The 71,171-nt window shown below is 51.4% G+C and overlaps 1 protein-coding gene across 1 annotated transcript; it reads left to right on the forward strand.

The window, feature by feature from the left end:
- The first annotated feature begins 13,348 nt into the window (after nucleotides 1–13,348).
- On the forward strand, nucleotides 13,349–27,264 carry LOC142435747 (cytosolic phospholipase A2 beta-like). The gene is made up of 21 exons (XM_075539907.1): nucleotides 13,349–13,440; nucleotides 13,525–13,632; nucleotides 13,663–13,778; nucleotides 14,149–14,205; nucleotides 15,045–15,140; nucleotides 15,306–15,382; nucleotides 15,592–15,751; nucleotides 18,170–18,208; nucleotides 18,611–18,747; nucleotides 18,840–18,971; nucleotides 20,460–20,514; nucleotides 20,799–20,929; nucleotides 22,921–23,057; nucleotides 23,343–23,565; nucleotides 23,689–23,806; nucleotides 24,101–24,193; nucleotides 24,329–24,433; nucleotides 24,593–24,772; nucleotides 25,096–25,262; nucleotides 26,743–26,947; nucleotides 27,062–27,264. The coding sequence occupies exons 1-21, from the start codon at nucleotides 13,349–13,351 to the stop codon at nucleotides 27,262–27,264; spliced, it is 2,631 nt and encodes an 876-aa protein (XP_075396022.1).
- Nucleotides 27,265–71,171: the final 43,907 nt, after the last annotated feature.

Here is a 71,171-nt window from a genome sequence, read left to right on the forward strand (position 1 = left end):
GTCAGAAACCCACACAGGAAGTTCTACTATTTCCTCTGGGATTGCTATGCATCTGAATTGGCTGGATTCACCAGAAGTAGGTTTTGCTTCTTCGGAGTGTATTTGTACATGTGTGTGTACATGTGTGTGTGCGTGCCTGTGAGTGCGTGTGTCTGCATTGTCGCTTGTGTGGTTTGGAAGCCCAGAGCAGGCAGATCGAGGCTGCATTGGAAGCAGTTGAGAAGAGAGAAGGGTGAGATCCTTCAAGAGGTAGATAGATCCAAACTCATTTCCCAGATCCCTTCTATATTCATTCTGCCTCCCATTCATAACTCTTTCTGGCTCAAATTACTCCGTATTCTCTCCCTGGCTAGCGCCCCACAGCTTTCTACCCCATTTCACCACTAGATCTCTGGACACTACTCTAAATCAGCTTGAGATACTCAATGATTGATGAGCTGCTGAAGGGTTGGATCAGCCACCCTTCTTTGTGCCCATGAAAGAACATTCCAAAACCTCATGTCACAAGCAGGTACCCTTGCTTTTAGAGAAGAGGCATAAGCTAATTTGTATGTTTCCACCTTGAGAGGGCCAAGCACCACCATGTACAATTATTAGATAACCATAAGTGTGTCACTTTTGTGGTCACTACACATCTCCTTTGGAGGACCCATTTGCCCCTCTCCTAGCACCGTGATCCCTGGTGCCATAGCTAGACTGGGATGGGACATCCATGTGCTCAACCAGGAACTGCCAGGTGGAATCAGAGCCACTGCCCCCTCTGCAGAGCCTCTGTGAGGACCGGGAGTTTGGAAACACAGCCTAAAGCTGCGGGAGGAGAAATTTAGGAAATTATCACGCATTTATGCTAATGACAACTGTACAAAGCCCACAACCACCCTTCAAATGCCCTGCTACTGAGCAGAGCCAAAAGAAGGAAAAGCCAAAATCCACATATGGGTACAGGAAGACCTCTGGAAGGTGTCCCTGTGGGGGGCCCGGGAAGCGGGAGCGTGGCCTTGAGGAGCCTCAAGGGCTCAGGCTGGGAAAGAGCCAGGATGCCTGTCGACAAAACCCTTCAGACCAGACACAACCTGAGGAAGTTCAACTCTCTCTCTTTGTCTCTCTGCCTAACCACCAACCTCTTACCCAGTGCAGGAGATTCTTTGAACAGGGTCCACAGGGCCAGATGTGAGAGCTAGCAGCTCCTGTTACTACCCTGGCTTGGGAAACCTCCCACTTTCTGGAAATGCAAATATTTTCTTGGACTTTGATCAAGACCAAGATCAACCCTACCCTCCCCCTTTTCTCACAGAGGCACTTGGTCAGAATGGCAAATAGCGCTCAACTGCCATGCACTCCGCCTCTTTATTCCTTGTTCCATTCGAACCAACTGCTTCAAAAAATCACAAAACTGCCAGATGGAGGGCAGGGCAGTGCTTTCTGTTCAGGCTTCCCTCTCATTCTTTCTCTGGTCGCATCATCATTCCAGGTACAGCAAACTCATTGCAGTCCAGTCAATTCCTTATATAAGTTTTCCAAGGTTGTACAACATTACTGGAACAGACAGCCCCATCATTTTACCTTGAAGCAGCTGGTGGGTTTCAACTGTCAACCTTTCAGCTAGCCATTCAACATTTACATGAAAGTGCCTTCAGAGTGGTGAGTCATAGTCTGCAGACACCGTGGGAAAGAATCATTCTTGTGCCTTATTTTCATAAGGTGGGTTACTAGGTAGGCAGGTGTGAGTCAGGTGTAAGTAGAAATCAACTTGTTGGCAACAAACAACAACACCGATGTTATTGATTTGGGGCTGGGGAACTGAGACCTATGAGGCATGGAGCTAAGTAACAGCTACTTCAGGTTTGTTAGGCACTTCGTCGTTGAGCTCTGTTCTAGATACTGGTTATACAGGTAGAAGGAAGGTGGCATCTCTGTTCCTAGGGTTGAGAGATGTGAGGGGTTGGAAAACTTCCTGTCCTGTTAGTAGTAGGTGTAGATTTTGTTTCTGTTGTTAGATGCCATTGAGTCAATTCCAACTCCTAGCCACCCTATGGACATTAGAACGAAACACCACCCAGTCCTGCACCATCCTCTCAATAGTTGTTATGGTTCAGCCCCTTGTTGCAGCCACTGTGTCAATCCATTTACTGAAGGTCTTCCTCATTTTCGCTTATCTCTCTTCACCTAGCAGGATGTCCTTACTCCTCCAGGGACTGATCTCTCACTAACAGTATGTCTAAGGTACGTGAGGGGAAGTCTCACCATTCTTGCTTCTAAGGAGTATTCTGGCTGTACTTCTAACCCACATTTGTTTGTTCTTTTGGCAGTTCATAGTACTTCCAATATTATTCACCAGCATCCCAATATAAATGCATTGATTCTTCTTTGATCTTCCTTTTCAATGTCCAACTTTCACGTGCATACAAGGCCATTGAATATATGACTCAGATGGCTTTATTCAGCTACACCTTAAGCTTCAAGGTAACATCCTTGCTCTTAAACACTTTGGAGAACACTTTTGAAAGAGGTCTCTGGCTGCAACGCGTGGCCCCTTTAAGGATGAAGAGGCGGGGCGCACAGGTGGAAGCCCATGGCCCCTTTAAGCCTTGGCCTATTTGGCAGCAGCTGGAGCCACTATTGAGGACAAGGCAAGAGGCCAGCCAGCACTTCCTGTGGAGGCCAAGGACTCAGGACCTGAGCAGGCCAAGCTCTGAGTGCTGAGTGAGCCAGCCTCAGAGCCGCACCACCTCCATGGGCCAAAATGACCTGATGGGCAAGGCCTAGGGCTTCACAGACCAGGTGTGGTTCCTGCGGCCTCCCCGCCCTCTCCCAGACTCCTGCCCACCCGGGCCTTGCCACCATGACCCCTGATGTGGGTCTGCAGCCCACCTGGTGCCTGCCCAGGCCCCAGAACTCCTACCCTGCCTGGCCCACCCACCTGAGACCTCACTCCAGGACCCCTGTCCCAACCCTGGTCCTGCTCCAGGCCCCCTCCCTGCCCAAGACTTTGTTAGTCTGGTTGGTCATGAGGGATGGAAAGGAGGAGGGATCCTGCCCAGGCCCCTGCACCCTATCCAACTTGGGATGCTATGGGTTGGTCCAGCCCTCAAGGTGGCTTCCTTCCCACAGGCCCATATACCCAGAACTCCATTGGACCCACTGGGTACGTGAGGCCTCCCCATCAAGGGCTCGGGATATGTGCCCACAGCCTGGAATGGGATCCTAGCTTGCTAGAGCCTCACTCCCCTCCCCTTAAGCCCCAACAACTTAAGATCCCTAGAAAGTGTCTGTTTGTGGGGGCCCTTGTGGGGTCACACTCTGGCTGTGAAGGGCTAGGCTATGGCTTTTGGTACTTGTCTTCTCCATTCTGAATCTTTAGACCACTGGTCCTTCCACGGGGCAGTTCTACAGGAGTAGCAGGGAACTCTATTCGGGAGTGAAGTTGGCCAGATTTGAGTAGGGGTGCCCTGGCAGGGATGCCAACTTGGGAGAAGAGCCCATCTCCCCTTTCTCTTTCCCAGCTGCAAAAAAATTTTAAAAAGGAAGAGGTCTCATAGAGCAGATTTACCCAATGCAATACGTCCTTTGGGTTCTTGACTGGGGCTCGCGTGATCATTTATTGTGGATCGCAGCAAGAAGATAGCACTGATCACTTCAGTATTTTCTCCATTTATCATGATCATGTTTAGATGACAGGGACATAATTACATATAAATATGTCCCTGGGACCCAACTCCTGGGGAGTCCCAAACAACTTGATGAAAAGGAAAACGAGAGAGAGAAGACAAGCACTCTGAGCCTAGGTTGGAAGGACAGTCCTTTGTGAATAGAGAGCTTCAAGGGTATTGGAGTTCCTGGAGGAGGGCAAAGAGTTCCACACTCAACTATTCAACAAATCATCGGCAGTTGGAACCCACACAGGGGCACCATGGAGGAAAGGCCTGGAAACCTGCTTAAAGCCTATAGTCTTGAAAGTCCTATGGAATCCACACATAAGGCACCATGAGTCAGAATCAACTCTCTCATGCCTGTTTTGGTTTGGGTAGAGGAGCTATTAGAAGCAGTGGGGTATAATGTTGAATCCAAGAAGAGGAAGGATTTGGTCACCATTAAAGTAACTTCTGACCCAATTAATAACAATCATACGGACTTTTGTGGGAGAAAGATGAGGATTTCTATGGCTGTAAATATTTAGTGTCAGAAACCCACATAGACAGTTCTACCCTGCCCTATACAGTCGCTGATTTGGTGTCAACTGGATGGCACTAAGATAGCAACTATCTGCTGAAAGGTTGCCATGTGGAAGAGCTTGTGCCAAGTCCGTTATGGATATGCCTATGATCTTTGTGGGAGACAAAGGTCCTGCTTAAGATTAATGTCTCTGGTGTCAAATCGCTCCATTGTCCAGTCTTGGCTCTATGTCCTTCTAGCTCTATAACCTCGGAAAAATCATTGAACCCCCTTTGTTCTGCTGTGTGTACAAGGGAAGTGAAAAATAGTTCTTAGGTTGTGTGTTCGAGGTTGAGATTGAATGATAGAAAGACCTTGTTGTTGTTAGTCGCCAGCAAAGCAAATTTGATTCCTTGTGACCTTATGCCGGATAGGACAAATTACTGCTAGATCCTATGCAATCTTCCCGCCCATTGGCAGGTGTGAGGTCATTGTTGCGGTTATTGTGCCAGTCCGTGTCATGAAGAGTTTCCCCAGATCCACTATTTTACCAAACATGATGTTTTCGTCTCGCAATTGGTCTTTCCTAACGACATGTCCAAAATCAGCATGACAAAATTTTGCCATTCTATCTTCTAGGAACATTCTTCGAAGAATGTCCTGGTTCGATTTCCTCCAGGACTGATTTGCTCATTCTTTTGGCCACCCACAGTATACTCAATACATGGTCTTTGCCATCACGGTCATTTGAATGCCTCAATCCTTCTTAGAATCCTGGTCCTCACTGTTGTAGAAACTCCATTTCTCACAGCTTGCTTCAGATCTGCTGAAGTGGAATCTGAGTTCTTGTAGGCCCCAAGGACATGGCATTTGTGTGCCTGCTAGAAGCACTGAGGAACAACGTCTGGCCCATTGTAAGTGCTTATAATTGTCCATTGCGATCCGTGTTATTATTTATCATCCCATGTAAACTTTCCAGCACACGCACAGGTCAGGAAACCAAGATTCTGAGCCTGTCAGTGCCTTCACTGAGGCTACCCCTCAGGAGAGGGGAGGGGCTGCATGCAAATCGAACACATGATCAAACCAGTTGGCCTGGGTGGAGGGACTTTCAATGCTAAAATAGGGGAACGGGTTGTTGGGTATGTGGGAGGAAAGGCATCTAAAGAAAATCAGCAGAGTGCTCCGAGGCTCTGGAGTTCTGACTACAAAGACACATAACCCAGGCGTATATATCTTTGGGGGATGTGCAAGACCAGTAATTACAGGTAAAGACATACATCACAGGAAGGGGTTGCACTATAGGGTATACAGCAATGAGAGGGGGACAATATAGGGATATACACAATAGGAAGAGGAGGGATTGGGGGCACACATATGACAAGGGCAGATCCTAGATTCAGGATGGCAGCCTAACTTTGAATGTCACTGAGCTGGTTTGACCTGTTTTCTGGGTCTCCATAGAAACCATTATCAGTAGGGTGTAAACTCTTCCTATGGGAACCAAGCTAATGGTCACAAGCATTTAGGGAGAACTAGCCCATTGTCCTTAACAGCAGGGAAGGGGGGACCTCTACCTGCCCTGGGAGCAGACAGTTGTCTGGCCAATGACTGCCTTCAGGGAGGATGTCTCCAAGCATCTGGCTTCCCAAGATATGCCGGCAAATAGGCTCTAGTGTTTGACATGTCTTTGGGGAGACAAATCTGGGGAGAAGTCTCTTTATAATTCCACATACATGATGTAAGGTATCGGTCCATTTGCCTTCATTCCTTTGCATGTGGCGACTCAGTGGTCATAGCACTGTGTATTGAATAGGTGGGTCTTCCCCCATTCACATAATTGTCAAATCACAAGTTACCATAGGTGTACGGGTGTATTTCTTGATTCTCATTTCTACTCCTTGGACTGCCCTCTTAGGAATACCACACTCTTTTGATGATTGTGGCTTTGTTAGATCTCTCGGGAGATCGAGTTGTACCTCGTTAGAAAGAATTCACGCCGGAGCCTGGTTCGTGAACCAAGTGAGTTTGATGAGAGGTAGAAGAAGTTTCAGGTTTTACACAGCACCCATAGGACTCCGCCGACCATGCAGCCTGGCTGAAGCTGCTCAGCGTCACGCAAAGATCTCTCCTTCCCTGCGACTCTCTGCTCTCTGTTAGATCTCGATCTCTCTCTCTCTCTCTCTCTCTCTCTCTCTCTCTCTCTCTCTCTCTGACTCACTTTCTCTCTCCCTTCTCCCCCTCCCCCTCCCCCACCCCTCCCTTTTCATGGATTCCAGGGGGAGGCGTGGTGGACGACCCCAGATGGACCCCATTGGCTGAATTGAATTCACCTGGCTCAGGTGGACCGATCCAGGTTTAGCACCCACCCAATCCCACTGGTGGGAAACCTGAGCCTCTGAGCATGTGCAGTGTGCCGCTCTTTGTTCCCTTGCCTGGCTCTCTGGGCATGGCTTAAGGGACATCCCATCCCTGCGCTAGTCTGCCTAACAACGTTACAGTACATTTTTAAATTGGAAAGGATGAAACTTCCTATTTTTAAAAATTTATTTTTTATTTTATTTTGAAACCTCCTATTTTGTTCTTCTTTTTTTCAAGATCATTTTTACTATTTGAGGCCCTTTGCAATCATGTGAATTTGAGAATTGACTTTCCGTTCCCCTAAAAGGAACATAAAAGCTGTTGGAATTTTTATAGGGATTGCAGATCACTTTGGTCATATTGTCATCTTAACAATATTAAGCCTTCTAATTTATTTATGTCTTCTTTAAATTCCCTCAGAAGTATTTTTAGTATTTATCTCCCTCATTAAATTATTCCTCAGTCCCATCTACATGTAACCTCCTTTCTGGGAAATGGGCAATGCAACGGTGGGTGAGGGGAGACGCGGGGCAGTGTAAGATAAGATAAAATAATAATTTATAAACTATTAAGGGTTCAAGGGGGAGGGGGAGCGGAGAGGGAAGGGAGGGGAAAAAAAGGAAAAAGCTGATAACAGGAACCCAAGGGGAAGACGAATTTTGAGAATGATGAAGACAACGAATGTATAAGGGTGCTTTACTCAATTGATGTATGTATGGATTCTGATAAGAGTTGTATGAGCCCCAATAAAACGATTTATTAAAAAAATTATTCCTCAGTCCTTTAGTTGTTTACATGGTATTAGAAATGGAATTGTTCTCTTTCTTTCCTTTTCCGATTGTTTGCTGCTGGTGTATGGAAGCACAACATATTTTTAAAGAATCTTTTTATTAGGGACTCATACAACTCCCATCACAATCCATATACACATCAATTATGTAAAGCCCATCCGTACATTCATTGCCCTCATCGTTCTCAAAACATTTGCTCTCCACCTAAGCCCCTAGCATCAGGTCCTCATTTTTTCCCTCCCTCCCTGTTCCCCCCTCCCTCATGAACCCTTGATAATTTATAAATTATTATCTTGCCATATCTTTCCCTGTCCGATATCTCCCTTCACCCACCCCTCTGTTGTCCGTCCCCCAGAGAGGAGGTCACATGTAGATCCTTGTAATTGGTTCCCCGTTTCCAACCCATCCTCCCTCTACCCTCCCAGCATCACCACTCACACCACTGGTCCTGAAGGGATCATCTGCCCTTGATTCCCTGTGTTTCCAGTTCCCATCTGTACCAGTGTACATCCTCTGGTCTAGGCAGACTTGCAAGGTAGAATTGGGATCATGATAGTGGGGGAGGAGGAAGCATTTAGGAACTTAAGGAAAGTTGTATTTTTCATCATTGCTACATCGCACCCTGACTGGCTTGTCTCCTCCCCGAGACCCTTCTGTAAGGGGGTGTTGTCCAGTGGCCCACAAATGGACTTTGGGTCTCCACTCTGCACTCCACCCCTCATTCACTATGATATAATTTTTTGTTCTGATGATGCCTGATACCTGATCCCTTCAACACCTCGTGATCGCACAGGCTGGTGTGCTTTGTCCATGTGGGCTTTTTTTGCTTCTGAGCTAGATGGCTGCTTGTTTACCTTCAAACCTTTAAGACCCCGACTCTATAGCCGGGCACCATCAGCTTTCTTCACCACATTTGCTTATGCACCCATTTGTCTTCAGCGATCAAATCAGGGAGGTGAGCACACAATGATATGAATTTTTGTTCTTTGATGCCTGATAAGTGATGGCTTTGGCACCTCTTGATCACACAGGCTGGTGTGCTTCTTCCATGTGGGCTTTGTTGCTTCTGAGTTAGATGGCCGCTCGTTTACCTTCAAGCCTTTAAGACCTCAGATGCTATTATCTTTTGATAGCCGGGCACCATCAGCTTTCTTCACCACATTTGCTTATTCACCCGCTTTGTCTTCAGCAGTTGTATCAGGAAGGTGAGCCTCATAGAGTGTCAATTTAAAAGAAGAAAGTATTTTTGATTGAGGGAGTACTTGAGTGGAGGCCCAAGGTCCTTCTGCTACCTTAATACTAAACCTATAAATATGTGCACATAGATCTGTAAGGTCTCTCTCTCCGGGACTAGATTTCAGCCTTGGTCCTTGGCTCCGCGCGAGAAAGATTTTATGCTGAAGCCGGGCTCGTGATCCAAGTGAATTTAATGAAAGTTCAAAGAAGCATCAGGTTTTACGCGGCACCCATAGGATTCCTTTGACCATGCGGCCTGGCAGAGACTGCTCCGGGACACGCAAGGATCTCTGCCCTCCCACGGAGATGACCAGACCCTCTCCCTCTCGGTTCCTGCCTTCTTAAAGGTTCCTGGGGGAGGCGTGGTGAACGACCCCAGGTCGATCCCATTGGCTGAATTGTAGTAACCTGGCCCAGTTGGGCTGTTCCAGGTGTAACGCCCATCTCCACCCACTGGCGGGAAAATCCAGCTTTGTCCTTTGCTGGTTCTCCTGGGCATGCGTAAATGGACTTCCCAATTACCTAGGCTAAGCTACCTAACATATCTATTTCCCCATCCTCATATATAAACATATTTGCCTATGTACATGTCTTTATCTAGAACTCTATAAATGCCCTTTGCCTCCCAGGTCTTTCCTCTATTTTCTTTTTTGACTTTCCTCCTTTCCCACTATCATGCTCAGTCCCCACCAGGGTTTCAGCAATTCCTCTTGGTTACATTACCCTTGATCATGCCCTACCAAGCCTCCCACACCCTCCTCACCACCGATTTGGGTCACTTGTTCCTTTGTCCCTGGGTTTGTTAACACCACTACCTTTCCCCCCACTTCCCCCTCTCCCATGTCCCCTCGGAACTGTTGGTTCCATTGTTTTCTCCTCCAGATTGTTCATCCAGCCTATCTTATTTAGACAGACCTGAGGAGGTAATAACATGCACAAAAACAAGACAGAGCAAAACCAAGAAACAATATACAGCAAAACAACAACAAACCAATGACAAAAACCAAAACAAAACACAATAAGAAAAAAAAGCTTGTAGTTAGTTCAAGGATTGTTTGTTGGCCTTTAGGAGTGTTTTCCAGTCCATTCTGTTGGGGCACCATGCTGGCTCCAAAGTCCACCTTCAGCATTCCCTGGGGACCTCGCCACTCCAATCCCTTGCTGTTGCACCCCTTTAGTGTTTTGCCTCAGTGTGGCAGGATCATATTGGGTGCAATTCCCACACTGTGTCTCCATTGTTGTCCCCTGTAGGGCTATGAGTCAGTGAGGGGCGCCATGTCTCCTAGTTTGGCTGGCCATGTGGTCCTCTCTGTGAACTGGCTGTTCTAATTGGAAATATCGTCCCCATGGCCTGGTGGTCCAGGATGTGCTCCACTCTCCTCGTTCCCCTTCCTCTGCTCCCGTGTGCTCTGATCAGATATGTCCCTCTCCCGGAGCTTCAGATTCAATGCCGCCCTTTGAAATAAATTCTTCTGGGGGGAGGGGCAGGTGTCCATTTAGTAGTTGGGATTGGGACCGGCCCCTCAAACCTCTCCACTGGTTCCCTACTGCATGCTGGCATGCTGCATTCACATCTTGGAGCATTGGGTTGAAGTCTGGTCCCTCTTTCCCTGTGGAGATAAAAACAATACCCGCTCCCCTTGGGTGGGTTAGTGAGGCTGAAATTCTTTAAGTGAGCAGACAGCGTCTATTTTCTCCTGAGGAGTGGCCGATGGGTTTGAACCACTGACCTTGCTGTTAGCAGCTACCGGGGTTCCTTACAGTTAGCCGTAGGCACACTAAATGAAGAGACAGTAGGTTAGAAGATAAATGTGGGGAAATCAGTTAAGTGGAATGAGGGGCTCCGGGATGGAGGTTCAATAGGGTGAGTAAAGCGGGCCTCAATGAGGAGGTGGCTCTTGGGCACAGACTCAAGGGCAGGGAGGGAGGGAGTGTGCAGACACATGCGGGGGCAGTTCACGGAAGGCAAACACCCTGAGTCGGAGAGAGGTTGGTGCGCTCGGGAGAGGGAAGCGTTTTGCCCATGTGTTTTTGGTTGGTTAAATTCCTAGCAGAGGAATTATGGGGTCAAAGGAATTGTCTAGATCTCCTTTGAAATTCTCTCGTTTCAAAGCCCTGGGATAGAAGAGTGACCGTACCCCAAAAGAAATCTATTCAAATGCAAGAAAATCAAAATGGAAGAAGAGTAGAAAACATAAAGGGGCTAAAAATAGCAGTTACCACTTCTGTTAAGAATTTCTGTGAGAATCTCAGGGGTTTACTGAGTCATCTTCCGCGGTGCCTGTTACAGTGGGCTGGCACAGCTTGGCCACGTGTCACCCCTCCGCGTTCCTGTATCTACTAGGCAGGATCCATCTTGCCTCTTTGCCAGTGACTTTCAAGTACCAATCAGCTCTTCCCTTTCCACCTTCCCAGGTCCCCTGGGACCTTCCTATTCAGCTCCAATTTCTGATCTAGTTAAAGACATCCCAACTTTCCCACTGACCGTGAGACTAATCGGATGACTTCACTGGAGGCGCGCGACCTTGTGGTTCAGGGGGAGGGCAGTGGCCTTGAAGCACAGGGGGGACCTTCTGCTCTACCCAAGGGAAAGAATGGAGGGAGCTGCAGGGCCAGGGAGCAGGGAGGGTGTGTGGTAAGGGGCCGGCTCCAGGCAGAGGCTCATCAGAGGAGAAGAATGGGTTGGGCCCCGTTACCAAGGCCAGGCAGACTTTATTCTCCAAGTGGTAAGTCATCAAAGGAGGTTTGCTCAGAGTGACAACATGAGGCTGCCTTTCAAGAGGTTGTCTGGAGCTGGGGTGATAAATGCTTTTGGAAGGAGGGGAGTTAAGCCAGGGGAACCAGTTAGTTCACTGTGGCAGGAGATATTGTAAGCCTTTCATCCAGTCATTAAGCCAGTGTGTACTGGGGATCATGGGCGTGCTGGGCACTGTGCTCCATCCTGGGAAGGTGTAACCCACACCCCCACCCTCATGGAGATCACATTCTAGCCGGGGACAGAGACAGCTATCCAGTGGAAATCAATTGAGTAGATAGTATATTAACCTGTTTGCAAACCTGTCACTGGAGTCGTAGGACTGCCCCGTATTGTGTCTGAGGAAAAAGATTGGCCACCATGTCTCTCCCCCGAGGGGCACCTGGTGGACTGAGATCAACCCCCTCCTGGTTAGCAGCCACGTGCTTAAGCACCGACCACCACCAGGGCCCGTAGATAGTGTGCTTGACGGTGCAGGTGGTCAAGTGGACATGCACGCAGGAAGGGAACGAGGAGTTTTTCAGAGCCCCGGGGTGGTGTCCATGGTTAAGCATTTGTCTTACTAATGGGAAGGTCGGTGCACATTGCCTACTCCTAAAGGACCCCCAACGAAATGTAATCCTTTTCAGAAAAGTCAGGGCCACAAACTGTGGAGCAAAGGTCCACTCTGACATTACGGGTCACCAGGAACCAGAATCGACTCGAGGGCAACTGTTGTTTGTTTACTAGAAATGGTTGTGGGCTGGGGCCGGGAGGGGGTGGGCGGTGGGTGGTGTGGTTCACAAGTTCCTAAAGAAGAAGGATAGCCAGCTGGGGGAAGGAAGGCTCTTGGGGTGACTTGTGAGTGGAGGGGCCCCAAAGGAGGTGGCATGGGAGAAGGAGAAGGTGAGGGCGAGGGAGGTTGGGAGTGTTTGTAGGTAGACTCGGTGAGACGAGGAGCCAGCCAGGAGCACAACAGGGAGTCAGTGATTTTTATGAAGGGCAGCAAGAGAAAGCCACCCAGGCAGCACACAGCACGGTACCATCATGGAAGACCCAGGGCGTTCAGGTTATAGGCATGTCTCCCCGATGAGGCTGTCAGCATCTTGAAAGGACCCATTCACACTGGCCAAGCCAAGGGCTGAGCACATTCCAAAATATTCAGTGAATATTCACAGTTGGAAGGCATTCTTCCTTCATCTTGCTGCCCCCAGCCACGGGGAGCTCCCTGCGTGGTGCCTGAGGCTGCTTTTCTATACTTCGCTAGAGGTCCACCACCGCAGCTAGGGAAGCTAACCAAGGGTCTGGCCCCAGGGAGGACTGGGGTTTGGGCCAAGCAGGAGTCCCGCTGTGTTAGCCCCAGTTGACCAGAGAAACAAATTCATAGACACTTATATGTGTTTTAAAAGAGAACTTTATATCAAAGAAAAATTGTACATTATGAAAACATTCCAGCCCAGTCCAGATCAAGTCCTTAAGTCTGATATTAGCCCATATGTCCGATACCAGTCTATAAATCCCTCTTCCTACTCATGAAACACAAGCAATGATGCTGATGCAGGAAGATCACAGGCCAGTGGGTGGAAAGCCTTGTGGACCCAGTGGTGGTGGAGGCATCCCAGCGCTAGCAGGGGTCTCCAAGTGAGCCCTGCGGCTCCAGGGCTCTAGTGTAGCTCTGTGTGTCTTGTCAGCAGGAATGTCTCACAGGAAGGGAGCTATTGATTTCCGTGGGCACCTCCAAATGAGGTCATCAAGCTGCAACCTGAATGACAGCTTAGACTCCACCCCTCCACAAGTTGACACCAGAGTATGTTGCTCACGTGCTCTTGGGCTGTGTGGCCCCTCCTGGAGTAGGCGTGCGGCAGCCTCCTCCTTGAAAATCCCCTTCTATTTCTGGTGGTCCAGAGTCTCTTGGTCCCTCCCCAGTGAGCACTGCCCAGTGATACCCTGTGGCCTGCCCAGAGAGGGCATCTCATCCGTAAGTGGCTGGGTGCTGTTTATGTCAACATCTACCTCCCACCCCACTTAAGAGCTTGGCGTGCCTCCAACCGTGCCCTACCTGGATGAGGCCCCGATGCCACTGCACATCTACCGGGACTGGGTCTTCCCCAGCAGGCCCTGCATCATGCACAATGCCCTGCAGAAGTGGTCGCTCCCCTATCTGAGGTGGGTGCAGCCCTGGGCTGGGCTAGGGTGATGGGCGAGCTGTCTTGTGGCATGTGGGCATGCTCTTAGAGTCCCTTCCCCTAGGGCCACGGTGGGTGCCACGGAGATGAGCGTAGTGGTGACCACAGATGGCTATGCTGATTCCGTGCGCGGAGACCACTTCGTGATGCCAGCCGAGCGCCTGCTGCCCCTGTGAGGTGTGTTGGACGTCCTGGAGGGCAGGGCCCGGCACCCTGGCGTGCTCTACGTGCAGAAGCAGTGCTCTAACCTGCTTACCGAGCTGCCCCAGCTGCTGCCCGACTTGGAGCCCCACGTGCCCTGGGCCTCCGAGGCTCTGGGTGAGAGGGGGCGACTGGGGCAGAGGACAGTCGTTGAGAATACACAGCAGAAGCACACACCAAGCTTCTACACTGACAGCTCGGTGACATTGATTGTCTTGGCCCACACCCACCACCCCATGGCCAGGGTCAGGCCCTGCCGCCCTGGAAGCCTTGACTGTTGACCGACTGCAAAGGATTAGTGCTCTAACTTTTGCCTGTGGGGGGCTGGGCCCACTCCCCAAGCCCTCCAAACCATGGCCTCTTCGCCACTTTTCCCTGGGATGGCCCTCGCTCGCACGCAGCACCCCTGCCCATATCCTGTTGGGTGTTATCCCAGACCCAACCTGCAGGGGACAACCGCTCCTAACTCTCCTCCTCTGTCCTGCAGGGAAGATGCCAGAGGCGGTGAACTTCTGGCTGGGGGAGGCGGCCGCAGTGATGTCCTGTAGGTGTCTCTGGGATGCAGGGACAGGGAGGAGCCAGGATGGGGCCAAGGGTGGGAGGCTGGCCTGGAGGGTCGGTCTACAATTCTGCGAACAGAGGAGGAGCGGCGTTGCAGCGTGGTGGGTGGGATTACTTTGGTGTTGGGGCGCACTAGACATCTCTCAGAGGGCACGTTGGCCCCGGAGGTGAACTTGGGAGAACCCTATGCGTGGATATTTACCTCTTTGGAGAGATGACCCGCATGGGGCGTGTGGTGAGTGCCAAGTCCCTGGTGGCTGGGATCTGGAATGCCCTCCACCCCAGACACCCCCTGGGCATCTCCTGGAGTCTGGTTTGACTATGTCGTTGAGAATACACAGAGCAAAAGCACACACCAAGCTTCTACGCTGACAGCTCAGTGACATTGATTCAGTCCCTCTAGTTGGTTCAAACGTTCTCACCCTCCCTTCCCGAGTTCTTCTCCCTGAGGGAAATGAGGGGGCTTCAGAAACTGTGTAGAAAATAATGGGATTCCCCCTCCCCCTTATAAATTCATTGTCCTCCAGGATCCTGGCTGTTCTTTGAAGAGGCTGTTTTCAGTCTGAGCCCGGATGGAGTTTAAAAGAGCACCATGCTCATGGCAGAGGGATGGAGATCCTTTACTGGCTAAGTTGAACTAGTACTGGGCGTAAAGGAGACATCAGGGGACACTTTGGATGGAAGGTTGAAATCTTTATTCGCAGGACTTTCTCGTTTTTACACCCCTGGCTGTCTTGAGGCGCAAGGCTCTGGGTGGGCAGGTTCTGCCTCTCATGTGCCCTGCTCCGCCAAATCTGCCCAGGACCTTCTTTGTGTTGGCAGTGCACAAGGACCACTACGAAAACCTCTACTGTGTCCTCTCTGGAGAGAAACATTTCCTGTTTCACCCACCCAGCGATCGACCCTTCATCCCCTATGGTAGGGCTGGGACCTGCCTTACGCATGGGCCCCAAACCAGAGGAAGGGTAGCGAGGCTTCCCTGCCTGTGTCCCTGGGGCCAGGCAGCCAACAGGAGAGGCTGGGAGGAGGTGTGAGGGGCTGGGAGCACTCTTTGCAGAGCTCCCCCTTTTTCTCTGGCATCAGAGCTGTACACCCCAGCAACCTACCGACTCACTGAGGCGGGCACCTTTGAGGTGGTGGATGAAGAGGCCATGGAGAAGGTGTCCATCTTGGCCCTGGGCCTCAGGGAGGGGCAAGCTCATCCATCTCCGAGGAGCAAGTGGGCCCCAAAAGTCCTGGGAAGGTGGCCCCTTCCTCCGTAAGGTCCCACCTTCTGGGGCTGGCTTCCCAGGGCGGATGGAGGGGGACCTTTGGCCCTTACCGTTGGCAAGGCCAAAGGCCGAGTTCCCCGGTCCTGCTCCGTCCCCAGGTGCCCTGGCTTCCACTGGATCCCTTGACACCAGATCTGTCCCGGTACCCACAGTACCGTGGGGCCCAGGCCCTCCGCTGCACCATGCAGGCCGGCGAGATGCTCTACCTGCCGGCCTTGTGGTTCCACCACGTGCAGCAGTCCCAGGGCTGCATTGCTGGTGAGGAGCTGCTGGCCTCGGCCAGCGGGTGGGCTGGGGAGGCTCTGGGTCAGAGCTGGGCCACCCACTCCTGTGCTTGCTCTCCCCACAGTGAACTTCTGGTACGACATGGAGTATGACCTCAAGTACAGTTACTTCCAACTGCTCGACACCCTCACCAAGGCCTCAGGCCTGGACTAGTGGAGCCCCCAGGGAACGTGCCCCCCCACAGCTCAGGGGGCACTCTGGCTCCTCCCCAGATAGGCCCCCACAGAGACACCCTGCAATCTGTCTGACCCAGAACCCCGTTTGGGTTGGGACCGATCCTGGAGACTATCGTGGGTGATAGGAGGAGGACCAGGAAGTGCCAGGCAGGTGTCTAGGTCAGGGTTCCCAGAAAGCTGCCACGCAGGTGAAGCAGCCCCGTGGGTGGAGGCCAGCTGCGGCGTCCTCCCTCCTCTGTAAAGCTGTGAAGTGGACATAATGATGGTCCCTACCTTTCTGGCTGCCCTGGGGCCTGGAGAGGGTTTCTGTAAGGGCCCGCTCGCTCGCTCGAAAGACATGCTCAATAAAGCCGGGGAGGCTCCATGTGGTACCTGCCCCTTGTGGATTTCTGTGTCTCCAGGAGGGCGGGGAGGGTTCAGATGGAAATGTCAGAGAGAGGAGCTAGCTCCCTGTCTGTCCAGGGACCACAGCTTGTACTCCGGTCTGGCCGGCAGGCCAACCCTGTTTTAACTCTCTGCCAGGGCTCATTGACTGGGACTCTGGTTTGCTTCGCGATGGGGTTGGTGGCCTGGGGACGAGCCTGTGTCTCCTAACCAGCACAGGGACCAGGGGACATAAACTGCCCCACCCCCACCCCTGGGCTGCTCCTCTGCAGAAGGAACTGGCTTTCTCATGCTGCCCCCACAAAAGGGGAGATGAGCCCCCTTCCCCTGGGTGCCCACCTGGAGCTCCAGTCCTGGCCATCTCTGGGGACCCAGGTGGCCCAGGCCCTGGCTTTGAAGAGCTGTTTTTAGTAACAGCCACTCCCCTGCTGTGATGATAGGCTCCGGATACACCCCTCCTCCGGGTCTGCTTCAGTGGAGACTGGGCATTCCTGTCCTTCTGGTACCTGGATGTTGCTACAAGCCTTGTTGGTGGGGACTCTGCCCTTGCCCTACCTCTGGCGGCTGCCCAGACCTGTGGCCCCTCCAAGCCATACCTTCCTGTCCTGCTCACACGGGTGGTTGGTGAGCTGTCCTGGAAGCAGGACCCAGCTGGGCAGGCCCAGGTGGTGTCTGCTGGGGGCAGTGGGTTTTCCAGGAACCCAGCAGGGGTGGGGGACCTTGAGCCCATGGGAGGGTGTCAGTAGCCCCAGTATAGGCTGAGGTGCCACATTTCTTGGACAGGGTGTGGGGCTTGGGCGGAGCGGAAGATGCAGGTGGGAGGGGCTAGGGAGGCCAGTTGGGACATACTTGGATTTTGGCTTAAAACCCCACAGTCCTCGGCCCAGTGGCTACTGCTGCCTTTGCTCGCCCCGCCTGGGACCCCCAGCCTCATGGCTCTGGTAAGACTGGCGTGGCACTGGAGCCCACTCTGACCCTTGCTCCCCACCTGAGTCCTGGCTAATGCTTTCTCTGGAGGGCTGTAGCCACGGTGGTCTTCAGGTGTAGGGGGCGTGTTTGCCAGCTTTAGGTAGGGGCATGGCTGGGCTGCGGATCCACAGAGCTTCTAGGCAGGGAGAGGCTCCTGGCTGCTCCCCTGCTCCCTCTGAGTCAGTTGCCTGGGCTGTCGGGGCCTGAGACTGATGAGATGGGTGACTTTCCCGGGTTCTTCCTCTGCCAGGAACCCCTGGGTGCATGCAGCTGGGACTTCCAACGACAGCTGGGAGGCCAGTGAAAGGGTGTGCTGACACACGCTCCCTGGCCCCAGCGCACCTGGCAGGGCTTCAGCCCAGAGCCCGGGGTAGTTTGGGATGGAGTCCTGGGGTCCTTTGTTCCTCTGCCCTCGGAGAACCTGGAGGGCGCAGGGCTTGGCTCCCATGGGCTGCCTGACCTGGTAACCTCCCACCTGCCCCAGCACAGAGGTGGCTTCCAGAACTGCCCCCTGACCAGGGGTGGGATGCACAGGGAGGAGCGAGTGAGCAAGCAGGAGCTTAGTCCTAGCAGGCCGCTCCCTCCATGCCTTTCTGTATGCCTACCCAGAGCTTTGTAAGCGAGGGCATGGGCTGGGGCAGACAGCTGGCAAGATGGGAGCCTGCTGGTTCCAGGAGAGGGAAGCGGAGAGCACAGCGATCCTGCCTCTGGGTCTCCGGCCAGTTGCTGGGTCACCTCTCCATGCCTCCGCCTCCTCGTGAGGCAGCGTAGTAGTCAGCTGAGTTAATGTATGGATAGCCCTTGGGACAGACCTGTCATGGGCATTGTGTAAGTTCCTATGGACGTGCCCTGTCTCTTCTAGACTCGGGGTTCTGGGTGGCCTTGGCCCTGTTGGTGCAGGGTGAGCCCTCACAGGTGCCCCAACCTCCCTTCCATCGCCTGCGGCCTTTGGTCATGTCATCCCACAGCAAGCTTGTCCTCTCCCCGCTGCTCTGCAGGCCAAGTTGCCCGGGACCTGCCTGCTCACCATTCGTGTGCTGCAGGCCCACAGCCTGCCTGCCAGGGACGTGGGTGAGTTGACCAAGAGAGGAGAAGGGAACTGAGGTTGCAATTGGAGCAGGGCAGGGACGGTGGGAGGTGGCAGGAGGGCTGGGCCTGCGAGGTCCTGGGAGGAGGGGCTGCAAAGAGTGATGGGCAAGGGCTGGTGATGGAGGGTGGGGCTTGGTGCGTCCCCAGGGATCCCTCTGGTGGTGAACTCTGCGTGGCTTGGGAGAGAATTGGCCCTCATTTCTTCTCCTCCAAGTGACCCACCGTGAATTCTATGTGACCCTGTGGCTGCCCACGGCCTGCAACCACCGGCTCCAGACGCGCACGGTCAACAACTGCAGAAACCCTGTCTGGAAACAGAGCTTCTACTTCTGGGTGCACAGCCAGATCAAGGTGGGCCTGCCTCAGCCCAGTCCTGCGTACCCCCAGCGCCACCCCCACACCACCCCCCACCCCATGGCCCTGTCCCGCTGCTCCCCTTCCAGAACATGGTGGAGCTGAAAGTCTTTGACCAGGACCTGCTGACCAGCGACGTCCCCATGCTGTCAGTGCTGTTTGACGTGGGCACTCTGCTGCCTGGGGAGTTCCGGCGCCAGAGCTTCTTGCTGAGCCTGCAGGCAAGACTCCACATGGGCGGCCACCCTCGGTACCACCAACGGGATGCTGCTTAAATGCCCTCTTCAAAGAACTTGTTTACAGACCATGAGGTCAGGTTTCCCTGGTGCCCGAGGCCCTTGTCAACCAGGACCTGCTTCCCGAGGAGCGGCCCCCTCCTCGGGGCCACATTATGGACAGCAGCCCTCCCCGCATTGGCACCCCTGGCTGGCATCTGGGTTGGAATCTGCACATACCCACACTGACACACACACTCACACTCACATTCACACCCACACACAGCCTCACACACATACACAGGTACACTCACAAGCAAGCACACGCACTCAACCACTGTCACACTCACACATGCACAGCCATGTGGATACACATGCACACACACTCACACGTGCACACAACCACTCACATGCATGCCCACATACATGCACACGTCTTACCTTTGTAACTTGCTTTTTCAGGGTGGGGAGCGGTTTGACGTTGAATTCCGCCTGCGGAGTGTGTGAGTTGGGGGTTGCGGGGGTCAGGGGAGTTGGGGGTTGCGAGGTAGGGAGAGGGGCTCTGGGTCAAATCTGTCCCTTCTGGAAGGAGAGAGCCTCGTGCGCTCAGGGCTGGTGTCCTTCCCCGGGGACCCTCTGTGGTTGGAAGGACTGCCTAGGCTTCCTTGGGGGCAAGAACCTGACCCCCGCTCATGGCTTTTCCCAGGACAGACTGTGCAGAGCAGCTCACCAGCAACGGTGTCCTAGTGGTGAGTCAGATCATTGTAGTGATTGATTCAGGATCATAGTAGTGATTCGGGATCATAGTGGTGACTTGGGATGGTAATGGTGACTTAGGATCATGGTACTAATTCGGGATCATAGTAGTGATTCGGGATCATAGTAGTGCTGTGTGATCATAGTAGTGATTTGGGATCATAGTAGTGTTTTGGGATCACAGTAGTGCTTTGGGGTCATAGTAGTGCTTTGTGATCATAGTAGTGCTTTGTGATCATAGTAGTGATTTGGGATCATAGTAGTGCTTTGTGATCATAGTAGTGCTTTGGGATCATAGTAGTGATTTGTGATCATAGTAGTGCTTTATGATCATAGTAGTGCTTTGGGATCATAGTAGTGCTTTGTGATCATTGTAGTGCTTTGTGATCATAGTAGTGCTTTGTGATCATAGTAGTGCTTTGGGATCATAGTAGTGCTTTATGATCATAGTAGTGATTTGGGATCATAGTAGTGATTTGGGATCACAGTAGTGATTTGGGATCATAGTAGTGCTTTGGGATTGTAGTGGTGAGTGACACACCCTCCCTCAGGCCATCTGCTCACCTGCCCTCCTGGCTGCAAGTCTGTCTGGACCAGGAAAGAGCAAAGTGGGAGGGGCTATGATTTCCAGAGGACATGGGACTGAGGAGCAGGAACCGCGGGCTGCAGGGGAAAGGGTAGTGGTGAGGTATCCTTGCGTGGGAGGGGCGGCATATGAATCTTCTCTTCCCAACACAGGCCCGTGAGCTTTCCCGCTTGCATGTGCGGCTGAAGGAGGCCGGGGACCAGAAGGGTGAGTCTCCCAGGTCACCAGGACAGCCCTGGCCCTCAGCCTATGTCTTCCCCCTTCCTCAGCTGCCCATCCTGGAAGAAGCTGCCAGCCACCTTTAGCCTCCGAAGGCTAGGGGCTGGGGGTGAAACTGCCCGGGCTTACCAAGACCTGGTCTTTTCCCATGACCCTGCTCTGAGGGGGCTGGGCTGGGGGTAACTCCTCCCAGCCTCTGCCAGCCACAGGGGCGGGAGACACCTCACGGGCAGGGAACCCCCTCCCACCCCTACCTCGGTTCCTTTCTCCAGAGTCAAAGGGAAAAGATCAGCTTGTGGTCCCCGGATCCTACGAGGGATCTCAGGAGGCCACCGTAGGCAGTGACTCCTTCCGTTTCCACTTCCCCACCTGCTGGGAGCAGGAGCTGAGTATCCACCTGCAGGTAGGGTGCCCCCCCCCACTGACCCCCTGGAATTCAGGCCCACAGGGCCGGGTGGTACCCCTGCTCTGAGACTCGGGTAAGTGTACAGTTTTAGTCCCCTTGCAGAACGCCCACCAGGAGCAACTGAAGGTGCCACTCAGGGCCCTGCCATCAGACCAGCTCGTGAGGCTGGTCTTCCCTATGTCCCAGGTACTCTTCACTCAGAGGAAGAGACCTTGATGTGGGGGTGGGACAGGGCCTCAGGCCAGTGCGGGGGTGGTGGCAGGGGGTGACTCCTTCTCTCCCTTTTCTTTTGGGCCAAGCCCCTGGGCTGGGCTGTGGGGGTGCATCACTGTGGAGATGACTGGGGCATCCCAGGGCCGAAGTTGGGGTGGAGGTGCCAGCCTTTCTGAGTGGTGTTTTGCTGGTTTGCAGGAGCCTCTGATGAAGGTGGAGCTGAGAAAAGAAGACAGGTGAGAGGCTGGGCTGGGGGAGAGCAGCCGGGGGAGGGAGGGCGCTAAGTGCAGCTGGGTGGCCTGGAGGACCGGAAGCAAGCGGGTGGCTGCAGCAGGGAGCTCCCAGTCTTGGGAAGGTGCTCAGAGCAGAGAGGGTCCTTCCTCAGCCTTGTAGTCTGCGTGTGGCCTCACTGGGTGGGAGAGAGGTGGGGGCTGAGGAGAGTAACACGCCTGGTTTGAGGAGCACAAAGACCAGAAGGAAGCAACCTTTTGGGTGGAAGCAACGTGGCTGGGCCTTCAAGAACTTTTGCTGGCCCTCGGTGTCTGGGAGCATAAGCAGCCCCAACTTAAAGGCCTTTGTTCCTTCTCAGCCCCCGTGCCCCCTCCCCAGTGTAGCCCTGGTCCAGCGTTGCAGGGGAGGGAGAAGCTGAGACTCAGGGCCACCTTTGGCCACAGGGACACCCTCATCTGCCGGCTGGCCTTGCTGTCATGCCGGGCGTGTTTGTGTGGCTCTGGGCCCACCATCCCCCCCTCACTCTCCAAGCTTCAGCACGCAGGCTGAAGGGAGAGAAGAGATGGACGTGGATCTTGCAGGGAGATGGGCCCAGTGTTCTCTTTTCTGACGAGGATGAGCACTGCCTCACTGTCCGTCCATCCCCCCACCCCACCCCCAGACCAGGGGAGCTGGCCGTGCGCCTGGGCTTCGAGCTGTGTGCTGAGGAGCAGGCCTTCCTGAGCAGGAGGAAGCAGGTGGTGGCCAAGGCCCTGCAGCAGGCCCTGCAGCTGGAGGGAGACCTGCAGGAGGACGAGGTCTGTCGGGCTGGGCAGTAGTGTGGGGGTCTCAGGCCGAGTGTTGATCTGAGTGGGCCTCCACACTTCCATTGCCCGACCAGGGTTGGTTGTAAGGCGGACTTGTGTTTGCCTCTCGTCTGCCCACCTACCCCCCTTGTACTTCCCGGAGCTTTCTTGATGTTATCTTGGGCCCAATGCGGCTGAGCAGTGTCAGAACCACGGGCCCCACCAGGGGTAGCTACCCTTCTCTGTGCGTTGGCCCGTGACCTGGAGCTGCTTTTAAGACTGGGCCTCTCAGACAACTCGGTGGACATCTGGCCAGGCCTCTCTGCTGGTTGGGCTGGCTCCTAAGGAAATGAGCTCCTTGCAAGGGGAGAGGGACGCTGATTTAGGGGTTTTGAGGTGAGCCTGTGTCTTTTAAGGAGTGACCGCCGTACTCCCCAGGCTGGGGATGGGGAGATAAGGCCTGTGGCCTGTACGCTCCCTGGAGTTTTCAAAACCCGAAAGGACCCACCCTGCTGAAGGAGGTTATCCTGACATGACTCTCCTCAGCTGCTCTGACTCAGACCTGCTCCATGGGTCCCCACCAGACTCTGACCTACGCTAACTTGGTGGTGGGGCCAGGGGCAGGGGACTGAGTGGCCACTTGACTTGCTGTGTCATCCTCCTGTGGTTTTTACTGCCCGGCGCACCCTGACCTCCCCTCCACCAACTGGAAGTCCCCGCAGGGCCTCCCTTGAGCCCAGCTGTACTCTGCCCTTCCAGGTCCCAGTGGTGGCAATCATGGCTACTGGTGGAGGGGTCCGGGCAATGACTTCCCTGTATGGGCAGCTGACCGGCCTCAGGGAGCTGGGCCTCTTGGACTGCGTCTTCTACATCACAGGGGCCTCAGGCTCCACTTGGTGAGCAGGCTGAGTGTGGGATCTGGGGGTGAGTGGGCAGAGGCAGGGGTGCCTGTGGTAAGGCTTCTCCAGTGCCCCCTTGGCCTCCCTGACTAGATTGGAAGGTCTGCGAGGAGGCAGGTGGCAGGTGCGATATGCCCAAGGTGCCCCATGGGCTTCGGCTGTCTCCATGGAGCTGGAAGGCACCTGCGGGCTGCTGCCCTGGGAGAGAAGGTCCGAAGGGGTGTGAGGTCTCGGGGGACTCTTAGAGGAACCTGTCTGCCCCCGACCTCTGGCTTTGCCTAGGACCTTAGAAAACCTCTACAAGGATCCAGAGTGGTCGCAGAAGGACCTGGGGGGCGCCACCGTACTGCTGAAGATGCAGGTGACCAAGAACAAGCTGGGCGTGTTGGCTCCCAGCCAGCTGCAATGGTACTACCAGGAGCTGGAGGAGCACGCTCGCCTGGGACACCCGGCCTGCTTCACCAACCTCTGGGACCTCATCAATGAGGCCATGCGACATGATGGGGTACAGAAGGGCGGCCCATGGAGACGGGCCTGGATCTGGAGGCAGCCCTGCTGGGTAGCAGGGCGAGGGGAGATCTCCAGAGACCAGGCAGCAATGGGTTTACACGGAGTTATCTCCCTACAGCCTGATGTCCACAAGCTCTCGGAGCAGCGACAGGCTCTGAGGCACGGCCAGAAACCTCTCCCCATGTACTATGCCCTCAACACTAAGGGGCACGGCCTGTCCACCTTTGAATTTGGAGGCAGGTCGAGGCAGCTGGTTGAGGCCCCGGGCGGCCAGGGGTCGGGGAAGGGGTGGTTGGGATGGTGTGGGGAGGCAGTTTTTCATGCCCTTCTCCTTACACTCTGGTCCGGGACCCGAGTGAATCCAGACACCCATGACCCCAGAGTCACTTGGACTGGAGGGGAGTCGCCCCGTCCTTTGTGGCTGCCCTGCGTGTGTTCGGGTGGGCAGGAGGGTGGTGGCCAACAGCGGTCCCTTCCCACCGCAGAGTGGTGTGATTTCTCCCCCTACGAGCTCGGTTTCTCCAAGTAAGGTGCCTTCATCCCCTCCGAGCTCTTCGGCTCCGAGTTCTTCATGGGGCTGCTGATGAAGAGGATGCCTGAGTCCCGCATCTGCTTCCTGGAAGGTGAGGGGGTCTTGGAGAGAGAATGGGGGAGGGGAGGATGTTTCTGGGGGAGCCCCATCACTGAGGCGGGCAGCAGGGAAGGGTCAGGCTGTGACAGGAATGGGGGCTCTCGTCCCCTTGTGTCTGCGCTCCCAGGTATCTGGACCAACCTATATGCAGCCAGCCTCCAAGACAGCTTATACTGGTCCTCGGAGTCCAGTCCGTTCTGGGATCGCTGGGCTCAGACCCTGACCAGCTTGGGTAGGTGCCCAGGCTCCGGGGCTGGTGCTGGGGGTGGGCATGTGACTCCCAGCTCTGTGTGTGTGTGGTGGTGGGGGCACTGGTCTCAGCTCTTTCCCTCTCCGGGGTCACTGCCCTCAGACTGGGCTAGCACCCACGCCCCACTCCCTGGCTGTGCAGACAAGGAGCAGGTCCCAGTGCTGAAGATGGAAGTGCCACCCAGCCTGGCTGGGAGGATCGGGGAGTTGTTCTCTGGCCTCCTGACGTGGCGTCCGCTTGCCCAGGCCACCCACAACTTTCTGCGTGGTCTCCAGTTCCACAAAGACTATTTCCAGCACCCTCACTTCTCCTCCTGGAAAGGTAGCTTCTCCCACCGGGGTCCAGCCCCCTGATGTCTTCCCAGAGCTGTGGGCCTTGGCTCCAGGCCCCTCCTGGGCCCCTCACCTCACCCCTTGGCTCCAGGCCTTCCATGTGTGGCCCCACGGGATGTGGGAAGTAGAGTTTCCTGCTTTCTCCTTCAGCTGGGGCTGGAGGTTGCTTCAGGGCTGGGGCCAGGTGGGTGGGGCCTGAGGGTGGAGTCTTTTTCCAGGAGCAGCCAGTGACTGCCACTGACCAGGGGAGCAAGCGTGGTGTCCTCAGCACCCGTGCTCAAGGCTGCCCTCCCACCCCGCCCACTTCTCCAGACACCAAACTGGATGGACTCCCGAACCAGCTGACCCCTGGGGAGCACCGCCTGTGCCTGCTGGACGTGGGCTACTTTGTCAACACCAGCTGCCCGCCCCTCCTGCAGCCCACCCGGGACGTGGACCTCATCCTGTCGCTGGACTACAACTTAAATGCCACCTTTCAGGTGGGGGAGCTGATGAGTGGCACCCGAGGATGCTAGGGCGGCTTCACAGTGTGTGCCTTGCTGGCTTCCTCCCAACCCTACGAGACAGGGACCCACATGCTATGGGCTGAGCTGTCCAGAGAAACAAAAGCAGCAACACTCCTTTGTGTAGAAAGAAAGAGCTTTAGATCAAGAAGTCATTTTAGATCAGCAAGGCATCCCAGCCCAGTGTGATTCAAGACCATACTAGTCAGAACCTTCCTCAGCCTCTGTGTAGCTGCAGGCAGATAATGCCCAGGCTGGCGTGAACACGGCCCAGTCGGCGGCTCTCCAGGCTGGTGGCCCCATGGGGCCGTCTCTGGAGACAGAATCCCAGCGAGGAGGAAGAGGCTCATAGCATCTCCCCTTCCTTCCAAGGAGGGATCACCAGGCTTCCACCTGAGTGACAGGTGGGACTCCACCCCTGCACTTTCACGCAGGTCCAAGTGGACATAATATCTAACCACCACACCATGTCAAAAGAACCAAACCAGGATCCCCACCATGGAGTCCATGCTGACTCACCGGGTCCCCCTTGGTGTGTTTCCGAGATCGAACTGCTTACGGGAGTAAAAATGCCCACGGAGCAGTTTGTCACAGGAAATCAGCCTCTAACAACCAATGGGTCAGTAGGCACAATTGTATGGCGATAAAATAGTAAAGGTCTAGTAAAGTCATAGAGGCTAGGAGAGATAGGGGAGCGAGAGTACAATAAAGGAGTCAGGCACGTTTTATGATAGCATGCTCACCTCAGCTCCTCTTGATGGACCACGAGGAAGTGGGGGAAGAGAGAGCATCTGTATTATCTTGGGGTAGTTACAGGTAGCCTTAAGACATGCATATTCAGTAGTTACATACGCCACAAGGTGGGTGGGATCGACAGTAACGCTGAGTTCACAAGTGAGGAAGCCTAACAGCTGCATTGGGGGAAGCTGAGAGGGGGGCTGGGCGACAGCAGGAAGAGAGAGCCAGAGGATGTCTGCCTCTGTAGGGAGATCACACCAGCCATGTGCTCACTTGAAGGCAGCATGGCTGTTAAGGGAGAGTCTGTGGCTACCAACGTGGAGGCACAAGTTCAGGAACGTGGTGCTCGGCCCTCTCTCCATGGAGCAGCGGGTGGTTTCCCAGTGCTGAACCTGCAGAACCTCGCCCAGCACATAACTGTTTCACCACCAGCACTCCCTGTGAAAAGAACTGGGGTTTCATTCACGCTCCATCAGGGGGCTTTCTCCGCAATGGGGAGAGGATATGATGGTGAATCTGGTTGGCTGCACCTGCACCCCGGCTGGTTGCAGGCCGTCGACAACTCAGCGTTTAGTTTCTGTGTTAATTTAGTGAGAGGTGTGTGCCCTTCATGGCTGGCCTCAGTGATGGCTACAGTCCGTTTGGTGGAGCTCTGAGGGGCTGCGGCACGGCTGTCCACTCCGACTGATGCTTGGTCCTATGTGACGTCAGTGTCCAGGACCAAGGGAACCCAAGGCAGCTGCAGCTGGTGGGCCGCATGTGCCAAGAGCAGGGCATCCCGTTCCCGCCCATCTCTCCCAGCCTCGATGAGGAGCGCCAGCCTCGGGAGTGCCACAAGTTCTCTGATCCCGGCCGGCCTGAGGCCCCAGTCATTCTGCACTTCCCCCTGGTCAACGACTCCTTCCGGGACTACTCAGCCCCTGGTGAGCCAGCTTGCCGCCACCCCCTTCCTGGTGTCCCAGCCTCCCCGACCCAGCAGACCCTCCCTCCACCCCAGCACCCTGCCCCTCCATGCCCACGATGTGCTCTCTGCACAGGGGTCCCTAGGACACCCGAGGAGCAGGAGGCCGGCCGGGTGAACCTGTCTCCGTCTGACTCCCCCTACCACTACTCGAAAGTGACCTATAGCCAAGAGGACTTGGACAAGCTTCTGGGCCTGGCCCACTACAACATCTGCAACAACCAGGAGCGGCTGCCGGCTGCCCTGCGCGAGGCCGTGCGGAAGAGGAGGCAGCACTGACAGCCCGCCCCGAGTGACACCATGCCTCAGCCTCAGAGAGCCATCCCCCAGTGTTCTGGGGCCTCGGAGGGCCTGGTTGGCCCCAGCAGCACCCTTCCTAGCCTTGGGTGTATGCCCTGGTACCCCAGACGGGGCAGGAGCTGCCAGCACCTCAGAGGGCCATCTGCACTGTGAACTGAAGCTGTGACTACGGGCTTGCCACAGCTCAGCAGCTGCTCTGGTCCTGGGCCCTGGGCCCCTGGAGCAGGCCACAGTGGGCCTCTTCTCCAAGCACCGGGAGAGGTGGGGTGCAGAGGTGCTGTGGCAGCCGGGGTGTAAATGGGGTGGGGTTGGGGTTCGGGGTGGCTGGGCCCGGTGTAGAGTGCTGGCACTGGGGGGAGGGTCCCAGGCTCCCCCGCCCTGCTGCTCTGAATGCTGTACGCAGGGACTCGGGGGCTGCACACATTATATGACTCGTCCCACCAACGGTCTGAGGATGTCATTGCTGCTACGAATGGGGAGACCTTTGGTACCACCATCAAAGACCAGTTTAGGAAACAAGACAAGGACACATCTCCCTGGCCCCGCAAAGAGTTGCCAGCCTCTTGGTGCTGTGCCACCCTTTCCCAGCAGGAAGCCCCGTAGGAGGTGTCTGCTTCGGGCACCCCTGCCCCACCCTCACAGCCAGTAGCTGCCCTCTTTGCCGGGTGGGGGTCAGAGCACCTTGAGGAAGAGCCTAGGAAGGTGTGACCTCGGAAGGGCTGCCCCTTACCAGGAGCTGCCCGTTCCCAGGGTGCTGCGTGCTGGCCTGGCTAGACTGTGGCGAGCCTGCATGGGCAGTCTGTGGCTGGTTCCATGTGGTGACCTGGATGGAGCACGTCCTCACCTACAGCCCCAGGGTCACTTCTGGGCCCACCCACTCACCTACAGCCCCAGGGTCACTTCTGGCCCCACCCACCCCTGTGGAGGAGCAGCGAGGCCCAGTGAATTAATGTTGGGTCCCTGGGTCACACCTGCCCCACCACCACCTCCCTGACAATACCCCACGTTCCTCTAGCATTGGTAACCACGTGGATTCCCATGACACTCCCCTTCCCCATTCCCCCCAATGCATGGCTGAGTGACTCCCAGGTTGGGCACAGAGTGAGAGTCAGGGCAGGAGTGACTGCTCAGTACCCCTGTGTCCAGGATGAGGCTTCACCCCAGCCATTCATCCCATTCATGAACTGGACCCCATGGGAGAGTGCGTGGAGGTGGGCAATTACAGCGGAGATGGTGCCCCAGGATGTCTCCACTGGTGGAGGGTGGTGGGCTCAGGGGTGCTGCACATTCTGGGGGGTGGGAGTAGGGGGGAACAGGGGCTCCTGCTTGCACATGTGAGAGAGAGAGAGAGAGCCTTGCCCTGCCCTGCCTTCTCTGCCTCCACCTTCTGACCCCTGACTAGATTCTCTTCTCCCCTTGGAGGGCGACGGGGCCTGTGCCTTGGGAGAGCTGCAGGGGACTGTGACAGCAAGGGACGGGGAGGCAGCAGGCTGCCCATGAGCCGAGGTTGGTTTGGAGAAGGAAGAGGAGAAGGCAGGCCAAAGGGCACAGTTGCAGGAGGCCAAGTCCAGGCAAGCTTGCTGGGACTATGCCAAGAGAGGCTGCCCTAACCCCGTGCTGCTCCAGTAGGCAAGGCGTTCCGAGAGGGCCTGCTCTTCTCCGCAGACCAGCCAGCAGCAGGAAGCTGAAAGATCGCACGGGTCTGCAGATGTGTGTGTGTGCCCATGGACGCACACCACACAGACACACACACATGGATGGACATACCACAGGCATGTATACCATAAACACACCTGGATGAACACACACCACACCGATGGACACGCATCTACCAAAAACACGTGAACATCTATCACAGGTGCGCCCGCAAACACACATGCACACATGGACAGGCATGAGTACAGAGGGCTGAGCCCGTGGGTGGGACAGCCGTCAAGTCTGGGGAAGGGAGTGACATGGTCCAGAAGCTGCCTGGGGACCATGGGTTGCCCTGGCGGGTGGGGGTGAGGCTTCTCTTAGTCCCAGGGCATTGGGCGTCTGGTGCGGGAGGTGCAGAGCAGATGGGGACCCTGCTCCAGGAGCCCCGAGCGGGCGATGCGGGCATGTCCACATCCAGTCACACCACCACTGTCCTGAGAGGTGAACTGGCTTTCTGTGTGCCCACATTGGGGGCCCGGACCACGTGTTCCAGGGAGCAACTTGTGCAGCCTGGAGCTTGGGACAGCTTACTTAAGCTGAGAGGCCCTGTCGGACGACCTTCAGCAAAGCTCAGCCTTTGAGTTCTGGGCTTCTGGCTTCAGGGCACGATGAGGGCAGCTGCTGGTTCTGGCCCAGCTGCAAGCAGCCTCGCTGTACCTGGCCCTTCTGGGGACTCCAGATAGCACTGGGGAAACTGGGTGCACCGAGAGGCTGGGTTACTTGCTAGAGACCACATCTAATTAGCAGTGGAGTTGAGACCCGATATGGCCCTCACCATAAAAAGGAAGTGTTTTCTGCCCTGGTGACCCTTGGCCTTCCCTGAGGTCAAGGGTGACCATAGCAGCCACATGAAGAGTGTCAGAAGCAGGGCACAGTGATTGCCTCAACCTCCCCACTCTCCCCCCGCCGGGGCTCTTCCAGTCTTGGCCTAGTGCCTCTATTGTTGGGGAGCAGGCTGGAGAGTCCCCCACCCCTGCAGGGCCCACAACCTTCCTAGCAGTGCCAGCGGATCTGAGAAGGCACAGCCTGGCAGTGTGTGGCCAGGCTCCCTGGAAATGGTCCCATTGAAGATCTGGAGTGCAGACCGATTGTTTTCCTTTGATTGTGTTACAGACACCTTACAGGAGAGAAGGACGTTTATAGATCACTGTCTACAGTTTCTGACCTTCAAAGCACTCAAATCATTGCCATCGATTCGATTTCTATCATTGAGGCCCTGTAGGACAGCACACGACGGCCCCTGCGGCTCTCTGAGGCTGTCACTACGGGAGCAGACAACCGAGCCGCGTCTTTCTGATGGGTTTCACACCACTGACCTTGCCATGAGCAGCAGCCCGGGGCATGCCTTTTTCTGACCTTAGGTTTGACTATATATATATATATATATATATATATATATATATATATATATATATATATATATATATATATATATATATATATATATATATATATATATATATATATATATACACACACACATATAATGCACATATATATGAATTTTAATATAGAGGGTTTTGTTTTAAGTGGAAACATGCAGAGCAGTTTAACAATTTCTACACATTTTGTTTGCAGCCCTCATAATATAACACAGCACTCTTCTTACCTCCTCCCTGGCCCCTCCCTCCCTCCTGAATTTTGAGGGCAAATGCTCCCCTTTGCTCTGGGAAGCAAGTGCCTCACAGGTGCCATGCGTTCACTTTATCAGCTCGACTGTTGCTTGGGCAGGGGTGATTCCCGGAGCTGGGCTCTGTTTTGGATTTGAAGGGCCCTGGTTCGGGGATCCAGTAGTCCCTGTCAAACTTGTAATGCCCTCTCTTCATGAAGTCGACTTCCATTGGCTTTCAAGCTGTGCACAAGTTGCCAGTTTGAGCTCAACCAGAGCAGTTTGAGGCGGTGGCTGGGCACCATCTAACTCTCCTGGTCTCCAGGACAAGGATGGAGGGCTGTGGTGTTGGTGGTCCGTTAGTCCTGTTGACTGCTTTGCTTCAGTTTTTGATTTTCTTCACTCGTCTGCTCCAGATGGGGAGAGAGGGGATCCTAGTTGCTAGAGGTGGCTTTGCAATGGAGACAAACATTTTATACTAAAGTGAGATTCTTAGGTGACATTTGTGTGACTGCAGAGCCCCTGCTCATCTTCCTCCGTGCTCACCCTAGCTGACCACCTTCCTGCCTCAGAGGATGGGGCACTCCCTCTGCCCATCCACCCTCAGGTCCTCACTTTCAGTCCCACAGGATCCTGTGATATCAACCCGCCCCCAGCCTACACAAGGATTACAAACCCACGCTCCACTCAGATTCTCTGTAGCTAGTGTCACCTCCCCTGTGTTCCTCAGAGTGTGCTCTGCACCCATGAGATTATTGATTGGTTTCCACCCATAGTGACCCTCTGTGTCCCACAGGGCTTGCTCTGGGGGCAGCTCTCAGAGGGGGAAACCAGGAGGAGGAGGGGAGGGAGCAGTTGGGCAGAAGAAGCTGTGATGGACCCCACAGAGCCAGACTGCCCACGGAGGACAGGACCCTGCGGCTGTTTCCTCGAAGGGGTGCCCCTCAGGGCGGATCAATGCTCTGGGGACTCCACCGCAGGTTGAGGCCCCTCGACCCCTCCTCAGTCCCGCCCTCCACACCCTCACCTACATCTGGAGCTGGGTGAGCTTCTCCTCCTGGGCCGCCAGCTGCCTTTCCAAGTCCTGGTGCCAGGCATGTGGCCCTCTAAGGGGTGGATCCCTGCTCACCCCACAGTCAGGGTCTAGCAGGAGGTCCTCTCAGGAGGCCGGCCAGACCTCAGCCTGACCCAGCATTCCCCGAAGCTCCTCCTGGTCCTGGCTCACCAGGCAGTGCTCCTGGTGAAGGGCCCAGGTCGTCCGGAGCTCCTGCAGCTGCCTGTTCAGCTCCTGGAGACGCTGTGACCTGGGGGGCAGAGGGCTGTTGGGAGGGGCGCAGGGTGTGGCCTGGGTGGGGCAGGACTGGGTTACCGTGGAGCAGGGAGAAGCAGGAAAGGGGGCTCTGGCCACGCACCACCCTGACATTAGCCCTCAGCGCGCACATCTCTGGGGCTATGACGTGGCTGGTGTCCAACAGCTGCTACCCCGCCAGCCGCACTGCCTGGGCTCTCAGGCAGAGCTCCTGCCCCAGTGTCTCCTTGGCCCCAGCTGGCCCTTCTGAGGATATAGACTAGCGCCTGCTTCTCTTGAGCCCGAGTGCTGGGTGGGGGACAGGGCATGGGAACAGGTCTTAGGGCCAGGAGGGCAGAAAAGGGAGGAAGCAGGGAAGAGCTGAGTGCCCCCACCTGCATGGAACAGAGCGAGCCCCCATCCAGGTGGGGTGGCACATACAGCAGTTCCTGGCAGTGCCTGAGGAAGGCATGGCCATGGGCTGCCCACTCCAGCTGCTGGCCCTGCTCCCAGGACTTCATGTCCAGGTGGCCCAGGCCTCCTGCACCTCAGCCAGCTGCCCGGCCAGGCCCTCCTGGACCGCAGGGTGTACCTGAATGGCCTCCATCCCCATCTGAACCACCACCTCGTCCACAGCCACCAGCTCCCTCTGCAGCTGGCAAAGAGCAGGCTGAATGCTTCTCCACCCAGGACTCTGCAGGCCATCCTGGCTGTACCCCAGCCTAGGTCAAGCCCAGGCTCGTCACCCCCCATCGCAGAGGGGGCAGGGGCAGGCTGCAGTCCTGCCTGAGGTCAGCTGGGGGCGAGGGCTCCTCATCCATCCATTGCCTACAAAGAGGGGTTCACGCGGAGGAGGGGGAGGGACTGGGGCCCTCCCTGCAAGAGGCGGTGCTGGCGCTGCAGGACCTCCACAGACGCCAGGTAGTGGCCAAGGACAGCACCCTCCACCAGGACCACCTTCTGCATGTGGCCCCACAGCTCGAGCGCCGCCTTGTGGAAGTCGAGGGCACAGCGGGAAGGAGGGCCAGCAACTTTCTCCCTGAGAACAGGGCCACCTCCTTTTGAGCAAAGACTGTGGCTTGGGGATTTGTGGGGCGTTAACACGGAGGGAAATAGGACGAAGACTCTATTCCCTAACTTATAACAGTGAGAATCTGGAAAGCTGGTGTTCCACGGTAGGAAAGCCTCTACTTTGGTAAGTTAGAGGTAAAGTCCAAGTACATTATCCTACTTTAAAAATCATTCTCACGGATTCTCCGTTAACAGCTAGGCTGCCTTAACGTGAGCACATGGCTGATTGTATCTCTGTGTAGAAGCAGATATGATCCTTTTGCCCTCTCTTCTCACCGTGACACCCAGCCTCCTTTGTAGCTTCCCCCAATGCAGGTATTAGCTTTCCTCACCTTGGTGAGCTCAAGTACAGGGGCCTTACGATAGATACCACCCACCTTGTGACCCATGTCACTACTGAAGAGGTGTGTCTACAGGCTCCCTATACACGTCCCAAGATAGCAAAGTTTCCACTTCTCCCAGTTCCACGTGGTCCATCAAGAGGAGCTGAAGTGAGAATGCCTAATAAAACATGTCTGACTCTGTATTGTATTCTCTCGCCCCTGTCTTTCCTGTCCTCTGTGACTTTACCGTGACCTTTACCTATTATCATCGCTGTACATTCGTGCCTTCTGGCCCTTTGGTGGTTAGAAGATGGTTTCCTCTGATCACAGCAGGTTCCTGATGAGGCCCGGGGGCCACAGGCAGGGCTCGAGGGAGGAAAGGGTCTTGACACGCATGTTGGGTGGAAGGCAAAAAGATGGGGAGCCCTGAGCACATGAGGACGGCGGCTCAGGGAGCGAGTGGGCTGCCTGTCAGGGGGTCTGCCTGTAGCACCTCCAACAGTCAGTGTGGAGAGGGCTGGCCCCGGGGCCACCCAGCCCCAGGATTTCGGTTGCAGGACCTGTCAGGTGCTCAGTGCACTGAGACACCAGATCCCGAGAAAGGAGGGTGTGGTGAGGGGAGGCAGGGAGCTCTAAGAGTGGCGGTCAGCAAGAAGACCAGCAGGGCCTGTGCCCCCAACGAAACTGCGGCCCGTGCTCAGGGAGCATTGGGAGAGTCCACTTCGTGCTCCTGCCACAAGGTGTGACCAGCGCTGAAGGACTCCAAACTGGGGGCAGGAAGGAGCGTGGTTGGACGGGGAAGGCTGATTGATGCTGGGAGCCGGAGTCAGCCATGCCCCTTCATACACACATGCACACACGAGAATACACACAGAAGTACGCATGCACACACCCACATGCCCACCCGTACACATGAGCACACACACACACGCACACACACGCACACACATCTGGGGTAGGCCCCTGTGTCCCGAGCCCCTTGGCTGTCGCTGGCCTGTCCTTCTAGGCACCCACCTCTGTGCGGGCTTTCATTGCCTTGTCCAGCCTCACCCATGTGGCCTCAACCCAGCTCCTGTGGACTTGACTCTGGGCCATGGAGCTGGGGGAGTCGAGTTCCAGGGCACCTGCCAGCTCCCTCAGAGCCTGCACCCTGGCAGCCCCACACTCTGCCCTTTCTCCCGGAAGACCTTGAACTTCTGTTCCAGCATCTGCAAAGGTGGGGCTGGAGAGGGTCAATGTGGATAGGGTTCAGGCAGCTCCTAAAACTCACGAAAGGGCCAGCTGGCCCCAACAGCTCCCACATCCCTCAGCTCTGGTTCTAGAACTCCGCAGGGCATCTCCTGCCCCCTCAGCCCACCCAGCATCTACCCTACCCTCCGTTCCTCCATCCACTTTCCCGGCACGACTCACTTCCACACCCTCAAGGTCCTGCCCACAGTCCTGGGAGTCGGCAGTGGCCACCTTGCTGTACAGCCAGGCGTGGAGGAGCAGGGCTTCTCCCTCCAGTTGGCACTACCCCTGGGCCTCCGCTGCCCATAGTCGTACTGCGTGGACCTCCCTCACCGCCCACAGCTGGACAGCACTGTGGGGCTGCATCAGGAAAGTCACAGGGGATTGCTGCCCTCTCCTCTCTGGCTGCCCACCCCCTGCTCCCTAGATTTCCCACCCCCTGCCAACCTGTCTGAGTTCTGCAAATCCTCCAGGTGCCCGCAGAACCCTTTCAGCTCACTCTGGGTGGCCTCCAACCATGGCATCAGGGTGCACAAGGCCCGTGTTCTTGCCGTCCAGGGCACAGCCCTGCTCTGCCAGCCAGGATTCTGCCTCCAGGAGCTGGGGTGACAGCCAGGTGGGCCATGGCCTCCAGCCTGGGTTTGCAGCCTTGAGAAGGAGTGCACCGGCCCACCTGGCTGCTCTTTAGAAGCCCGCCCCCTGTTTCTTTTTTATTTCCCACAGTTTACTCTGAAGGCAGTCTTGGTTCTCAGGAAGCAAGACAGCTCCTTCCCCGAGGTCCCCTGCAGCCCTGTGGCCTTTTCTTTTCCCTTTCCCACGAAGTTCTCCCATGTCACAAGAACACGGTGGTTCCGGCCAGACAGTTGTCCAGAGTGGCTTATCTGTTTCCCCACTGGACCTGGGTGTGCTGTCTCCTCCCCGCGGGGTTGGCAGGAGAGCTTTAAAAGGTGCTTCAGCCTAGGCCCCACCCCTGTAGATCCAGATTTTGTCTGGATTGGAGGCTGCATGTCCATATCTTTTCAAAGTTCCAGGACATTCGAATGCAATAACCGACTGAGAAGAGCCACCGGCTTAGGAGACACCCCCACACCCACTGCCATTGGGTTCATTCTGCCTCAGTAGGAAAGCAAAGCTAAAGGACCCAGTGGGTCTCATCTCTGGACACGTGTGGAAGAGAGGCCTTGGAACAAGAGAGCGCTTAGAGGAGTTGCTAGGCACATCGAGAGTCTGGGTCCCCCATAGGAGTCCCCTTGAGCCCTGGACACCGGGCAGACCCCCACTTTTCGTGCCCCTCACCTCTATCTATCTGCAGCTGCTGGGCCTCCTGAGCCTGCTGTAGCCTCAGCCTCCTTTGCTATGCCTCTGCGCACAGGCAGCTCATAGCGCTCTCCAGCTGCTGCACCTCAGCTGCCACCTCTTGGGTGGCAAAGTGCCAGCCTGTAGCTTGTGTCCTGTGTCCTCCACCATCCTGGCCAGGACCGGCTGTGCAGCTCTTGCTCCAAGTTCTGTGGAGTACGCAAGGTCTCCAGGGCTGCTATGTGAACAGGCCATTCCTTGGGAGACTCCCTTGAAGCCTTATGGGGCCCCATAGACATGGACCCTGTCTCCATGGTCAGCAAAGAGCCCAGGATGTCCCAAAGCCTGCTGAGGCAGAAGCTCCTCCTTGGGCCCCATATTGTGTCTTCTTGTAGTCTCCAGTGGTCACTCAGGGCCCTGTGCTTGCCCCCTGCTGGGGCAGACACCCTCCCCTCTGATCCTGGGGTGGGCTGGCACCTGGTGCTGCTGCTGCAGGTGCTGCACCTCGCTCAGACTCTGGCCGTTGTCCTGGGCTGTGGCCAGGGCCAGTTTTTCCTGCACCCAGGCCAGTTCCTCATCAGTGTCCCTAAAGAACTGGGAAAGGAGGCTCCGGGCCTCAGGGCTCCCGCAGGCTCTCTAGCTTGCTGTCAGTGCGGGGGGTGGGGGTGAGGGTTGGGGGTGGGGGGTGTCAGGGGGTGGTGGTGGTGCAGGGTTGACAGTCTTAAGGTGAGCTCCTCATGCTGGTCACAGGAGCGCTGGGAGTGGGTGTGCTGGGGACAGGGGTGGGATTCCTGCAGGGAAGTAGGAGGGGGCACAGGCAGATCTACTTCTGAAGCAGCAGCAGGGCAGGATTCTCCACGTTGAGGCTGAGCCCTTCAGGAATGAAGGCCCAGGCCCGGGCCAGCAGGCTCCGTGCCCTTTGAGCATGCTCAGCCACTGCTGCCTCCACATCTGCCTGTGCCCCCAGGAGCTCATCCACCCCAGGACAATCCTATCCACTGCCAGGGACTCGCAGCTCCCCCTCCACAGGATGCAGCCAGCTCTCCAGCTCCCAGATGCTCCCCCGTACGCAGGGCCTGGGGCAGGACGTGGGGTGAGCAGTGGGCACTGGGCAACCTGGGGTCCCATCCAACCTGGCCCAGGGCGTGCACAGTCCTACCTTGCAGGCCTCCTGGAGCGTGGCCTCTTTCCTCCTACAGTTGGCCCTCAGCTCGCCCCAGAGCTGCTGCAGTTCCTGTAGCCTCCCTCGCCTGGAAGGTCTCTGAGGCCCAGTGCCCCCCCTGCAGGCCCCTCTGTCCCTCCTGCAGCCACAGTGGGCACACAGACCTCCTCCAGCCACCAGCCTTGTGGCTGTAGGTTCTGGGCACTAGCTTGTAAGCTTCGTGCCCCGCTCTATGTAATGGGCACAACAATGGATTATTTGGTTTCAAGGAGAGAAACCATATACAGTCCTGATGGGAATAGAGACACTTAATAGATGGGAATAGAGACACTTAATAGATGGGAATAGATGGGAATAGAGACACTTAAAAAAGAAGGGGAAAAAAAGGATTGACCTCTAGTCCCTTCACCGGCAGGGACAAATGCTCTGGTCTCACTGTGTCCCCTAAAAACATCATGTCAAAACGCTTTCTTTTAAATTATGGACATCACTGCATTATAGTTACGAAAGCCAAAGCTGGAAGCCGCCTTTGAGTACGTGGACAGATGGATGGACCAAGTCAGTGAGTTCGAGTTCTAGAAAGGAGTGGTGTCCTTTCATTAAAATAGGGGGATAAATGTCAGGTCACAAATGAACCTTGGAAAGACATGCTGGGAATGAAATAAATAAAATTCGCAACTCACTGCCATCCAGTCAACTCTGTCTCATGGTGACCCTAAAGAGCAGAATGGAACTGCCCCTTGGGTTCCGGGGATGGTAACTCTTTTACAGACATAGAAAGCTTCATCTTTCTCACAAGGCGCAGCTAGTTGACTTGAACTGCCGGTCTTGCAGATCACAGTCTAATTTGTAACCACTACGCCAGCAGGGCTGCTGGTAAGGACATAAGCCAGACACAAAAGAACAGGTGTAGGACCGAGCCAAGTAGAGAAAGGGTGAGCACAGGCAAAGGCACAGAGGCAGGCAGATCGGAGATATAGGGGGTTCACGGTGGCACCCTTGGGCGGGTTAGTGCCCTGTGACCCCGCTACCCATTTATTTATTATTATTATTACTTTTCCTTTCCCCGCCTCTTTTTATCTGTCTACCATGTGTATCCCTGAATTTGGTCTGGTCCCTGCCATATTACCTGGTCCTCACCCCAGGAATGTTCATACAGTAGCTTTTCCCCTATGTCCCTTTTACATTGTTTTTAAAGCTTACCTCCGTGGACTCAATGTGTTCTTATCATTTTGTGCTTGGTTTACTTCGCTTAGCATGCTTTCCTCCAGTTCTTCCCATGCAGTGATGTGCTTCAAACTTTCATCACTACTTTTTAGCGATGCGTAGTACTCCATTGTATGTATGTACCACAGTTTTTTCCCCCCCACTGAAAAAGAAGTCTTTATTCTGATCCCACCAGCTGTACCATCTGTTATGCGCCTTCCTCCTTGGCAATCCGGTCTTTCTTGAGTGGTCCCATGAAAGCTTTTTTCTCTTCCACGGTCTGGAAACGGCCATGGCCCAACTTGGAGGTGGTGTCGATGAACTTGAGGTCGATCTTCTCCAGGGCACGGCGCTTGTTCTGCACCAGCAGGGACTTGTGCAGAGTGAGCACTCGCTTCTTGGTGCCCACCATGCAGCCCTTGAGCATGACAAAGTCATTGATCACTTCCCCGTAGTGGACAAAGTCGCCCAGGGGGTTGATGCTCTTGTCAGAGAGATCTTAGTCAGTGGAGGCGTTGTTGGATAAGCTTGCCGTCCTTGACGAAGTAGCCCTGGCCAATCTTATAGATCTTCTTTTGGATCTCTGTGCAGTGGTGGTAGCCTTTCTGCACAGCGCGGGCCATCGAGAAGGCCACACGGGCGGGATGCAAGGCCCAGATACAAGCCACCTTGCGCAACCCTCGGTGGGTCTTTCGGGGCAGCTTCTTGGTGTGCCAACGACTGGTGACCCCTTTGTAGCCTTTGCCCTTGGTCACCCCCATGACGTTGATCATTTCATCCTGCCCGAACACCTGGTTCACTGGCACCAGCTTCTCTCGGGCCCAGTCCAGCTTCTCAGCCACGGAACGAGCCCCCGTTCACCTGCATCTCCGTCAGGTGGAGCAGGCGCGTCTGGGTGTGGGCGATGGCGCGCATGACCGGGCAGGACTTCTTCATGCTGCTAAAGTCTTTCTCGAGCTGCTTCTTACCCTCGTCATCCTGCCACTTCTTGCAGTACTTGAGAAAGTCTTCTTCTTCGACTTGTGCCAGTTCTTGTAGAACCGCCGCTTGCACTCATCGTCACTGATGTGTTCCGCAAAGACCGTCTTGAAGGTCCGGAGGCCGCGAGGTGTCTCCACATAGCCCACGATGCCCACCACCACCATGGGAAGGGTCTCCATGATGGTCACGGCCTCCACCACTTCCTTCTTGTTCACCTTGGAGCCTGGCCTGTCGACCTCGCGCACAATGTGGGTCATGCCGGCCTTGTAGCCCAGGAAGGCCGTCAGGTGGACCGGCTTGGAGGCGTCATCCTTGGGGAAGCTCTTCACCTTCCTGCCGTGCCAGCTGCTGCGCTTCCGAGGCAGAAAGCCCAGAGACCCATGCTGGGGCGCTGAGAACTTCCGGTGTGACATTACATCCTTGATCCCCGCTGGTAGAGTACCCCAGCTTTTTAATCCAATTGTCAGGTGATGGAAATTTGGGTTGTTTCCAATTCCTTGCAATTGTGAACTGTGCCACAATGAACATTGGAGCACAGATGTCTGATCTTGGTTTGTTTCTTGCCCAGTAAGGGTGCGGGGGTTGTTGGGTCATATGGTAACTCTATTTCCATCTGTTTTAGATATCGCCAGTAGACCTCTTTCTTACACACATATGAGTCTCCCTGGATTTGTTTCACGTATGATGTGTCTGGGTCATTGTGTGGTCGTGGTCTCTTTTAAGACTTGATTGATGTTTTCTTTACATTGTTTGTCCTGAAGGTCTCTTTTGTACCCTAAAACAAGGAGTCAAAGGGATGCATGGGACTTGATTGCTGAAGGGGGGCAGGAGTGAAGAAATGGACCCAAAGGGTGTCCATACCACTTCAGGGCTCTGCTCTGGAGCTGTTGCCAGCTGTCCATAAACTGTTGGCACCGGTGGCCGAGGCTGCGGGCTCACCCCAGGCTTCTCTGGCAGAGGAGGGCTGCCTTCTGCTCCGGGATATGGGGGCTATACGGAGGCTGAGGAAAGGGATCAGGTTGTGCTCAAGAGGCCCCTGGTATGGGAGTATCCTGGATCAGCTCTTCCTCTGCAAGGTCCCACAGAAGAGGTCCCCTGGCCTGGCCCCGATGCTAGACCCAGTGGCATACCTGCCCCTGAACTTGGAGGAGGCCCATCTCCTGCTCCAAGGCCTCGTGTCTGTGCAGCAGTTTCTCCATGCTTTTCAGATTCTTCCCAAGGTCCAGGACTCTAGCAAGGGCACCCTGTGGAGGACGGGCACATTACAGACTTGGCCTCTGCTCTTCTGCCCAGGGTTCTCTTCGATCCTTTCTTCCTGGCTTGTCTTGGCCTTGGCCTCCGGCAGGTGACAGAGTCTGATTAGTGTCTGCACAGTGACACTGCGGGTGTTGGGGACAAGGCTGCTGGATGGAAAACCAGTACCTATCAGGGGTCCCAGGTCTTCCTGTCAATTCCCTTCCTGCCTCCCTTCTATGGGGTCTCTGTCTCATAGGCCAGGTGCTTCTGAAACCGCATCAGCTTCTCTTTGAGGTCCCCAAGAGGGACAGGCTATTCCAGCTGCTGGCCCCACCCCTGGATCCAGTCGCCGTCCTGTGTGATGGTGGGGACATGAGTGCCCTGATGTTCATACTGCCTTGGCCCCAAGCGGTGACCCCATCTACCCCTCGGGCTGTGCCAAGGACTGAAATTCTGACCAGGCTCAGGGACAGCACAATAATTTTTCTTTCACCCAAGATGACAGGGCCCAGGCCAATCAGTCTTCAGATCTAGGAAGTGGCTGGGCATGGGCCATGGGTGGGTTCTCATGTGGAGGGTGCTCCTCACCCACCCCTGGGGCCCTGTCTACTCTGCCGATCAGAATGACAGGTGTCCACACGGGTCTGAGAATCAAGGGCCCTGGACTCCAGTCCTAGCTTTGCCCCTGGAAAAGCCATTAAACTCTCCACATCCCGTTCCACCACAGGCCTCCCCTTGGCCCCTAGTGGGGCTGAAGGTCACTTGTAAAGGTAAAATGGGGTTCAGGTGGGGTGCCCTCTGACCTGGCTAGCAGCCATGAGAAAGCCGGCAGTAATCAGAGAGGTGTGAAGCTGTGTCGCTGACCTTCTCCCAGGGCTTCCACTCAAGCCGGCCGCTCTCATATCGTGCCCAGCAGGCCCTGAACCCAGGGGCCTGGCAGCACCCTGGCCTGCTCTCTCAGCGCAGCCGCCTGCGTAGTGGGAGGTGGGAAGTGGGAGGTGGACCCAGCCCTGAGTACCGAGTGTACCCCTGCTGGGGCTGGCTCACAGCCCATAGCCCTCACTATAAGTGTCTAACCCTCACTAACAGCTCTGCAGTAGAGGGTTGGCCAGGCTCCTGGGCAGAAGGAAGCAGGGGCCATGTGATATGGGCAGATCAAATGCCCTCTGTGGTCCCCAGAGTGTGGTCTAACCTATCCCTATGTGCTTCTGGGTGCTTGGGCACCTCGGCTTGGTCACCAGCCCTGGATTGGAGACACTGGCTCCTTGGTAATCCCTCACCCACCAGCACAGGTTCGGTGTGCATACACACCTCACCCGTGTGCCCCCAACAGTCTGGATACCCCGGCCTTATCAGGGTCACGCCCATGACCGTCCTGGCCATCACCTCCCTTTCCTGTGTGCTCAGCACCTCTGGAAGGTGCCATGCTTCTGGATCAGCCGCTCCACCTCTTCCACAGAGCCCTCCAGGGCACTGGCTTCCTGGAATACCTGGGTCAGCCATGGAGGTGACACAGGGGTGGGGGGGGGGGATCAGGGGCACAGATGGTGGTTCAAAGGGAACCCTAGACAGCAACATTTGCCAGAACCTTGGTTTACAGCCTGGGCTCTCTGGGGGTACATCAAGGGGCCTGCGGCTGGGGGTGGGGAGGTGGGTGCTGAGCAGGAGGGGATGGAACCTGAGGAAGAAGAGCACTCCAACCTGGGGGCCGTTAGGAACATCCCAACTTCTGACGAGGTGGGGAGGAGCCCCATCAATTTCCAACCAAACCGCGTAGGGCTTGGCTGGCTGGGGCCAGGTGTGGGGAAGAGATGGCCCTGAGTGACCTGAGGCTCAGGTGTCCCCTTGGCCACTTGGGAAGACACACTATCTAGCTCCGTATCAGAATAGCAGCCAGTGATCCAGGAAGCAAGGCGGATTGGGGTGGTACTACAGGAGGACTGGAGGTCCTGGGGTCAGTGTGTCTGTGTGTGGTGAGGGGAGCTGTCTCCTGGGCCTGCAGGATCTTGTCCAGCTTCCACACTGTCTGAGTAAGAGCTGCTTGCGGTGCATGGCCTGCCGTCTCCCTTGCTTCCGTTCCCAGGCCTGAAAGACCTGCTCCCAAGCATCCTGCAGGGCGCATAGCCTTTCCTGGACCTGGGCATGGGCATGGACACAACCGAAGGTGGTGCTGAGGGAAGCTCCAGAGAAAAGGTGCCTGACTGTCTCACCCAAGGGGAGGGTATTGTTTGTGTTTCCACAGGGAAAGAGGGACCAGATATCAAGCCAGTGCCAGATGAATGCAGTGTGCCCGCACGGAGTGGGGAGCCAGTGGAGGGGCCTGAGGGCTGGGCTCCCATACCAGCTATGTGGAAAACTGCCCCTGCCCCCAGAAGAATTTACTTCAGAGGACAGCACTGAAGCTGCATCTAGGAGAGAGGGGCATGTTTGATCAGAGCAAATGGGAGCAAAGAAGGGGAAGGAAGAGAGAGTGGGGCACATCCTGGCCCATCAGGCCTGGAGGACGATATCCCGGCTCTGAACAGCCAATGGACAGAGTGGACAATGTGGCTGGTCCCACTACGAGACACACCGTCCATTGATGGCCCAGTGCCCTAAGGGGGACAACACTGGAGACTCAGGGTTAGAACTGGCCCAGACTGATCCTATGGCACTGAGGCAAACCACTAAAAATGTGTGGCAGAGCAACCGTGGGAGCAGAGCAGAGAGCCCCTGAGGTAGTACAAAGGACAGACTCTGGGGCCAAAGCATGGTACCCCATTGGACCTGACTGAAGGACACGCCTAGAGATTAAAAATCAGACCTTCATCTATGTATAGGTTTTTCTTTCTTTAAAATTTTTTTCTTTTATTTTATTCTTAAAAAAGCATTTTATTAGGGACTCATACAACTCTTATCACAATCCATACATACATCAGTTGTATAAAGCACATCTGTACATTCTTTGCCCTCATCATTTTCAAAGCATTTGCCTTCCAAAATTAATTTATTCTTCTATGGGTAATTGGTTTCCTTTTTGTTGTCATTGCTGTGTTCTCACTCATTGCCTATCTTGCAATGACTTGATTTTTGGTGCATATTATTATCTCTACAGACCTATCTAGATACGATAGACTGCATGAATAGTTTGGAGGAGAAAACAAGGGGACCAATAGTTCCGGGGGAATAGGGGAGTGGGAGAGAAGGGGGCAAAGGGGTAGTGCTGACCAACCCAGGGACAGGGGAGCAATAAGTTATCCAAAATCAGTAGCAAGGAGGGTGTGAGTGGTCTGGTAGGGATTCAGCAAGGGCAAGGTAACCGAGAGAAATTACTGAAACCCAAATGAAGGCTGAGCATGATAGTGGGACAAGAGGAAAATAAAAGGAAATAGAGGAGAGAACTAGGTGACAAAGGGTATTTATAGAGGTCCAAAGACTGGAATGTACATATGTAAATATATTTATATGAGTGTAGGGAAACTGATCTGTGTGCGTATATTTATAGGTTTAGTACTAAGGCAGCAGATGGACATTGGGCCTCCACTCAAGCACTTACTCAATGCAAGAGCACGTTGTTCTATTAAATTGGCATTCCAGGATTCACACCTTCCCGACACGATTGCTGAAGAAAAATGTGTGCATAAGTAAATGTGGTGAAGGAAGTTGACGGTGCCCGGCTATCAAAAGATATAGCGTCTGGGGTGTTAAAGGCTTGAAGATAAATAAGCGGCCATCTAGCTGAGAAGTATCAAAGCCCACATGGAAGAAGAACACCAGCCTGGCTGACCACGAGGTGTAGAAGGGACCAGTTATCAGACATCAAAGAACTAAAAATCGTATCAGTGGGTGCCCACCTTCCTGATACGATCAGTGAAGACAAACGTGTGCATAAGCAAATGTGGTGAAGAAAGCTGATGGTGCCTGGCTGTCAAAAGATATAGCATCTGGGATCTTTAAGGCTCAAAGATAAACAAGTGGCCACCTAGTTCAGAAGCAACAAAGCCCACATGGAAGAAGCACACCAGCCTGTGTGACCACGAGCTGTCGAAGGGACCATGAGGTATCAGGAATCAAAGAACAAAAAATCATATCATTGAAAATGTGGGTGAGTGCAGAGTGGAGACTCAAAGCCCATTGGTAGCCAACCGGACACCCTTTACTGAAGGGTTGTGGGGAGGAGATGAGCCAGTCAGGGTGCAGGGTAGCAACGATGAAACATATAACTTTCCTCTAGTTCTAAAATGCTTCCTCCCCCCACTCTCATGATCCCAATTCTACCTTACAAATCTGGCTAGATAAGAGGGTGTACATAGGTACAGATAGGAACTGGAAACGCAGGGAACGCAGGACAGATGACTCCTTCAGGACCAGTGGTGAGAGTGGCGATGCCTGGAGGGTGGACAGAATGTGGGGTGAAAAGGGGAAATTGATTACAAGAATCTACAAATAGCCTCCTCCCTGGGGGAGGGACAGCAGAGAAGAAGGAAAGGGGAGACTTTGGACAGTGCAACATATGATAAAATAATATTAATTTATGAATGATGAAGGTTTCGTGAGGTAGGGGGGAGTGGGGAGGGAGGGGGAAAATGAACAGCAGATATTAAGGGCTCAAGTAGAAGGCAAAGGTTTTGAGAATGATGATGGCAACAAATGTACATATGTTCTTTAAAAAAAAAAACCCTTTTATTATTTAAGCTTAATTTATTCCCAAGCCATGAGTTTTTGCTTCTTCAGTTTCTTCTGGGAAATCTTTTTCTTCAGTGCAACCTCCTCTTCTGGCTTGGGAACGATTTGTTCCTTCTCAGTCAGGATCATTTCAATGTGGCAGGGGGAGCTCCTGTGTGGATTAATCTAGCCAAGAAATCTGTAAGTCCGGTGGTGCATCTTGGGGGCTTTGTTCACCTGGATGTGCTCGATGACCTGAGAATCCACATCTAAACCCTTAAGTTCAGCATGACTTTCTGCATTTTTAAGCATGTGAACCAAACATTCAGCACTCTTTTTGGGCTACCAACTCTGGGTCCCACCCCACTGTTTGGCCTGGGCACATCTACGAACACCATCATTGTCCCGTCGGAAAGACACACACTGCTTCTGCAGAGTGATGTTTTTCAAGTATTTGGTGGTTTTCCAGATGTGCATGCCTTTGATGGCCTGGGCAGTTTCACGAGTGTTTTTGAAGTGGACCCGGAGATTCGACCCTCTGTATTTGCAGGATTTTGTAGGGTTTTCTGGGTCAAATGAGTAGCGAACCATTTTAGCAGGTCACCTCAGGCCGCTACAGTTAGAGGAAGAGCCTGTACATACGTTCTTGACACAATGCATGTATGTATGAATTGTGATAAGAATTGCATGAGCCCCCCAAAAAATGATTAAAAAAATAGAAAAGAAAAGTGGTTGGCCCTGTGGGGCCAGGGTGCGGTGGTCCAGTGGGCTGGGGGAGGGCCAGAAAGGGGAGCCGACCTCCACGGCGGACGGCCCTGTAGCCTGGAGCACCTGCTGTCCCCGCTGGGTGGCGCACTGGTGCAGCTCCTTCTGGGCCTCCCGCTTGTCCCGCAGCTCTTGGTGGACACTGAAGCTTTGGGCTCCACTGCCGGGGTCTTGGGGCTCCTCCACCACCTGCAAATATCACTGCACACTGGCTGCCCAGGAGGCATAGTCTTGCACCTGGAGCCTGGGAGAGCACGGGAGAGCACGGGGTGAGGGGACCTGGTACCAAGGCAGCGTCACAGCCGGCCTGAGTCCACCACCACTCATATCCAAACCTCCATGTCTCTGCCGCTCAATCCCACAGCCTTACCAAGTGTCTACTCGGCCTCAGCTCTGCCCGCCACCCCTCCTTCCCACCCAGTTCTCCAGGGCCAATGAAGTCCCTCATGGGCCGCTTGATAGCTTTGCCCACCCATCCACAACGTTGCCAGACCCCCACTTAGAGGTAGCCTTTGGTGGCCTTGTGTGAGAGCCAAGGGACTCGGGACTCTTGTCCCTTCACTGCCTCACTGTGCAGATGGAGGTTTTTGGTGGTTTTTTTTTTCTCTTTTCTTCTTTTACATTTTATTAGGGACTCATACAACTCTTACCACAATCCATACATGTACATACATCAATTGTATAACGCACATCCATACATTCCCTGCCCCAAGCATTCTCAAGGCATTTGCTCTCCACTTAAGCCCCTTGCATCAGGTCCTCTTTTTTTTCCCCCTCCCTCTCCATTCCCCCCTCCCTCATATGCCCTTGGTAATTTATACATCGTTATTTTGTCATATCTTACCCTATCCGGAGTCTCCCTTCCCCCCTTCTCTGCTGTCCCTCTCCCAGGGAAGAGATCACATGTGGATCCTTGTAATCAGTTCCCCCTTTCCAACCCACTCACCCTCCACTCTCCCAGCATCGTCCCTCACACCCTTGGTCCTGAAGGTATCATCCACCCTGGATTCCCTGTACCTCCAACCCTCATATGCACCAGTGTACAGCCTCTGTCCTATCCAGCCCTGCAAGGTAGAATTCGGATCATGGTAGTTGGGGGGAGGAAGCGTCAAGGTTCTGGGGGAAAGCTGTGTTTTTCATCGATACTACCTCACACCCTAATTAACCCATCTCCTCTCCTAAACCCCTCTATGAGGGGATCTCCATTGGTCGACACTTGGGCCTTGGGTCTCCACTCTGCACTTCCCCCTTCTTTTAATATGATATATATATACATATATACACATACATATATACATATACACATATATACACATACATACACACACTTATATCTTTTTTTTTTGCATGATGCCTTATACCTGGTCCCTTGAGCACCTCGTGATCACACTGGCTGGTGATCTTCTTCCATGTGGGCTTATTTGCTTCTGAGCTAGATGGCCGCTTGTTCACCTTCAAGCCTTTAAGACCCCACACACTATCTCTTTTGATAGCCGGGCACCATCAGCTTTCTTCACCACATTTGCTTATGCACCCATTTGTCTTCAGCGATCCTATCATGGAGGTGTGCAGTCAATGATATGATTTTTTGTTCTTTGATGCCTGGTAACTGATCCCTTTGGGACCACTCGATCACACAGGCTGGTGTGTTCTTCCATGTGGACTTTGTTGCTTATGAGCTAGATGGCCGCTTGTTTATCTTCAAGCCATTAAGACCCCAGTCACTATCTCTTTTGATAGCCGGGCACCATCAGCTTTCTTCACCACATTTACTTGTTCACCCACTTTGGCTCCAGCCGCCGTGTCGGGAGAGTGAGCATCATAGAGTTCCAATTTAATAAAAGAAGGTATTCATGCATTGAGGGAGTGTTTGAGTAGAGGCCCAAGGTCCTTCCGCCACCTTAATACTTGACCTATAAATATAGACACATAGATCTATTTCCCCATCCTCCTATATATATTTGCATGTACATGTCTTTGTCTAGACCTCCATGAATGCCCTTTGACTCCGAGCTCTTTCCTCCATCTCCCTTGACTTTCCTCCTGCCCTACTACCATGCTTCATCGCCACCTGGGCTAGAGTATACCTCTTCTTTAAGCAACCTTACCCTTGATCATTTCCCACCAGGCCTGCCACTCCCCCTTCTCTACCATTTGGGGTCCCATGTTTTTCCCTTGTCCCTGGGTTTGTTAACACCACTTCCTTACCCCCCCTAACCCCCCACCCCAAGTCCCCCCAGAACTGTCGGTCCCGTTGTTTTTCCTCCAGATAGTTCATTCAGCCTGTCCTATTCAGACAGTCCTGTGGAGTCACTAACATGCACGAAAACTAGACAGAGGAAAACAAAGCAACAGTATACAACCAGACAACAAAACAACAAAAACAAACCACTGACAAAGAACAGAACAAAACAGTTCACAAGAGAAAAGCTTGTAGTTAGTTCAGGGATCGTTTGCTGGCCCTTAGGAGCGTTTTCCAGTCCAGTCTGTTGGGGCACCACGCCCTGGCCCCAAAGTCCACTTTCAGCATTCCCTGGGGACCTTGCCACTCCATTCCCTTGCTGTTCCACTGCACTCCCCCAGTGATTTGCCTCGGTGTGGTGGGATCAGGTCAGGTGCAATTCCCACACTGTGTCTCCGTTGCTGCCCCCTGTATCGCCCTTAGTCACTGAGGGGCATCATGTCTCATAGTGGGGCCAGCCATGTTGTTCTCTCTGTGGACTGGCTGCTCTACTCAGGAACATCATCATCACGGCCTGGTGGGCCAGGCTGTGCTCCACTCTGGAGAGGTCTGGGAGGCTGGCCCCAGCACCATAAATTAAGTGGATTCCTGCCCCTCCCCCGAAAAGAATTTGTTCCAAAGGACGACATTGAATCTGCAGCTCTGGGAGATGGACATATTTGATCAGAGCACACGGGAGCAGATGAAGGGGCAGGAGGAGAGAGTGGTGGTTTTTTTTTAAATTTAAATTTAAATTTATTTATTTTATTGGGGGCTCTTACAACTCTTGTTACAATCCATACACCAATTGTATCTGACATAGTCATACGTATATTACCATCATTCTTTTCTTTTTTTTTAAATTTATTTATTTATTTACATTTTATTAGGGGCTCATACAACTCTTATCACAATCCATACATATACATATACATACATTAATTGCATAAAGCACATCCGTACATTCTTTGCCTAATCATTTTCTCTTTTTTTAAATCTTTTTATTGGGGCTCATAAGGCTCTTATCACAATCTGTACATACATCAAATGAGCAAAGCACCCTTATACATTCGTTGCACTCGTCACTCTCATAATTCACCTGCCACTTGGGTTCCTGGAATTAGCTCGGTTCCCCTTTTTTCCCCCCCATTCTCCTCCCTCCCCGATCCCACCCCTGGTCCCTTGATAGTTTATAAATAATTATTATATCTTATCTTACACTCCCCGGCGTCTACCCTCACCCGCCTCCTCCTTGCAAATCTCCCAGAGAGGAGGTTACACATAGATCTCCGAGATCGGTTCTCCCTTTCTACATGCCCTTCCCTCCTGGTGTCGCCACTCCCACCGCTGGTGTTGAAGGGTTCGTCTGTCCTAGATTCCCTGTGCCTCCAGATCCCCACTGCACCGCTGTACATCCTCTGGTACTAACCCACCCAGGGGAGAGTATCGGTTGTGTCCCCACAGACTGGAACATGCCATCATTCTTTTCTAGACATTTACTTTCTATTGAGCCCTTGGGATCAGCTCCTCTTTTTTTCCTCCTCCCCCACTCATGGTTCCTTGATAGATTATAGATTGTTATTATTTTCATATCTCACATCGACCATTTTCTCTTTTATCCTCAGGTTTCTGTTGCTCCTCTCCCTGCGAGGGGTGTGTGGTTATATGTCATTCATTGCTATCGCTTCCCCTTCCTCCCATCCTCTACCTCCCTTACCCCTACCCTTTTGGTATCTCTATTCCCATACCTGTTCCTGGGTTCCATGTGTCGTGAGTTTTATCTCTTGCTAATACCTATGCACTCTAGTCCAGAGTGGGAAGCGGCACCTGGGTGATGATAGTGGGGGGTGAGGAGGCCTCAAGGTGTCAGAGGCAGATTCTGTGATTCATTGGTGTGATCCATGTCTCCTCAGGGGGGCCTCCACCCAGTGGGACACAGCATCTGGGAGGCTTGTGGCTTTCTCCTGAGACAGCACGGTGGCCAAGGGCCCGGGCATTGAGTGTGGGACTCTGGGCCTGGGGTGGCAGCACTTGCAGAAGCCACACCCCCTCCCCCAGGCACCCACCTGGATACGGACGAGCACGTGAGACAGTTGGCTGTGAACTTTGAGGGTGGCCTCAGCGTCTCAGAGCAGGTGGGGTCTGGCCTGAGTCAGCTCCCACAGCTCCAACCAGGCAGCCCTGCCCCCAGGCGGGGGTCAGCAGTTATCCCAGCATGCTCATTCCTCCCCCTCAGCTTCTGTCTGGTCAACCCTTCAGCTTCCTGGCTGGGTTTAGAACTTGTCCTAAGCTCCCAGAGGGCCACCGTCCTGAGATCTTGCTCGGCGCTTTAGGCCTTTCTGCAAACTCTCCTCCCAGGAGCTCATTATCACTAGCAGTTTACCCCTTGCTCTAACGATGCTCCAGGAGGCCTGCTTGGGAAGTGTTGGGCTGTTGCCTGGTTCAGTCCCACTAACTGCTCCTCAGGAGAAAGAAGAGGTTCCCTGCTCCTGGAAAGATTTACTGACTTGCAAACCCTCTGGAGGATCCCCATGAGTCAGCAGGTGGGGTCATTCTAAAGCCCGGCACATGGCAGGTAGCCACGTTGTGTGCCACACAGGCATGCTGTGTGTTTGGAGGAGACTGCACACCCTTCAAAGGTAGAAGCTGCACCCCTCCATGGTTCTTCATGTAGCAAATGCCGGGCCCCTGAGACTCCGGGCCAGACTCTGCGCTAGGATCATGGGCAAATCGGGATCTCGCCTAAGCTCCATCTGGGCTGGAAACGCAGTAGCTTGTACTGTGACCTGGGTCAGCCTTGGGCTGTGCAGGGCATCCTCAGCCCAGCTCAACTCTTCCCAGAACGCCCCTGCAGGTGCAGGGAGCCCGTGGCTTGGGAAAGTGACACTGCTAAGTGGGCTTTGTGACCAGGCTCCCTGATCCACCGACCCAGCTTTGCCTCCTCCACAGGCCGCAGACAGCAGGGGCTGCCCTGGGTTCCCTGAACTCGGGCCCTCTCTAGAGACAGTGGTTTGGCAGAGCCCCAGCACAGCAAGGGTCTCCCTGGAAGCCTCTTTATCCCATGCCCAGCACCTCCTCCCAAACTCAACCCTGCTCCAGGCTGCTGGTACTCACTGTAGGTCCTCTCACCACTGCTGGGCCCTGGGGGCAGTGCTGGGCCACCACTCCAGCAGGCTCTCCGCTAGTGGGGCAGGCTGCCCCCTGGTGGCCACCCATCTTCACTTGGTGCGGAAACATTGCAAACTTGGTTAAGAGGAGCTGAGAAGAGAGGAGAGGGGTCACAGGGGGCCCTGGCTGGTGGGCTGTGACTCAGTGAGTGACTGGGCAGGGCAGGACTGAACAGCCACAGAACTTGCCCCTCTACGCAGAGAGGGGAATAGGAAGCCACAGCTGTCCTCAGTCCAGACTGATGTTCCCCATCAGCCACTAGTGCATGCAGCCACCCTCCACTACCCGTCTTCTTTCGGCTCCAGGGCACCTTCCTTGCCCCTAGCCCCTTCCTCACTAGGGTGTGCTCATAGTCCTCTCTCCTCTGGCCACCTGCTGCTGGCTGCTCAGCCAGCTCTGCAAGTCTTAGCTTCCCTCAGGAAGCCCTGCAGTGCCAGCATCCTCTTCAGATCCTGGCCCCTGTGGTGACAGCCTGAGTCCCCCAACAGTTAGTGTGCATGTGTCCACACTCTGGAGGACAAGGGACCCAATCAAAGGGGCTACCTGAAGGACAAGGTTCTTCATAGTCTTTGCCCAGGCTGCTCCTCTGGATTCAAGAAGCAAACCCAGGGCAGGGGGAGTTGGGGCTGGCGAGGGTGTGGCTGTGGGGAAGGGCAGGTGACTGGAGCCAGGGAGCCGAGCCCCTGCCCTGCAGGCTCTCCTCAAAAGTTTGTGGGAAGAGGAAACAGTGAAGGACTCATCTTTTCCTGACACATGTCTACAGGCCTCTGTCACGGTTCTCTTCAAGGCAGGGGTAGCATCTAGGGGAATAAGCAACCCCAGCCAGTTTTCTGGTACCCACGGATGCAGTGACCCTCACTGTTGGGCTGCCAACTCCCGCAGTGTCTGCAGCTGCTTCCAGAGCTTCCCCTGCATCACACCCAGGTGCTCTGAGACCTCAGTTACAAGGATCTACGTATAACTTCCTCCCTGGGGGATGGACAACGGAAAAGTGGGTGAAGGGAGACAAAATATGTAAGATCTGACAAATTATCAAGGGTTCATGAGTGAGGGGGGACAGGGAGGGCGGAGAAAAATGAGGACATGATGCCAGGGCTTTAAGTGGAGAGCAGATGTTTTGAGAATGATGAGGGCAATGAATGTACGGATGTGCTTTACACAACTGATGTATGTATGGATTGAGATAATAGTTGTATGTGCCCCTAATAAAATGATTTTTAAAAATTAAATCATTATAATTCCTTAGGACAATGCCATTTGTATTTCAAAGCAACATTCACGAAAGCTATTTTTTCACCTTCACTATCTTCTATTTAGTTTTAGATAGAGCAAAAACAATTCTTATGCCTTTTTATGAGATGTAATGCAAGTAGACATAAATTTATGCATAATTAAAAATTTGAATGAACAAAATATTTTGTTAAAGAATTTGACCCTTTGTGAAAATCATCGAAAGCATATAGCATTTTATTGAAGGGTTGGGAATGTTTTCCTCTATTTTATTCTAGTATTTGGTCTGAGGTTCTTATGGCATATTCTGATTGTTGTCATGTAAGAGAATGTACATTCCATATAAGAGAAAACTTTCCTTATAATATTTTCCTATCCATTGCTTCCTGCTGAATCTCTCATTTGTTCTTTTATCATTATTTTTTCCTATAAAAAACCCAGGCTGCTTAATTTTGTTCTTATTTGTCATTTATATAAATTAGGAAAATATTTATTATATATACATTTTTATTAAAAATCTTTTATTGGAGACTCTTACAACTTTTGTTGCAATCCATATTGATTGCATCAGGCATTTTGTACATATGTTGCCTTCATTCATTTATAGACACTTCTTTCTTTTTCTTTTTTAAAATCATTTTATTGGGGCTCATAACTCATCACAATCCATACATACCCCAATTGTGTAAAGCACACTTATACATTCGTTGCCTTCATCATTCTCAAAATTTGCTTTCCGCTTCGATTCCTGGAATCAGCTCATTTCCCCTTTCCCCTCTCCCCCTCTCACCCTGCTCCTCTTCCTTCATGAACCCTTAATAATTTATAAATTATTATTTTCTCTTATCTTACACTGCGCGGCATCTCCCTTCACCCAATCTTCTGTTGCCCATCTCCCAGGGGGGAAGTTATATGTAGATCCTTGTGATCGGTTTCCCATTTCTACACCCACTTCCCTCCCAGTATCGCCACTCTCACCGCTCGTCCTGGGGGGTTCATCTGTCCTGGATTCCCTGTGTTTCTAGTTCCCATCTGTAGCGCTGTGTATCTTCTGGTCTAACCAGGTTTTCAAGGTAGAATTGGGAGCATGAGAGGTGGGGGGAGGAAGTGTTTAATCACTAGAGGAAGGTTGTGGGTTTCATTATTGCTACACTGAACCCTGAGTGACTCATCTCCTTCCCACTACCCCTCCGCAAGGGATGTCCAGTTGTCTACAGGTGGGCATTGGTCCCCCGTCATGCACTCCCCTCATTCACGATGATATAATCCCTCCTCCCGCCTTTGTTGCTTGAAAACTGGTCCCCTCAGTCCTTCATGATCACACATGTTGGTGTGATGCTTCCATGTGGGCTTTGTTGCTTCAGGGCCGGCTTGTTTACTTTCAAGCCTTTAAGACCCGGGACGTTATATCGCTTGATAGCCGGGCACCATCAGCCTTTTTCACCACACTTACTTATGCACACATTCATCTTCAGCGTTTATGTGGGGAAGGTGATCACACAGTATTGGTTTTTGTTCTTTGGTGTCTGCTACCTGATCCCTTCAACACTTCGTGTTCACTTAGGCTTGTGTGCTACTTCTCTGTGGGCTTTGTTGCTTCTGAGCTAGATTTCAGCCTGTTTGCCTTCAAGCCTTTAAGACCCCCAGAGTTTCATTATATTGTGCAGAGAGTGGCTATGAGCCAAACCCACTCGACTGCACCCAACAACAATAACAACAGGACTTGTGCTTCTAACAATATTCTGAATAAGGCCTTAAGAGAATCTCCCCTTTGTTTAGAGTAGCGGCTCTCGACCTGTGGGTCGTGTCTATTTAGGGGGTCAAACAGCCCTTTCATGGAGTGGCCTGAATTATAGCAGTAGCAAAATTACAGCTAGGATGTAGCAACAAAAATAATTTTATGGTTGGTTGGTCATGATTACATGAGGAACTATATGAAAGGGTCGTGAGTAAGAATGTTGAAAACCACTGTCCAAGAGGAAGACTCAATTCTTGATACAGTTGAAGGGCAACAAAATAGAGTAAGCCACAATATAGATGGGATAGCACAGTGGCTGCAACAATAAACACAAGCCAAAGAAACACTGCAAAGATGGCACAAGATGGGCCAGTGTTTCATTATATTGACATAGAGTTGCTATGAGTCAAAACCCACAGGAAAAAAGAAAAACAGGACTTGTTTTTCTAACAATGTACCTAAGTAGACCTGAAGAGAACCTCCTATTAGTTTAGCGCAGCGGTCCTCAAACTGAGGGTTGTGACCCCTTTTGGGGGACGAATGACCCTTTCATGGCAGTGGGCCGTTCGTTAAAGTGGAAAAATTAGAGTTATGATGTAGCAATGAAAATAATTTCATGATTTGGCAGTCACCACTACATGAGGAATGGTATGAAAGAGTCATGGCATTAGGAAGGTTGAGAACCACTTCCCTAGAGGAAGACAGAATTCTTGGTAGAGTAGAAGGGCAGCAAAGGAGAGGCAGCCCCTACAAGATTGATTAGCCCAGTGGCTGCAACAATGAGCACAAGCAAATGAACAACTCTGAGCATGGCATTGGACTGGGCAGCATTTCATTATATTGTGCATAGAGTTCTTGTGACCAGAAACCCACTCAACAGCACTCAACAAAAATAACTACAGGACTTGTGCTTCTAACAATATGGTGAAGTAGGACTTAAGAGAAAGTCCTTTAACTTTAGAGCAGCAGTTCTCAACCTGTGGGTCGCGCCCCTTGGGAGGGTAGAATGACCCTTTCACAGGGGTGGCCCAATTCATAACTGTAGTACAATTACAGTGACAAAGTACCAATGAAAATAATTTTATGGTTGTGGGTCCCCACTAAATGAGAATCGATATGAAAGGGTAGTGGCATTAGGAAGGTTAAGAACCACTTCACTAGGGCAAGACACAAATTTGGTACAGATGGGAAGGAAGAGAGCGGCAGTCTCCAACAAGTTGGATTAGCACAGTGGCTGCAACACTGAGGCCAAGCACACAAGCACGGTGAGGGTGGCACAGGTCAAGGCAGCGTTTCATCATTATATTGTGCATAGAGTTGCTAAGAGTCAAAACCCACTCGACGGAACTTAACGACAATAACTACAGGACGTGTACTTCTAACAATATGCTGAACTAGATCTTAAGAGAAACTCCTCTAAATTTTGAGCAGTGGTTCTTAACTTGTGGATTGCGACCCCTATGGGGTTTCAGACGAGCCTCTCACAGGTGTTGCCCAATTCATAACAGTAGAAAAATCAAAGTAATGGAGTAACAATGAAAAAAAAATACTGTTGGAGGATCACCACAACATTAAGAATTGCATAAAGGAGCCATGCCATTAAGAAGGTTCAGAAACACTGCCCAAGAGGAATACACAAAACGTGGTACTGCAGAAGGGCAGCAAGTGAGAGGCAGACCCTACAAGATGGAATAGCTCAGTGGCTGCAACTATGAGTGCCATCAACAAACCACTGTGAGGACGGCACAGAACGGGGCAGCGTTTCATTATAATGTGCGTAGAGTTGCTGAGAGTCAAAACCCACTCAACGGCAACTAACGCAACACAAAAAGGACTTGAGCTTCTAACAATATGCTGATGTAGATCTTAAGAGAAACTCCTCTTAGTTTAGAGCAGGGTTCTCAACCTATGAATCACGAACCCTTTTGGGAGTGAGTGGGTTGAATGACCCTTTCACAAGGGTTGCCTGATTCATAAGATTAGCAAAATTACAGTAATGAAATATCAGCGAAAATTTTGTATGACTGGGGGTCCACCACTATATTGGGAACTGCATGAAAGGGTCGTGGAATTAGGAAGATTGAGAACCACTGTCCGAGAGGAAGACACAAATGTTGGTAGAGTAGAAGGGCAGCAAAGGAGAGGCAGCCCCTCCAAGTTGGATTAGCTCAGTGGCTGAAACAACCAACGCAAGCAAAGAACCACTGTGAGGAATGCAGAGGATGGGGTAGCGTTTCGTTATATTTTGCCTAGAGTTGCTGTGAGCCAAAACCCACTTGAAGGCACCTAAATACAATAACAACAGGACTTTTGCTTCTAACAATGTGCTGAAATATATCTTAAGAGACATTCTTCATAGTTTGGAGCAGAGATTCTCAACCTGTGGGTCAGGACTCCATTAGGGGTGATGAACTACCCTTGCACAGGGGTGGCCCAATTCATAGCAGTAGCTTCATTACAGTTATGAAGTAGCAATGAAGATAAATTTATGACTGGGATTGTACCCACTACATGAGGAGTGGTATATAAGGCCTGTGGCATTATAGGAAGGTTGAGAGCCACTGTCCTCGAGCAAGACAGAAATCTTGGCAGAGCAGAAAGGCAGCAAATGAGAGGCAGACCCCCAGATGATAGATTAGCGCAGTGGCTGCAACAATGAGTGCAGACAAGAAACCACTGTGAGGATGGCACAGGACGGGGCAGCGTTTCATTATCTTGTGCGTAGAGTTGCTGAGAGTTGAAACCCACTGGGCAACACCTAACAACAATCTCTGTAGGACTCATGCTTTTCATAATATGGTGCTGTAGATCCTAAGAGAAACTCCTCTTAGTAAAGAGCAGTGGTTCTCAACCTGTGGGTCGCTAGCCCTTTGGGGGGGGGGGGTCAAATGACCCTTTCAGTGTGGAGGCCTGATTCATAACTGTAGCAAAATTAAAGTTATGAAGTAGCAATGAAAATAATTTTATGATTGGGGGTTCATCACTACCTGAGGAAATGAATGAAAGGGCAGTAGAGGGGCAGCAAAAGAGAGGGAGCCCCTCAAAAGTTGGATTAGCCCATGGCTGCAACAATGACAACAAGCAAAATAACCACTGTGAGGGTGGCACGAGACGGGGTCACATTTCATTATATTGTGTACAGAGTTGCTATGAGCCAGCACACACTCAAAGGCACCAAACAAAAACAACAGGACTGTGCTTCGATGAATATGCTGAAGTAGACCTTAAGAGAAACTCCCCTTAGTTTAGACTAGTGGTTCTCAAACTGTGTCACAGTGCCTTTAGAAGACTAATGAACCTTTCACATGGGTGGCCTGATCCATAACAGAAGCGAAATTACAGTTATGATGTAGCAATGAAAATATTTTATGGTTGGGGTGTCACCACTACTTGAGGACTGGTATGAAATAGTAGTGGCATTCAGAAAGTTGAGCACCACTATTCTTGAGGAAGACACAAATCTTGGTACGGAAGGGCAGGAAAAGAGAGGTAGTCCCTAACAAGATGGATTACCACAGTGGCCGCAACAATGAGCGCAAACAGAAGAACCACTGTGAGGATCCAACGGGCAGGACAATGTTTCATTATATTGTGCATAGAGTTGGTATGAGCCAAAACCCACTCGAAGGCAGCCAAAAACAAGAACAGGATTTGTGCTTCTAACAGTATGCTGAAACATACCTTAAAAAGAAACTCCTCTTAGTGTAGAATAGCAGTTCTCAAATTGTGGGTAGTGATGCCTTTGGCGGGGTTGGGGGGAGAATGACTATATCACATGGTGACCTGATTCATAACAGTAGCATAATTTTTTTGAACAATTTATTGGGGCTGATACAATTCTTTTCACAGTACATACATATACATACATCAATTGTATAAAGCACATCTGTACAGTCTTTGCCCTAATCATTTTTTTCTCTTTTCTTCTTTTACATTTTATTAGGGACTCCAACAACTCTTACCACAATCCATACATATACATACATCAATTGTATAAAGCACACCCATACATTCCCTGTCCCAATCATTCTCAAGGCATTTGCTCTCCACTTAAGCCCCTTGCATCAGGTCCTCTTTTTTTCCCCCCCTCCCTCCCTTTTCCCCCCTCCCTCATATGCCCTTGGTAATTTATACCTCGTTATTTTGTCATATCTTGCCCTATTCGGGGTCTCCCTTCCCCCCTTCTCTGCTGTCCCTCTCCCAGGGAAGAGGTCACATGTGGCTCCTTGTAATCAGTTCCCCCTTTCCAACCCACTCAGCCTCCACTCTCCCAGCATCGTCCCTCACGCCCTTGGTCGTGGAGGTATCATCCACCCTGGATTCCCTGTATCTCCAACCCTCATATGTACCAGTGTACAGCCTCTGTCCTATCCAGCCCTGCAAGGTAGAATTCGGATCATGGTAGTTGGGGGGAGGAAGCATCCACTGTGAGGATCCACAGGGCAGCACAACGTTTCATTACATTGTGCATAGAGTTGGTATGAGCCAAAACCCACTCGAAGGCAGCCAAAAAGAAGAACAGGATTTGTGCTTCTAACAATATGTTGAAACATACCTTAAAAAGAAACTCCTCTTAGTGTAGATTAGCAGTTCTCAAACTGTGGGTCGTGATGCCTTTTGGGGGGTGGGGTGGAGAATGACTATATCACATGGTGGCCTGATTCATAACAGTAGCATAATTTTAGTTATAAAGTAACAAGGAAAGTAATTTTATGATTGGGGGGGGGCACCAATACATGAGGAATGGTGTGAGAGAGTCGTGCATTAGGAAGTTTGAGAACCACTGCCCTAGAGGAAGACACAAATCTGGGTACAGTAGAAGGTCAGCAAATATGAGGCAGTCCCCCAAAAGATGGATTAGCACAGAGACTGCAACAATGAGCGGAAACAAAAGAAAAGTGTGAGGGTGTTAGAGGATGGAACAGTGTTTCATGATACTGTGCATAGAGTTGTTATGAGCCAACTATGAGCCAAACCCACTCGACAGCCCCTAACAACAATAAGAACAGGACTCGTGCGTGTAATAATATACTGAGCTAGACCACAGGAGAAACTCCTCTTAATTTAGAACAGCGGTTCTCAACCTGTGATTTGTGACCACTTTGTTTGGTTGAACAACCCTTTCACAGGGTGACTAGATTCATAAGACTTGCAAAATTACAGTTATGGAAAAACAGTAGAAAAAAACCTTTTTGCTTTGGGGACCACCACTACACATTGGGAAGTGTATGGAAAGGTCGTAGAAATAGGAAGGGTGAGAAACACTGTCCTAGAGGAAGACGCAAGTACAGTAGAAGGGCAGCAGAAGAGAGGAAGTCCCTACAAGACGGATTTGCACGGTAGCTGCAACAATGAGCGCAAGCAAAGAACCACTGTGAGGATGATGCAAGTCTGAGCAGGCCTGTATTATATTGTGCACAGGGTTGCTATGAGCCCAAACCCTCTCCACGGCCCGAACATCAATAACAGGAGGAATCATACATCTAACAATATGCTCAACTAAACCTTGAGTGAAACTGCTCTTAGTTTAGAGCAGCCATTCTCAACTTGTGAATGGTAAATCCTTTGGGGGTGTTTGAATGACCCTCCCATAGGCGTGGGCCGATACGTAACAGTAGCAAAATTACAGTTATGAAGTAGCAACAGTATAATTTTTTGGTTGGGGGGGTCATTACTACACGAGGCACTGTATGAAAGGGTCGAGGCATTAGGATTGCTGAAAACCACAGTCCTACAGGAAGACACAAGTCTTGATACAGTTGAAGGGCCGCAATATAGAGTCAGCCCCCAAATAGATGGAATAGCACAGTGGCGGCAGCAATGAGCTCAAGCTAAGGAAACACTGTGAGGATCGCACAAGATGGAGCAGCGTTACATTATATGGAGCATAGAGTTGCTATGAGTGAAAACCCACTCGACTGCACCTGACAACAAAACAACAGGATTTGTGTTTCTTATAACGTGCTGAAGTAGACCTTAAGAGAAACTCCTATTAGTTTAGTGCAGCGGTTCTCAACTTTTGGGTCACGAGCCCTGTTGGGGGATGAATGAACCTTTCATAGTGGTGGCCCAGTCATAACAGTAGAAAAATTAGAGTTACAAAGTTGCAATAAAATAATTTTATGATTTGGCAGTCAGCACTATATGAGGAACAGTATGAAAATGCTGTGGCATTAGGAAGGTTGAGAACCACTGCCCTAAAGGAAGACACAAATCTTGGTAGAGTAGAAGGGCAACAAAAAATAGCCAGCCCCCCCCCCAATATGGCTCCAACAATGAGCAATAGCAAACAACCACTGTCAGGATGGCACAGGTCTGAGAAGCATTTCATGACATTGTGCAGAGATGCGATGAGCCAAAACCCCCTCCGCGGAACTTAACAACAATAACAACAGGGCTTGTGTGTTTAACAATATGCTGAAGTAAATCTTAGGAGCAACTCTTCTTAGTTTACAGCAGGGTTCTCAACATTGGGTCGTGAACACTTTCAGGTGGGGGGTGTTTCGAAACACCCCTTCAGAGTGATGGCCTGATTCATAACAGTAGCAAAAGTACAGTTATGAAATATCAATGAATATAATTTTATAATTTTATGTTAGGGGTCCACCACTACATTGGGAACTGTACGAAAGGGCTGCAGAATTAGGATGTATGAGAAACATTGTCCTAGAGGAAGACACAAATGTTGGTACAGCAGAAGAGCTGCAAAAGTCAGGCAGCCCCTACAAGATGGAAGAGATGCAGCAGTGAGCGCAAGCAAAGGACCACAGTGAGATGGCACGAGATGGGGCCGAGTTTCATTATATTGTGCATACAGTTGCTATGAGCCAACACACACTCAAAGGCACCAAACAATGATAAAAAGAACTTGGGCTTCTAAGAATATTCTGAAGTAGACCTTAAGAGAAACTCCTATTCGTTTAGACAATTGGTACTCCAACTGTGTGTCGAGACGCCTTTGAGGAGACTAACGAACCTTTCACATGGGTGGCCTGATCCATAACAGAAGCAAAATTACAATTATGATGTAACAATGCAAATATTTTATGGTTGGATGTCACCACTACACGAGGAATGGTGTGAAGTGGTTGTGGCATTTGGAAAGTTGAGAACCACTGCTCTATAGGAAGACACATATCTTGGTACATAAGGGCAGGAAAAGAGAGGCAGTGCCCAACAAGATGGATTAGCACAGTGGCTGCAAAAATGAGTGTGAGCAAAAGAACCACTGTATGGAAGGCACAGGGCGGGAAAGCATTTCATTACATGGTGCATAGAGTCGGCATGAGCCTAAACCCATTCGAAGGCACCAAACAACAGGATTTGTGCCTCTAACAATATGCTGAAGAAGACTTTAAAAGAAACTCTTAGTGTAGAGTAACAGTTCTCTAACTGTGGGTCACGACATCTTAGGAGGGAACAATGAGCATTTCACATGGGTGACCTGATTCATAACAATAGCAAATTTATAGTTATGGAGTAACAAGGAAAATAATTTTATGATTGGGGGGGGGGTCACTAGTACATGAGGAATGGTGTGAAAGAGTCATGACATTAGGAAGGTTGAGAACCTCTGCCCTAGAGGGAGACATAGATCTGGGTACAGTAGAAGGGCAGCAAAAAGAGGCAGCCCACAGCATGATGGAATACAACAGTGGCTGCAACAATCCGCGCAAGCAAAAGAACCACTGGGAGGATGGCGCAGGACAGGACACCTTTCCATCATATTGTGCTTAGAGTTGCTAGGCGTCGAAAGCTACACAACAGAATCTAACAATAACTATAGGATTTGTGCTTCTGACAATAGGGTGAAGTAGATATTAAGAGAAACTCCTCTTAGTTTAGACCAGCGGTTTTTAACCTGTGGTTCACGACCACTTTTGGCGATCGAATGACCCTTTCACAGGTGTGAAATGATTCATAACTGTAGGAAAATTACAGTTATGAAGTAACAATAATGTTATGATGGGGGTCACCACTACATGAGGAACTGTGTGAAAGGGTCATGGCATTAGGAAATTTGACAACCACTGCCCTAGAGGAAGACACAAGTCTTGGTACAATTGAAAGGCCACAAAAAAGAGGCAGCTACCCAAAAGTTGGATTAGCACAGTGGCTGCAACAATGAGCACAAGCAAAAGAACCACTGTGAGGATGGCATAGGATGGGAAAGCATTTCATTATATTGTGCATAGAGTTACTATAAGCCAAAACCCACTCAATGGTACCTAACACCAATAACAACAGAACTTGTGCATCTACCAGTATGCTGAATTTTATCTTAAGAGAATCTCCTCTTAGTTTAGAGCAGGGGATCTTCACCTGTGTGTGGGTATGGAATGAAAATTTCACAGGGGTGTCGTGACTCATAACAGTAACAAAATTATAGTTATGAAGCTGCAATGAAATCATTTTTATGGTTGGGAGGGGTGGTTCACCAATAAATGAGAATCGGTATGAAAATATCATGGCATTAGGAAAGTTGAGAACCAGTGCTCTAGAGGAAGTCCCAAATCTTGGTATGAAAGGGCAGGAAAAGAGAGGCGGTCCCCAACAAGATGCATTAGCACAGTGGCTGCAACAATGAGCGCAAGCAGAGAACCACTGTGAGGATGTCACCGGACAGGACGGCTTTCATTATATTGTGTGTAGAGTTGCTATGAGACATACCCACTCGACGGCACCTAACAACAACAACAAATGGATTTGAGCTTCTAACAGTATGGTGAAATAGACCTTAAGAGCAACTCCTCTAAATTTAGAGCAGGGGTTCTCACCATGTGGGTCATGACCCCTTTGGGGCTTAGAGGAACCCTTTACAGGGTGGCACTATCCATAACTTGTTACAAAACGAGAGTTACGAAGTAGCAAAGAATATAATTTTATGATTGGGGGTCTACCACTACAAAGGAAACTGTATGATATTTATATTTGCATGTACATGTCTTTGTCTAGACCTCTATAAATGCACTTTGACTCCTTGCTCTTTCCTCCATCTCCCTTGACTTTCCTCCTCTCCCACTACTATGCTCCGTCCCCACCTGGGTTACAGCTATACCTCTTCTTTACGTAACCTTACCCTTGATCATTCCCTACCAGGCCTGCCACTTCCCCCTCACTACCATTTTGAGTCCCATGTTGTTCCCTTGTCCCTGTGTTTGTTAACACCACTTCCTTGCCCCCCCGCACCTCCCCCCTATCCCAAGTGCCCCCGGAACTGTCGGTCCTGTTGTTTTTCCTCCAGATAGTTCATCCAGCCTCTCTTATTTAGACAGACCTGTGGAGACACTAACATGCACGAAAACAAGACAGAGGAAAACAAAGCAACAGTATACAACCAGACAACAAACCAACAAAAACAAACCACTGACAATGAACAAAACAAAACACATCAAGAAAGAAGAGCTTGTAGTTAGTTCAAGGATCATTTGTTGGATCATAGGAGTGTTTTCCAATCCAGTCTGTTGAGGCACCACAACCTGGCCCCAAAGTACACTTTCAGCATTCCCTGGGGACCTTGCCACTCCATTCCCTTGCTGTTCCACTGCACTCCACCACACTTTGCCTCGGTGTGGTGGAATCAGGTTAGGTGCAATTCGCACACTGTGTCTCCAGTGCTGTCCCCTGTATCACCCTTGGTCACTGAGGGGCATCATGTCTCATAGTGGGGCCAGCCATGTTGTTCTCTTTGTGGACTGGCTGCTCTGAGACTGGAACTCTTTAGGGGAGTAGAAAGCCTCATCTTTCTCCCTTGGAGTGGCTGGGGATTTCAAATTTGCCATTTCAGACATTGCGTTCAGCAGCCCAACACATAACCCCTATACCCCACCATTGCTACAGAAAACAATAAAGAAACAAAATCCAACAACACTCATTGCCATTGGGTGCATAACAATCCTATTGAGAGAAAATACTCCGGCTTCCTGGGTTTCCAAGGCTATAACTCTTTGTAAAAATAAAAGTGTGTTATGTTTTCAGTGAAAGTTTACATAACCGATTAGATTTTCATTTAACAAATTCTCTACTTGTTTAGTGACATTAGTTACTTTTTTCAATAAAAAGGAAAGCAGAAAATTAAAAAAAAACAAATGAAAAACGTGTTAAGAGTAAAGACAAATGATAAGATGTTAATTTTTAACCTAATCATATCTGCAACAATACACTTTCTGATGTACTGACGGTGAGCAGGGTTTAATCCCATCCCTGGTGAATGGTCCCAGGGGATTTAATGGAGGCTTATTCTCTGTGGAATCTCTGCCAATGCATTTTGAGTTTTTATACTCATCTAAGGCTATAACTCTTTATGGGAGAAGAAAGCCTCATCTTTCTCCAAAGGAGTGACTGGTGAATTCCAACTGCTGACCTTGCAGTTAATAGCCCAACACATAACCCATTATGCCACCAGAAGAGAGATTTGTCTCTGGGTGCCTTCCAATGCAAGCACTACAATTATGCAAGGAGGATAATTTTTTCTGTACTGGAGCCAGGTCAAGTCAGAACCAGTGTGTCCCTGGTTTGCAGCGAAGTCAGAGGAAGAAGAGGGTAGACTGTCTATAACTTCTCATAGCCCAGGGAAATGCTAGGCCTGCAAGGGGGCATGCTGGCTCAACCATATTCAGAAAATGTGCACACTAACCTCCCCGGCTCAAATAATTACCAGCACCATGTCTCTGAATATCACCTAAAAGCAAAATAGTGAAAGCACCATTTCAATTTCATAATACTGTTACTAAAAGTAAAGTTCAATTCAGTGATGTGAAGAAGCTGGAAAAATTATCTTTTCATTTCTTTCTTTTTCTTTCCCTCCCTTTCCCCTTCTTCTCCACAGAACTGAGAGGCAGAAGGAATAAAGGCAGCATGGCACCAGCTGGAGGACACCGTGGGGTCAGGGTCACCATTTAACTCATGCTTCTCCAGTTTGGAGGGGCAACTGGATGTCCTCATTTGTGAATTTGCTTATTAATCTTTTTGAGTTAACAAGGTCATGGTAAAAAAGGATTGTTGGTGTTTTTGTTAGGAACCTTCTAGTCCAGTCCACTCATAGTGACTCAATGCATCAGTGCAGAGCTCTCTAGACCAATGGTTCTCAACCTGTGGGACCCTTGCACAGGGTGACTGTAACAAAATTACAGTTATGAAGCAGCAATGAGAATATTTTTATGGTTGTGGAGGTCACCACAACATGAGGAACTGTATGAAAGGGTTGTGGCATTAGGAAGTTTGAGAACCACTGCTCTAGGCTTCTCTATGCTGTAATCTTTACAAGAATGAGTTGCCTGGTTTTTCTTCCAAGAACAGAGTCACTGGTGGGTTCAAACCTTCAACCTTTTGGATAGCAGCTGAGCACTTAACCATTGTGCCTCCAGGGCTCTTTGATAAAGTCTATTAGAGGGTCTTAACCATTGCAACCCCATGGATCCTTTTGGCATTTAGGAAAGGCTATGGAACACCTGCCCACTCCCCAGAATAATATTTCCAAATACCTCCAATGAAATACAGAATCACAAAGGCACAAATTGTATTGAAATGCAGTGATAAAAATAAAAGACATTGGATTTGTGGCAAATATACATGTTAATAAATACATTAAATATGATCTGATGGTGGGTCTAATAAACCAAACCCACACCATTGAGTTGATCCTGACTCACTGTGACCCTATATAAAATTCCTCAGGCTAAATCTTTACAGGAGCAGATCATCTCACCTTCCTCTCAGAGAACAACTGGTGCCTTTGAACTGCCAACCTTGAGGTTACCTGCCCAATGGCTCACCCACAGCGTCACCGTGAGTTCTAGATAGTGATGAGCATGAACTGTACTCAACGATGGCTGCAACGACTAGCATGGGGTGTGAAAGCATGTAGAATTTCTCTCGGTGGTAATCGCATGGCTATTCTGAACACAGCTGTGGACATGCTAAACTGCCCTGCAAGCTTAGGGAAACTAACTCAACCAGGATTGTCCCTCATCCAATTTGACATTGCTCCCCAGCCTGCTGGGGCTCAGTGGCTCAGTGTTAGGGTCCCTTGTCTAGATACCAGGGCTGACATGGAAAAAGTCATTCCTCTGCAGCCTTCTAGTGTGTGGGGGAAGATGTTAGTGTTAAGCCTTGGCAGGAAATTGCTGGATTTTCCTGGCAGCCACATTCTTAATAACCATTTACTGGATACTTATTATATTCTGAGGGTAAATTGGTGGTTCAGTTGTAGAATTCTCCTTTTCCATGTGGGAGATCTGGGTTTGAGTCCAAGACAATGCAACTCATGTGCATCCAACACTCATTTGTCAGGGGGATGCTTGGTTATTGCTGTGGTACTGAACTGATTTCTGTGTTGCTATGATACTCAAATGGGGAAGCTTGGTTGGGTGCGGCTATGAGACTGAACCCGTTTCTGTGATGTGTCCAGACTAAGATGAGCGATGAAGAAGAGCCTGGCATTCTACTTCTGAAAACCAGTTAACGAAAACCCCTGTGAATCACAATCTGATGCACAACCAAAGAGATGGTGCAGGTCCAGGGAGAATATTGCCCATGGAGTCACTGGGAGCTGGTTGTCACAGTGAGTTGGACTGGGGGCTGACTCAACAGCAGCTAACAACCATTGTGTTCCAGGCACTTGACTTGCTTTAAAAATCTAGCTCAGCCTTCTGGTACACGGAAGTGATTAATCATGCCTACTTTATAGCACACCGTGAACCCTGATAATGTCAGGCCCTGCTTGTGTTTTGTCCCTCCTTTTCCACATTCACATCACTTCCATTCCCCTCTTCAGACTAATACTCCCTGCTGGGTGCTTGGTGTGTGTGTGTGTCCTTATAGGCATACAGCCATGTGCACTAGACCATCCTGCTTGGTGAATGGGCTTTCAGCTTCCATGAATGGTACTGCAATATAAATCTCATTCAGTTTCTGACCTTTTCAACTCCTTACAATGTCATTAAGAGTTATTGCCATGCTGCATATCAATTGCATGTGCTGCTGCGTGCCACTTGGTCATGAGCAATCATCATCTTTCTTTTGTTTCCTTCTTCAGTTGTCTGTTGATTGGCATCCAATTCGGCTCCAACTCTTCTCTACTGCAGGCATCAGTGTGGTGACCATTCTTGTAAAAATGCCCCAAGGGCCCTGTGAATTGGATAAAAAGCTTGGCCTATATACCCAGGAATTATGCGTTGGGCTGCTAACCCCAAGGTGAGCAGTTCCAAGCCATCAGCTATTCCATGGAGCAAAGACAGGCTGTCTGCTGTCGTAAGAATTTAGTTTTGTAAACCTAAAGCAGCAATTCTACTGTGCCTTGTAGGGTTGCTAATGAGGAAGAATCAACTGGGGTTTTGTTTGTTTTTCTACATCCAGGAGAGAGCTTTGATGGGGGAGATATTAAGTGCTTGGCTGCTAACCCAAAGGTCAGTAGTTTGAAGCCGTCTTCCACACACTGTGGGATAAAGGCATGGCTGTCTACTTCCCAATAGAAACCTTGAAAACATCATGGGACCATTCAGCTTTGTTTGATAGGGTCATGAGGAATGAAAGTCAACTCAGTGACTGCGCTTCTTTGGTTGTACGCCCAGGAGGGGCTCACTAGGTCCTAGGGTACATTCAATGGGCTTTCACTAAGCTCTGCCAGATTGCTGTGCAGCAAACCTGCATCATTAGCAGTGTTTCTCTGCTTTCCCCGGATCTCCAATGACACTTGGTATGTTTGTCTTTCTAACTGTTGCCCGTTTGATGGTTTTAAAAGGTCAAGCACAATAAACTCATCTATCCCAGGCACTTTATGGTTCTGTAGCAGATTCTTAGGGTTGCCATGCCACATTCCTTTGACCCATCTCTGACACCATCTCACTGCCTTCCAGTCAATACCGACTCATAGCGATCCTGTGGGGCAGTGTACAATTGCCCCCTGCGAGTTTCAAACACTACAACTCTTTATTGGAGTAGAAAACCCCATCTTTCTTCCTTGGAGCTAGTAGTTTTGAACTGCTGACCTTGAAGTTAGCAAACCAACTTGTAACCACTGCACTTCCAGGGCTCCTCCTGATATCCATCATAGCAGTGGCGAACGGCTCTATGTAAGTGCAGGCTCCTGCTGAAATGGTGTCTTATCACAACTGTGCAGCACGCAGCTCTCCATGTCCTTCTGCCTCGAAGCCTTTTCAAAGGCATGGAAAGCCAAACCCAGGAAGGTAGGAGAGGTCACCGTACTAGGAGGAATGCTCAACACCACTACAGGCGAAGAAGAGCCCAGCCTCCTGTTTCTGGTAGGCAATTCTAGGACAGAACCCATGTTCCTCAGAAGTCCTGGGGGAATCAAGCCCCTGTATCCTACATTAAAAGCCTCAACACCCCGTTCCCATTGTGATTGCTTCTCCCCCTAACTCAGTTTTGCGTCTGCTTTCCTATTCCCACTCCCTGCCATCAGATCTCAAATAGACTCCCTGCACCCAGGCCTGAGGAATAAGCTCGGCATGCAAGGGCACTCAATCCAAGACACATACATTACTCTGAATCTCCAAAACAACCCTGTGGGCTACATGTGTAATCCCCAGTTCACAGATGAGAAATGGATTGAAAAACAGTGACACACCCAAGATCACACAGGCCAGGGTTCAAGTCTGTGTCTATCAGTTATTCTTTTATACAAGTATGCCAGAGAAGACTGGGTCTTAACACTTGAGGAATCTTCTTGGAAGAATAAGGCAAACTACAGAAAACACAAAATGAATATCGCTTTTGTTCGTTTATCCATTTGCAAAAGACATAATACCTATAGTGCTAAGAATAGTATTCAAAGTATCTATTACTACCCACTCAAAGCTTACATACTAGTCACCAAACTCAAACAAATACAATGCTATCAAGGTGATTACAACTTATAGCAACCCCATATAGGGCTTCCAAGACTGTAAATCTTTACAGAAGCAGAGAGCTTCACTTTTCTCCCCCTGAGTGACTGGTGCATTTGAACTACTGACCTTGTGGTTAGCAGCCCATTGCTAAATGATTAGTTCCATAATCATTACGCTTACTTAACTCTACATTCTTTTAATTATTTCTCTATCAGTCCAAATTGCTTCTGGCTACATGGGAAAAAACAAACCGACTCTAGTGGTCTAATCACAAAAGCTTCATTTTTCTTATATTAACACCAAAAATACCAAACCAGTTGCCACTGAATTGATTCTGATTTACAGTTACCCCATATGATTCAGGGTAGAACTGTGCTCCATGAGGTTTTCAAGGGCTGAATTTTTAAATGTAGATTGCCAGGTTTTTCTTCCAAGGCATCTTTGGCTTAGCAGTGAATTGTGTTAACCCTTTGCACCACACAGGGGTTTGTCTTATACAATAGTAAATCTTGAAATCGGCAGCCTAGGTCTGGCGTATTTGCTCAGGGACTCATCTTGCATATAGGAGAATGCATGCTTTTTGGTCTGCCAAACTCATGTAACCTATGTGACTCTCCCATCTTTCAATATTCTGACTAGGGAGCATGACAGCAGAAGAGCCAAGGACAAAAATGAAATGGGTTATGCCAGACAAGTGCTTTGCCTTAAACAACAACAAAAACTTTCTTGGGAGTCCTACTCAGTGTCTTTCACCTACACATATTTGGCCCAAACTGGGTCAAATGCTCATGCATAGCTGCAAGGGAGCCTAGGAGTGAGCGATTTAAGTAGGTACATTATCACCCTAAACAAAATTGAGCTTCTATTAGTAGTAAGAATGAGAAAAATGGATACTGTTGAGGCATATAGCAGGGTTGGGTAGAATTCTATTTTGTGTCTTAATTTACAGTTTGAATGAACTCAGAAAAAGTCATAGAGAGTAGAACAAAGGGATGGATGTGCATCCAACCACCTCAACTACTCATTTCTTTTCATGCTCTCCCTCTAGCTTCCCTGAATAGTTCTTGGTTACACATTGGGCTGCTAATTGCATGGTCGGTATTTTGAAATCACCGGCTGCTCTTCGGGAAAAAGATGGGACTCTACTCTGTAAAGAGGTACAGTCTCAGAACCTCACAGGTACAATTTTACCCATGTCCTGTAGGGTCGATATGAGTTAGCATTGATTCAATGGCAGTGAGCTTGGTTTGGATAGATCTGTGGAATCTTAGGATGGAATAGTTTGAATACACAGAAAAAAATTCAGTGGAATCATAACCCTCTAAATAATTACCCTCTAAATCCACAAAGATCAAATGTGTCCAGCATGGTGACAGTTTAGCATATGCCATGGGGACATTGCTCATATCCCAGTGTTGTTAATCAACAAAATCTCACGCACTGCCACTTATAGTGACCCTATGCACAATAGAATAAATGCCTTTCTAGTCCTGGGACATCCTCACAATGGTCATATTTTAGCCTATTTTTACAGCCTCTGTGTTGATCCATCTCATTCCGGGTTTACCTGTTTTTTGATGATGCTCTACCAAGTATTTTGTCCTTTTCTAGGGACTAATTTCTCCTGATACCATGTTCAAAATATATGAAATGGAGTTTTACCATCCTCACTTCTAAAATACATTCTGGCTGTACTTCTTCCGGGACAGACCTCTTTGTTCTGCTGGGCATTCATGGTATATTCAATATTATTTACAACATCATATTTGAAAGGCATCATATTTTCTTCAGTCTTCCTTGTTTATGGTCCATCTTTCACATGCATATGTCAAATATTACCATCAAGTCTATTCTTATTCATAGTGACCATATAGGGTTTCCAAGGCTGTAAATATTTACAGGGTCAAATAGCTTCCTCTTTCTTCTGTGGAGCAGCAAGTGGGTTGAACCACCAACCTTGCTGTTAGTCATTCAACCCATACCAGACACTGAAATTAAGACTCCTTTCACATGCATCTAAGGTGATTAAAAATATCAAGGCTAAAAGCAGGCATAACTTGCTAATCCCCAGAGTAAAGCATTTGCTCTTTCACATTTTAAAGAGGTCTTTTACAACAGATTTTTCCAATGAAATACGTTGATTTATTGACTGCTGCTTCTGTGAGTATTGA

The sequence above is a fragment of the Tenrec ecaudatus genome (assembly GCF_050624435.1).
Source record: "Tenrec ecaudatus isolate mTenEca1 chromosome 1 unlocalized genomic scaffold, mTenEca1.hap1 SUPER_1_unloc_13, whole genome shotgun sequence".
NCBI classification, from domain to species: Eukaryota; Metazoa; Chordata; class Mammalia; order Afrosoricida; family Tenrecidae; genus Tenrec; species Tenrec ecaudatus.

Bases quoted from the DNA above. Each gene is read 5' to 3' on its own strand.
- LOC142435747 (XM_075539907.1), top strand. From the start codon at position 13,349: ATGCCACTGCACATCTACCGGGACTGGGTCTTCCCCAGCAGGCCCTGC. The intron at 24,434-24,592 runs GTAGGTGCCCAG...CTGGCTGTGCAG, and splicing joins TCAGACCCTGACCAGCTTGG to ACAAGGAGCAGGTCCCAGTG. The intron at 26,948-27,061 runs GTGAGCCAGCTT...CTCTCTGCACAG, and splicing joins CCGGGACTACTCAGCCCCTG to GGGTCCCTAGGACACCCGAG.